The sequence below is a fragment of the Telopea speciosissima genome, chromosome 8 (assembly GCF_018873765.1).
Source record: "Telopea speciosissima isolate NSW1024214 ecotype Mountain lineage chromosome 8, Tspe_v1, whole genome shotgun sequence".
Lineage (NCBI taxonomy): Eukaryota > Viridiplantae > Streptophyta > Magnoliopsida > Proteales > Proteaceae > Telopea > Telopea speciosissima.
The window spans coordinates 64,891,852-64,952,926 of NC_057923.1; the positions used below are offsets into that span (position 1 = coordinate 64,891,852).

The following is a 61,075-nucleotide window of genomic DNA, read 5'->3' on the forward strand; positions in this document are numbered from 1 at the left end:
CACTATGATACCAACTTCCTAAAATTGCTAACCTCACCAGAAATTTGATGCCCCACGCTTAATGTATTTTTCTTATGCTAGGTCCCACATCATAGGGACCCACAAGGGATCCACGTACTGGCCACACTTATTACTACATTAGGATCCTGATCCACTACTACCGAGTTGCCCGAGAGGACTATACTGCATAGACATAGTAAGGCAGGAAATGATCGCCGTATCCCAACTAATTTTATTTATTTATTTTAGGGTAAATTACACGTTACCCCTTGGTTTTCAAACGAGACTCAGATCACCCCCTAGTTTTTGAAAAAACTCAAATCACCCTTTGGTTTAGACCCCAATATGACAAATTAGTCCCTACCGTTAGTTTTATGCTATTAAGTGATGATGTCACCCAGTCAAATAAATTTAAATCCCTAAACTACTCTTAATCAATATTGAAGATGAAGGAAAAGTAGTCATATAAATTTAATTCTAATGTTTTAGTACAAAGATAAAATAGTCCTTTCACACCAATAACTAACAGCAGACTAAACACCGTTACTGTATAAGGGGTGATTTGAGTTTTTTCAAAAATCAGAGGATGATCTGAGTTTCGATTGAAAATTAGGGGGTGACATGTAATTTACTCTTTATTTTATGAGTGCAAAGGCTCCTTAGGGGGCCCAAATTTATTAAGCCCCGCATAGGGAAACTGTTTTACACGATGTAACAACTCCTCAGGGAACGAGGAAATCCAAATAACCATGATGGTAACCAACCGCCTATTTAGAAATTGAATGAGTTAATATATTTTCCGTCCTGTATATGCGACAGAAGCTGCAAAAAAAACAAAAAATATCAATCAATCTAGAGTGTAGGAGTTTAATATCCTCAACAAATGTAGAAATCTCCACTTGCGGCGTAGGGGCTGGAGGCTTTGACGTAAACTAGTATGAAGGGCATTAATAAATCTTCAATGGCAATTAAAGAGCCAATGCCTCACCCACAATAGTAGAGGAGGAAAAGGCACATGGTCAATAGGTATTACACATAACTCCCAAGACTAGCCTATCCCCAAGGCTTTTGGTCTAGAAGACATTGCAGCATCAGAGAACACCATGGTAGTCTCAGGGGAGGGGGTTCATAGAGGGAGAAGGATGAGGCATCACATGGCTATAAAGAGTAGAAGAACCCGAGATAAGAGAGAGGATTTTTTTTTGCATTCCTATTAATACTGGAAATTCAAGATCTGAAAGGGGGAGGGGGGTTGTGGATGTAAGGGTGTCAAAATCTAGCCCAAACCGTTAAGACCAATTGAAAAAACCTTGATTGAATCGAACCAATCCTTATTGGATTGGTTTTGGACTAGGGTATGACGGGATCGGTTGAAAATCGAACTGTACCGGATCGACCGATAACAAACCAAAAACCAAATCGAATGAAACTAATAAAAAAATCATTTAGTATAAGGTTGTGAATAGGTGAATTGATTATCCATTTCAATATTACTGAGCAAATTTCTAGTTGTAAAGGGAATTGTTACAAATCAATGAGTATGGTTATGAAAACATGGAAATTAATTTGTAACGAGGGTTCATTTTGTGACTTCAATATTAGTTATCTGCTTAGTAACTATTCATTGATTTCAATATTAATTATATTTCCCTACAATTAATGATAAATAATTATATGACTTGTAACAATGATTTCGCTACAAACTCTATTTATCCATTGATTTAAATATTACTTATCTTCATTCCATTCTTCTCCTTACAATTTATTCTTCTCTGTTGGGATTACTACATGAACGTATCTTATTCATGGTTGTTTACTTGTTTTAACTTGGGGAAAGTGAATTAAAGTGTTTTTAACGAATCTTTCCACACTACAAATTATGAATGTAAGATTTCATTGTGGTTCAAATCCGAAAACAAATCGATCTAAACTGATATTGAAAAACTGAAACCACATCAAACTGAATCGAAATTGACCGAAAACCGAAATTTCTTAACGGTTTGGTTTTAATTCACTAATTTGAGACAGAACCCGATTCAACCCTACTGTTTGACACCCCTAGGTGGATGTTCTGAATTATGTAGAATTTCTCATCTTCCATATCTCCCAAACAACCGCAACATGAGAAGCAAAACACCACTACATGCTCACCAATAAGTTTACCTAAAGTAGGCTTTTCTTCCAAGATAGAGAACAACATCACAATCCGGGTCGGGGTCAGTTCAATATGAAATATTAATCCGAGATGCTTGGAATATATTGATTCTAAAGCCGCTCCAAACCAATTTGGCCGGGACTAATCCGAATCCTGATTCCAAGTTTTTTATGTAAGTCAAACTACGGTTCAAGGGTAAAACCATGGCTCCCTAGGGAAACCAATTATAAACCAATTAGGGTATTACACACCCTGGGTTAGCCCATGGTGTCCCATGGGCGCCCCATTCTAATTTTAGGGTTTTCCATGCTTGCCCATGAGAACCCAAGTGCATCCCTGTTAGGGTTTTCCCTTCCCTCATGCATCCCATGCAATTATGGAACCCAAAAGGGATGGAGAAAATCATCTCTAATCCATCACATGGCAAGAGGGATCTATCCCATACCCGAGTGCGCAGCGGAAATAAATCGATTCGGGTCTATTTCGCATCCCATGAATATTTAATAATTAATAACAAGAGTAATCAAAAGAATTGCTAACCTGGTGAGCTTCAAGTGTTGCTCCTCCAATAGACAATGGTTCTTCCTCCAATGAGCGCTCCAAGTAAACAGATCAGAATCTGCAATGGTGCTACCAAGGTTCTTCAAGCCAATCCCTGATGCTCTCAAATTCTTCAGCACAGATCTAGGGTTTCTCAAACCCTAACTCTCAATTGCAGTAGAGAGAAACTAGAAGAAGAAGGAGAGAGATCACAAGAGGGAGAGAGAGAGAGAGCAAAACGCAGGAGAGAGGGGGTCAGGCTAAAATGTGGAGCACTGCCCCCCCTCCGCGTTTTTGGTCCTATTTATAATATCAGGGTTTTAATTAAAACCCTGGATGAATTACTTTAATCCCTGTGAGAGTCTGACTCTCTCTCTCTCTCTCTCTCTCTTTGTTTGGCAGTTCTGTGTAAACTCAAAGTGTTTCAAAAATGTGAAGAAGCAGAATCTAATAGAGAAAGTATTAATTAGTTATTTTATTTAATATTTATGGATAATTATAATTAGTACCATATCCATTAATTAAATAAAGAACCAATTAATTCAGCAAATTCCAAATAGCACCCTATATGATAACAAATTATCATACACAACCCCCCCACTAATTAACACCATCATTATGGAATCTAGGGCATGTACACATGTACTGTCAAACCCCAATCCATACTACATGTCCATATAAGAGCGTTTGTGCATTTGATCGGGTCCCGCAAAACTCGATAAAACACTTTGTACAAATAATCATAATCTATTATTTTATGTAAAATAGATTTTTGCAAAATCATTTTCAAAATGACAGTGTATCCAGATTCCGATCCGACCATACACAGACAGTCTCAATTTTGGTGTTCCCCAATCAGGCAGTGGTGACCATGTTGAGTAACTCCTTCACTCACAAAGTGTTCACGCACTCCCAGAACACCGGCTTTGACTCGCTTGAGTCTCAGTCATTGATGAACCAAAGAATGCGATCACACTTTGCAGCGACAGGGTTCCCTTAGGCAAAGGGTGTCTGTGACATATGTCTATCCCTTCCTACATCTAGTAGTAATACATGAGGGAATCGACAAAGTAAATTCTTTGCCAATACACACATCAAACATGTGAGTACTCGTATTCGTACCCTGACATCACATGTCTAGGCATACCCAATGCGACGACCATATGATAAGGGTGCCCAGCCCAAACCCTAGTTGTGACTACCATTTTAAGTAAAACTTATGGACACATAATGCTCAAAAAGTTTATATCGCATGTGATAATATTAAACTAAAATATATAAAAGTTCAATACAAAGAAAAATCGGATTGAACCGGACTGAACCGGATTTGATGGATACACATAAGTCCAACTTTTTAAAGCAAAGATCGATAACCAGGCTGCATAGTTACTCTCGTGGCGGCATCATCGTATGTAATTATGTGATTAAATGTATTTGTTAGCATTATTATCATAGTGGGTAATCGTGTTCCATACTTTATCTTGTTCTTTGATGAAACAACCAAAAATAATAATAATAATAATAATATAGGGGAAAAAAACACAAGGCCAATTGGGATTCTTATTCAAAATGGAAAACATGTAGAAATGGGGTTAACTTGTAGCATGAAATGTTATCCTTTTTTTTTTTTTTTTTTCTGGGAGAAAATGAAATGTAGCTTTCATCCAAGTCCAAGGAGGAAAAGAGGGAAGATACCCACGCTGTATTCTGAATTCTGATTTCTGAATTCTGAGAGGTAATCCAAACTATTTTGTTCTTTCCACGTAATGATGAAACTTTTCAAAGCGATCATGTTTTGAAAATTTTACCCCAAAAGCTAAAAGGTTAGAGAGGAGAGAGAGAGAGAGAGAGAGAGAGAGAGGGGTCCTGTTTTCTTTGGTTTGAAGGATTCTGACGCCAAAAATTAGCAGCTATCGAGCCCTATCGGCTATGACCATGAGAGAGAGAGAGAGAGATGTTTCTGCCCATAAAACAAGAGAATGGATATAAAGTTTCCGTTGCCTTTCCGTGAGTGCAGTATACTAGTAACGGTAAACCATAACTAATAAGGCATGGAGGGTATTTCTTATCCACAAATCCATTTCCCCCTTTTTTTTTTAATTTCCATTTCCAATTCCCCCCTAGTCCCTCTCCTCTCCCTCCCCCCCTGTGGTTTTTTTATTCGTATTTGCTATTCTACTTCATCCCCAAATACAAAGTCATCTCAGAGACCCTTTTCTGTAAAATTCTCTCATATAGCTGCCTCTTTCTTCCCCCACCCCAACTCCACCCTCCCCCTGTGGACTTTTCTTAACTCTTATCACCTTTGTAACGAGTAACAACACTACACTATCATCTTTACTGAGTACTAAACTTGGGTTTTAGGCATGGGTTCAAAGTGTTTATTTTCTCTCCTAATTTAAATTCTGTCTAGTTTTAAGTTTTCATCCCAATCCTATCCAATATATATATATATATATGGAAGTGGATATAATGACCATCCTGCCCCTTATACAGACTGTCCATATGCCTGTACACAATCTGCACTGCAGCATAGAAAAACATTCTCTCATATATATATATATGAAAATTGAAAAGTCCTCCAAGACCCTGGACATGCCTTTAAAATATCAGTTGAAGTGCCCCCACCATTTCTGAAAGAGACATTAATTCTGAGGCCTTGATAAGACAACTGCAACTTAGATTATTAACTAAAGAAAAGCTAAGAGAGAGAGAGAGAGAGAGAAAGAGAAAAGGAGAAAAAAAGAGGTTCTCCCTTCTATTAATAATTCGATTTTCCCTATCTCAGCTCCCATTTAATTTTCTCAGCCTCTCCGTTACCGGGTACGAGTGGTATCCATCTTTTTTTCTCCTCAAAACTCTTCGACGGTCACCCCCCCTCCCCCTCCCCCTCCCCCTCCCCAACTTCCAAACTCCAAAGTATATCCAACAATCCAATTCTCATTCTAAGAACTTGGAAACCTTTTGATTTGTTGTTGTTGTTGTTGTTCACTTGTTTTAATTGGCTGCGCGCTGACAAATTCCTTGGCCTGCGTTACCGTTCCACCAGTACACAAAACCTATATATATATATCTCAATAAATTTTGAAAACGAACTTTCAAGTTTCGCCGCCAGCATTTCCAGCATTGCAGGTACGTGGGTTTCTTCTCTCTCTCTCTATCTCTCTCCCTCTCCCAGAATTCAGATGGGCAGGCACCCTTGCTGTTACAAACAAAAGTTGAGGAAAGGTCTGTGGTCTCCAGAGGAAGATGAGAAGCTTTTGAGACATATTACCAGATATGGACATGGGTGTTGGAGCTCTGTCCCTAAACAAGCAGGTTAGGCCGGTTTTGCTCCTTTTCTTTACCTTTACCTTTATCTTTACCTTTACCTTATGGTGCTGTGATCGATCCATCGATCTGCTGTTGTATAATGGCGCAGCAGATTGATTGCATTGTAACTCAGGAGGATTTCAAAAGTCTGCTATCATTTTCTCTTCTGGGGATAATGTTGGTATTCCAAAATCCTCCCTTAAATAAGCAGGCAGGCAGTCAGCTCAGCTCCTCCTAAAAAATTAATTTACTTTTTTTTTTACAGGTTTGCATAGGTGTGGGAAGAGCTGCCGATTGAGGTGGATAAACTACCTAAGGCCTGATTTGAAGCGAGGCACATTCTCACAGCAGGAGGAAAACCTTATAATTGAACTCCATGAAGTTCTTGGCAACAGGTAAATTAATCTCTCTCTCCCCTCCCCTCCCCTCCCACTCAAAGAAACCCCCCCCCACCCCTTCTTCTGAGAGGTGAGAAGAGAGAGGTAACAACCGAAATAGCTAGAGATAATCTTCCTGCGCTGCTTTTTTGACTTTTCTCGAGGTATCTCTCAACTCAACCATAAAAAATCTCTATTTTGAATTTTTGAGCCTTTACTGCTGCGAAACTTTGCATCAGGTGGTCACAGATTGCAGCACAGTTACCGGGAAGAACTGATAACGAAATTAAAAATCTGTGGAACTCGTGCATTAAGAAGAAGCTCCGACAGAAAGGCATTGACCCAAACACCCACAAACCACTCTCTCAGGTCGAGAATGCAAAAGAAAAAGCACCCACCACCACTGTCGCCGCCGCCGACAGCAACAATCACAAATCCTGGGGAAATTCCAACGAACTGCACCTCCTCAACATAGAGAATTTGAAGCCCAGTTTGGCAGCTGAAGCACCGGAGCCGGAGCCGCCTTCAATGGCTGAGGATAAGTACCCACTCGAAGGTTGTTTGAGTTTCAAGATCAACAGTGGTGATTCGCTAACACCAACGTCCGCCACCACCAACACCAAGGAGTTCTTCCTGGAGAGGTTCGTCGCCTCCCACGACAGCTCCACCACTACCAGCAGCAGCAGCAGCGGTTGCAGGCCCTCAGACCCTGTTAGATATTTTCCCCTTCAGCAATTGAATAATTATGGGTCCAATGAAGCAGAGATCTCCGTAAATCAAATTCCAACCCAGTCTCCCTGGTTCAACCACCACAACTGCGGCAAGGCTTTCGACATCAGTCCCGAATTCAATTCCTGTACAATTTCCAGCCTTCTTTCATCATCGACAAGCTCACTTCTTCTCCCTACCTCAATGTCAATGGGTTTGATCAGGCCCACCGTCAGTACTTTTCCCTCTGATAACATTTCGGCAGGAAGTTTCAGCATCAACGGAGTCCAGTACTGGGGAGCCGACAGTTGCAACAATAATAGTAACAGTAGCAGCAGCAGCAGTATTGAATTGCAGAGTAGCAGCAGTGGAACGTTCTTGTTTGAGAACAACAACGTCTTCTCTTGGGGATTGGTGGATTGCAGCACAGCAGATAAGGAAGGGCAAGTAGTCAATAATAATAATAATCACATTTCAACCGAACCTGATATCGATATCAAATGGTCCGAATTTCTGCACTCCCCGTTCCTAATTGCGTCCACACTGCAAAACCAAACGGCTCAGCTATTGTACAGTACTGAAATAAAATCAGAACCCCACTTACTCAATACCAAAGACGCGTCCTCGACTGCGACTTCATGGCATCATCGGAACAACCAGCAGCAAAAACAACAACAACACTTACAAGCTGCTTCTGCTTCAGATTTCCCAAAACTTGCAGCTGCCTTCGGACAACTATAGCTTCTTTCTTTTTTTTGTTATTTAACCCGGAGGTGGAGCCTCTGTTTATATATTAGGGGGTCTTGGTGAAAGAATTTACTGATTTTTCTTTCAAATCCATTATTCTACAGAGGAGGAGGGAGAGAAGAAAGACTTGAATAAGGGCTTCCTCTTCTGAATTCTGATTACAGGTGTGTGCCACATTTTTTTTTTTTTCTCTCTTGTATATAGGTCTTCTTAGTATGATACAAAAAACTTATCCAGCTTTTGATTTCTATAGATATATATACATTTGTGAGGGAGATAGGCTCCAGCCCACCATTTGTATTTGGGTTGAAATAGAATTGCAGAATAAGGCTTGTAGTTCTGGTGTTATTTTTAATCTTCGTTGCTTCATTTCTTTTGGATTCAAAGTTTGTGTTTCTATCTCTCTCTATTGTAAACCATGCATCTCTCCTTCCCTCCCAACCCCAACCCCAACCCCCCCCCCCCCAACCCCCTCCAACCCTAGAAAAAAAATCTTTTGTTTCCGATTGATGGGGTTTCTTTCCTCTTAATTCCTTTTATTAATAGTATTTTATTTTCATATAGTATCTTACTTTCTCTTTCACAATTATCAAAATGCAAGAAAGTCCATGAAACATTCCCAAATCTCCTTCCCTTTTCTTTTTTTTTTTCTTTTTTTAAATTTTTTGTTTGTGTGTGGTGTGTGTGTATTTTTTAATGGGTGCCTAGCTAGCTAGCAGTGCAGGCAGTCTGGGTTTCTTCTTGTTTCTTTGTTCCTACCAAGTACCAATAACCCCTTTTTCTTGGGTAGGCTTTTCAAATTTATAAATCCGTGAATGCTTTCCCACTGCAATAGTCAAGGAACGAGTTCCCGGTCCCCTCCCCCCCTTTTAACCCCTTTTAATTAAGAAGATAAAAGGTTCTCTGCCTAATGGGGGTGTCTCCTTGGGTGTAAAAGAATAGAGATAGGAGGAGTAGTAGGTTTACGAGCCTCCTGAGTCCTGAGCTAGTGATCGAGTGTATGAGTACTGCTGAAGCCTCAAAAAGGTCTTGAAGAAATGTAATTACTATATTTATAGTTAATATCCGTTAAGTCCAACAGTCTGAAACCATATCCTTTACTTGAAGTGGGTAACGGAAGAGGAGTGGAAGCAAGTCAGTGAGGGAAAATTATCGCCCCCAGTATTGGGGGCTATACTGGGGGCGGTCCAGTGCGCATCGTGCGGTGTAGCACAATCCATATGTGTACAGTGGGCCCCACCATGCACACATGAATCGTGCTGTGCCGTACGATGCGCACAGGATGCCCCCAATACTAGGGCGATAAAGATCCTTCAGTGAGTGAGTGAGTGAGTGTGAGGGCCTGGGGGGGTTGTTTGCTTTACCTGCTAGGCTAAGCTTCTCTAGAATGGTAGTTTAAACAATTGGGTGGTGGTACCGCCCTAATAATACTTACAAGGTCTCCACTCCCCAATCCCAACGTCCCAATCAAGAAGGGAAAGGAAAGAAACACTTAGCCTCGTTGGGGCCGTGACCCGTGATGGGGTATGACTTATGAGAGAGAAAAAAACATAAGTAAATATCCATCCTGACCTCTGGTGTGTCGTCGGATGTGCACCGTCACCCCGTCAGTACTGTAGAGGATACTGATCCTCCATCCATCCACGTATACTGCACTATGCACTTCGTACGAGAGGGTGGTGGTGGACCGATGGTGGTGTAATTAATCAGCACAAAGGATAGCGACTCTCAATCTGTTAAAGACCATACCATACGTCCATACGTGACGTGTCTTATTTGAAGTCTCCCTCATGAGTCAAGACTCAATAGTCTAGTGTGGAATGTTGTAAACACCAACAATTTCTCTCTCAAGAGTCAAGACTCACTTTGTAAAGCAAAAAACATCCAATTCAAGGAATTCAAGGTTATCAGATTTTATTTGCATGTTTTGAATTAGTTTGTTTGGAAGAAGGTGAGCTCGCTGCTGCTGAGATGGCAACCAAATCTATGCCGTTTCACCAACGAATGGGTATCCTTTGCATATCACCATACCCACCCCCCCCCCCCTCCCCTCCCTCTTATGGGCCCAGACTTTGTACCTACTTTTGGAAGAAGGGAATAGAGCATCATCATCATCACCATCTCTCTCTCTCTCTCTCTCCCGGTGGTGGCCGGTGCACTCAGAGCATGAGCATGCCAAAACCCCACCATTGAGAGAGGGAGGGAGAGTCTTTGATGTGGAAATTTGTTAGAACATCTGTGGCCGCCTAGATTGTAAGAAAACAAGGAAAGCAGGAAACAGGACTTAATTCCATTCTTGCGAAGCATCTTTCCACTGAAAGATCAATCCAAAGCATGGGGTTGCTTCGTATTTTATTTTGTGAATACATCTAAACCTATCACCTTCTCATTAAAGTTTTCCTTGACATTGTCTTCAAGGATTGATAGAGATGAGCCAACATGCATGTGGGATTGCCATGTCAATTGTTTCTTTCTTCTCTCTCTCTCTCTTTTTAAATTCTATAAATAAACAACACAAATTGACACTCTTGTCTTGAAATTAAGTATAATGTTAAATCATTTTATCATCTTCGTCGTCATTATTATTAACGAATGACTAAGGTTATGTTTGTTATGCATTCTCGAAATAGATTAGGTTTAGAATACATTCTGAAGTAATAAAATGGAGGCTGTGTTTGGTATGCATTCTCATAATAGTTTTGTACCTAGAACACATTCTAAAGCGAGAAAAATCGAGTTGCTGAATGCTTTCTAGACCCAAAATCTATTACATGAATACATTCCAAACATAAATCATGTTTCATAATGCATTAGAGACCTAGAATCTATTTTGAGAATGAATACCACCAAACACAGCCTAGAATGCTAAAAAGCTAAATGTGAGTAGTAGTCCCTGCAGTCCAGTAGGACTATTTTCTTTTAAATCTAAGGCTGTGTTTGGTATGCTTTGTAAGTTGATTTCGCAATTACACAGAGGTGCCATTTTTTGCCCAAATATGCAACCAGGAGAAGTCGACCCCTACACCTCCTGTGGGCTGGTGCACTCAACAGGCATGCCACCGACAAACCGAGCTAATGGTTTTTTTGCAATGTTGTGTATTCAAAGACCAAAAATATTAATAAGAATTATCAAATACACACCCATGGCTTCTGCTACAATATGGGACCACACACATCTTGCATTGATCAAGCAGCATCAGTGGCCTCTAAAGCGATTCATGAAATAAACTAGTGCCCAGAAGGAATCACCAGGTAAACCTGAGATGCCAGCCGCTTATCACAAAGCTTCCTTGATTACAGTGGCGAGGCCTTGACTTGTAACAAGAATTGCACCGAGGAGGAAATGGATGCCAAAACACAAATACACATTTAATATCTCTACTGAGGTTTGGTCTTTGTTCGACATGATTCATTGATCTTGGCACTATAAACAGAACCAGTCCAACCCCAAACCCCTCTTTTTTGAGTACATTGTCAATCGAGAGTAAGGAGTGTGCACATGTTGGTGCAAAGCATACAGTAAATTATAATTTGGAAAGCCGAGAGATCAGAATCAACATTCAATGCCACAGTCCTTCACATCAGGTCCCCTGAACCTAATAGTAAAAGGATCAAGCCGGAGCCATAAAGCAGAAAACAGGGCTGCTAGAAGAAGTGACCAAACAATAACTGCCGTTGGCAACTGGCATTTGCGAACTAACAACCCCTTCAAGAATGGATGGAGATGGATAATTACCCAGAAAGCAAAGCAGAGCTTAGCAAACAGAAAGCGCCATGACCCAGAATCACCACCGACAGCTGAAGATATTCCTATGAACACAGCCCACAGATTGATGAGGATCAACGTTGTTGGCAAGATCAGAAGTGATGTCCACTTGAATATGTAAGGCTCCATAGCATTATCCAGTGTGGATGTCTTTGTTATTGAACTAGTTTTGGAGCCCACCACAACCTTAGTCAAACCCTGGAAAACAGCAAATAAATGAGAAGACACCCCAGCAATTATCCAAAACTGTTGATTTCTCCACCATTCTTCAACACTGACTCTGCTCCACCTAATCTCGAGGACTCCATTAGCCCAAATTGATATGATAAGAAGTCCAAGCCAGACACTTGCTTGAATAGAAGCCTGCAAAGCATGTAAATGCAAGAAAACAAGTCAGAGTTTCTGTGGGAAACATCCAGTTTTGAAACCATCTGTGGATTATAGAAATATGTTTTGTTCCACTTGGATCTTCCGAGAAAGATGTTGATCCATTTGAAAGGGGGGTAGGAGAGAATTCAACATGTTTTAATCAATAATTCAGTTAATTCTCATGAATTTGTGTACAAATGTATTTATCTATCCACCCTTAATTGGTTGGAGAAGAACCAGCCCACTTGGATGCCACAAGCGAGAGGAAAGGGGATTCTTCGCCATGGACCTCAGCAGTGTTAACGAGTCCTATGACTGCCAGCACCCTTAACTTCCTCAAAAGTAGGAGCGGAAGCATTGGTAGCATATCTAACTTAATTTGCATATTCAAACTAGTTCTCTCCTAACTTTTTCACTTTAGTTGAAGTTACAGCTAAACATTACAAGTCTCATCTTTCAAACTGCTGACAAGCATAATCGTCAAGTTTGCTTGGACCCATCGAGTGTATACTGCATTAGTAAACCCCTTCCAACTCATATCTGTTGCTGCCTTGTGAGCAAGGTTTAATATTTCGCGATATCTCGGTATCTCGGGCCTACCGAGATATCTGAGATACCCGAAATATCGCGAAATATGACCAAAATATTGCATTTTTTCTGCAATATTTCGGGGGTCCATCTCGAAGGGTATTTGGCCATATCTAGGCCTGAAATTTCATGGACAACCTTATTTAAGCTTAATAAACACATTTAAACCATAAATTTGCAAAAATATGAATTCAAATTGGTGTTTTGGGCTTGCACCCTTGATTGACATACGGTCGCCGACCCTAATGTATAAATAGTTAAATACACATAGAGTCATAGATTAAGCAGTTAATATTAAATAATAGTATTTAACTTCATCACATATCAAGTTAAAGCCAATGCACATTGATGAGTACCATGATTCTCATAAACTCCATAATATTCAATAACTCAAAACTCAATAGCTCAAATGCTTAAAGCCTTAAAGGTAATACACTAAGTGTCAAAATCACAAGACTCGCAAGTCACAACTCACAAGTTCATAGATCAATGAAATCACAACTTAAGTTACAAATTACAAGTGCTAAACTACTAATAGTAGTTGTTGTGCCTCCCTGGATCAATCCCACTCATGCCTCGCTGGAGTCGACATCCATTGCTCTCTGTTTGAAGGACATATGTGGACCACGGTATAGAATCAGAGAAGAAACGAGTGTAGTCATCCACAAGTGTTACGTAAATGGAATCATCAACATACTGTAGGTAACCTATCTTAGGATATAAGCTAGGGTTACCAATCGATCCAGTCCGTGAAGAAGATGATCCACTGTGATATGGTGTTGGCGCCGGCGCAAGAGGTGATGGCATTGGTTGCATGTATGGCTGGTGAGGTTGGTAGCTAGGTCTGCTAGGGTATGCAAAGATGTTATCTACAAAAGATGATCCAGTATGTCCCTGGGACTGGGACTGGTAGTCATAGTCCCCTACCCCACTAAACTGCCCATATGATGATGATCCATATCCATATCCACCGTAAGGTTGTGATGCACCATAATCCGATGCCAATGGAATGGTATGTGTGTCAAAAGATGGGGAATGCCAATGTCCAGTCGGTCCTCCCTCCCTATCACCCATACTCAAACCACCAACAGAGCTAGATAGGTTATCAATGTCCATGTGATCAGGTTGCAAATGTGTTTGTCGACCCCTACGCTTCCTGTTATATGTATGTAGGGGGCCTCTTGAGGGTGGGGGTGCGGGGCACGTGCTCCGTGGTCAGATCAAACTGTCTCTCCAGTGAATCGGAGTAGCTCTACAGGTGCCGTATCCTGGGCCTCCTGGCCTACCACATAACGCTCTCGCATGCCATCAAATTCTTCACCAGCATCACCACCACCAACATCACCACCACCAGCATTACCACCACCAGCATCACCATCACCACCACCACCATCACCATCATCATCATTTGAGGACTTAGACCAGTCTTCATCATCAGCAACATTGCCACCAGTGGGTTGGAATGGTATGGGTGAGGCTTCCCTTGCATGTATCTGACCCTCGTCAGCCATATACTCGTCCACATCAGCACCAATCTTAGAAGCTATCATGGGGTCAGGCCTACCTCCCTCCTCATCCAACACTGGCTCACCTCTATCCCTCACCCAATCCACAATAGGGTCCTCATCGTCTAAGTCAACTTGAAAGATGTCAGCTAGATCAATGGTGCCCCTTTGTCCCTCATGTCCCTCATGTCCCATGCGTATGTGTTGCAGTTTTAGCCTCAAGTTGTAGTGCACATACACCATGTCAGATAAACGTTGAGACCCCAATCTATTGCGCCTCTTGGAGTGGATGAGTGCAAAGGTACTCCAGTTCCTCTCACAACCAGATGCAGAACATGTTTGGGCAAGGACTTTAATTGCTATTCTTCTTAAGTTTTCAGCTGATTCCCCATATAACACCTACCATTCAGCTGCATTACAAGTTTACAACAAAAAAGACATGTGTCGAATGTTGTTTCAACTTTCAAATTTCAATACATATGTAATTTAAAACTTAAAAGAATTACCAGCATCACCACGTGCTCTGCCTTGTATCGCAGCCTCAGTTCCAAAACTTCCCAATGCATCCCTAAATACCTTGATCTACACCCATGTGGAAAATTAGTAAGTACTTCTTCACTACTTATTTGAAAGCATCAATAAGTTGAGTTTCCAAATGAACTCACCTCATTGTTGCAAATTGCTTGTAGTGCACCATCTGGCTCCAACTTCTTCACTACTTGTTTCACAGCATCAATAAGTTGAGTTTCCAACCCAAGCCTATTGTTATATTGATACTTAGGGTTCAAGTAGTATGCTGAAATATGACATATAGAATAGAGGTATTGTCAAATGCATAGGTAATTAGTAAATAATAATACTATGAATTAGTAAACATAAAATAAATTTACTCACCAGCCTTATGCAGTGGATGCATAAGTTGATTCTCCCAGCGAGCATTGATGATATCTAAGAAGTGTTTGCTACTGCGAGGAACCACACTATAGACACTATCTTTCATCAAGTCTATTGTAGCATATAGGACTGGCATGGTAGGGCCCTTCAGAGCGGAGTCAGCAACATGTAGAATTTTAACTACTGGCTCCAAAACTTTCACCACTTTGCTTAGTTTGGTCCAGAAGTCCTCAGATGACATCGTTGCTTGTGCTTCCCTCCCATTTGCAGTCTTGGAACCCTTCCATTCAAACCACTCCTCAGAAGCAAACATGCTTCTCAGCCCGGCCTTCTTTGTCTCAATGCTTTTGAGGGCAATGTAGTTGGTGGCAAATCTTGTGATGTCATTCCTAACCAAGTCACCCCCACATTTTTCCCTCAATAGATTGAGTGCATAGGAGTGGTTGTATACAAAGTTGATGACTTGTCTTGCACTTTCAACCACAGTCTTCACCAACTTTAACTTTCCCGTATCTTTTAGCATTAAGTCAATGCAATGGGCTGCACTGAGGAGTCGAAAAGAGCGGTACTTACTATTGTTCATCGACTTCTCACCGCCAGCTGAAGTTACTTCCATTGTCGTTACAATCTGGACAACATTCTCAATACCCACATCTTTTTCCACTACTTCCTTTAACAATCTGTAAATATATTTTGCATCTTTTATCTCTTTGGATGCATCCACAGATTTGAGGAACATTGTCCTCCCATCACAATAAACCATGAAATTGATGATGGACTTTCTTGTAGGCCCAGTCCATCCATCTGCCATTATAGTCACCCCATATGTCTCTCACATATTCCTCATCTCACTAATGTACTCATCAATCTCACTCTTTTGTTGAGGTAGATAAACATTCATTACCTCATATGGGGTGGGGCCCTTGAATCCTGGGCCAGCCTCTGCAATGATATCTATCATGGTATCATAATGGGGGCCTTGTGCAGTGTTTACTGGGATGGTATGGTATAGCATCCACTTAGCTATTGATTCTTTAACCAATCCCTTCATCCCCTTCCATGCTCCTTTAATTCTGGGTTGACTGCTTCCTTTCTTCTTATGCAATTTAGGATCAGATGTTGATGGTGGTACTGGTACTGGTACTGGTAGAGGTGTTGGGGCTACCCTCACACTTTGTGATCTTTTAAAAGGATTCAAAGTTCTAGGACCTCCAGAATTGCCAGCTCCTCCACTACCCCCTACTCTTTGTCTCTGCTGATCATCTTGAAAACTTACTCTACTCTTTGAAACAGTCCGCCTAAAATCCCTAGCCTCCTCTGCTGTTTGTATGTCATCAGGTACTGCAATGTCATCATCATCAGAGGAGTCATCATCATCATCATTGTATCGTCTTCCTCCTCCCATCGAACTCCTCACTGTATCCTCAAGTTGTTCTCTTATCCTTTGCTTGTCAGCCTTCCTCTTCTTCTTTCCCCTCAAACTATCACCAATCTCCCTGGCTACTTCAGTAGGAACCATATGACAACCTACAACATCTTTAGATCCTCCAGTCAGATGTTGTTTAAGTCTACTAGACCCACCTCCCATAAATTGCATGTGACAATAGTTATATATAGATTTTCTCTTATCCCCATCAATGGGAGCACCATGTAACCATGCAATGTCACCCCTATGCTGGCTGGCTAGTCTCTCTTGTTCCCTCTGTTCTCTTTGTTCCCTCCGCCCCCTTTGACTACTTTCCCCCACCTTTTGCTTGTCCTTCGCACGTTGTCTATCACGATCCGCCATAATTATACTTGTTTACTGCAATGTAAGTAACACAAATAATTAAAAAACTTAATGTAGATGCACTTCAATTGACACTTTTAGATTACTAATACACTTGTATAGTTATTTAATATTTTTCCCCTAACCCTTATATTTTTCACATAATTAAAACCAATTTTTTATATATAATGTTAATATAAGTATTGACCTGACACAACAAAACCAAAAATTAGTAAACATAATATACATGTAATGCATCTCAAAACATATAGAAATAACTTTCATATTTTTTCATTATTTTTTAAACTTAAAAACTCATATTTTTCCTTATTTATTTCTGTTTTTTAAATTTTATATATTTTTCTTAATTTTTAAAAATTAAAATAATTATTTAAGAGCAGAAAAATAAATCCGACACTGTGAAGCCGTAGATCGGCCATTGGTGTCTAACATATATTTAATTCATTACCATCTAAGTCATATTACCCCTAATTATTTCCTATTTTAGTTGTAGGAAAATGAATTTTTAAAACCAGGAAAAAAAAAAAAAAATACATATGGGAAAAAAATTTCGATACCGTGAGGCTGTAGATCGGCCTCCGGTGTCTAACATATATTAATATCATCAACATCCAACAACATTTGTACAAAGTATTTTAAAAAAAAATAGTTTTAGAGAAATAGAATTTACCTTAAATAATGAAAATAGGCTTGGATGATGAGCTTAGATGACCCTCCGACGTCTTCCCGGCGACAAGGAGCTTCAAGAATGCTTGGATGAGGCTTGGAAGGGAGGAAGAAGAGCAAAAAATGAGGAAGAAGAAAGAAAAATAGAGTTTCAGCAGCTCTCGGTCGAAATATCGACCAAGAGCTGCGAAATATGGTATAAAATGGCCCCTCACGTGACACTATTTGTCACTTTTCAATATCTCGCGATATATCGTGAGATCTACGATATTTCGTCGATATCTCACGATATATCGACGAAATATTGTATTTTTTGGTTTCGGATTGGTTTCGTATCTCGGACATGTCGAGATATACGAAATTTGGCGATACATCGCCGAAATTTCGCGAGATTTTAAACCATGCTTGTGAGCTTGCAGGCCAGACTGCTGTAGGGCTGGGCTCAGGTCAGGTTTTAGTTGAAATCCCAGCTCGTTCTGGTTGATATCAGATTGCAGTTCACGAAAGATGGAGGAGAGGATGAAGGGAAGGAGAATAAGAAAGGAAGAAGGAGAAAGAGAAGTTCCGGCAGGACGAGGAGAAGAGAAAAAACTTCCGATCCCTTCTCCATACTCATGGTTTAAAGTACTGGTCTGTATCGTATCGTATCAGTCGATACGTATCGGTATTGGTCAGTACTGATACAATACATATCTCTTTTTTAATAGTAGTATGTCTCGATTGGTATGGTATTGTATCGGTCAATACAGTCCGATACGATACATACTGATACTTAACATATGTGCATTAAAGGGTTCTATGAGGGTACAATAAGTATCGGTATGTATCGGCAGAAAAAGGCTCGATATAGACCGATACGGTCGATACCAACCATACATGCCGATACGACCATTAAAGACCCATGTGACTATCAGACTCAACATAGAAAGTTATTTGGTGGGGAAAAAAAGGGAAGGAACTCCCAACCAAGACTCTCAAAACTTGCCTTTAACCAATTTTTGGGGTACTCATCCACACTCAAAAACGATTCAAGAGGTGCTACAAAACTTAATTTGCATCATTTAACAAGCTGAGATCAGAAATTGAAAGAGATTTCATAGAAAAAGATATGTTTCAAAAAAACTTGATCTTTGTATTTAAATCATTATCATTAATCCTATTTTTTGCTATAAATCAATAGATTTACGTAAAGTAAAACTAAGTTAGTTGATGCTACAAACTTGATCAATTGCAAGGATTTGTACTCAAATCCATGAATTTTCACAAAAAAAAAAAAAAAAAAAAAAAAAACTCTTCATGGAAGTAGACTATTACAACATGTAAGAAACCTCATCTTTTATAAAAATTTCAATATAATGCACTTATCTTGTTATACATTGTTCTCCATTTTAGTGTTAATGCACTTATATATTGCTTATTTATATTGTTTTATGCTCAAAAAGTGTATTTTCATGTGTATATTGACCATTTCCATGCGTATTTTGTGTATCTCCAATACGATACGATAAGTCTCTTAAAATTACCCTTCCAATATGATACCCAATACCGATACTTAAACCTTGTCCATACGGTTATTAATAACTTCAGAATGGAGTTCCCAATATACCCTTACAAGGTTATTCCCCCACAAGACACTCATTAATAAGACTCCCAGTGTACCATCACAAACCTTCCACACTACCATTCCAACACTCCCCCTCAAGCTGGGGAATAGATGTCATGAATGCCCAGTTTGCCTAGAAGAATATGAAATGGTTAGAAGGAGTCATTTTGTCATTACACCTGCCAGTTGATCTTTAGTCTTTACAAATGGGGTACAGATACATCAAGAGTCAATCTTTTCCTTTATGAAGTGACAGTCAACTTCAATATGCTTTGTACAGTCGTGTTGGACTGGAAAATGAGCTATACTTATAGCAGTTTTATTATCATAGTATAGTCTCATTGGGCCATCAACCTGTAATCCAGCTCTTGCACTAATCACTTCATGCATTGGAGCTTGCAAGGTCCATGTGTCACGGCCCTAAACTAACCCTCAACATTTGATCTAGCCACAACTGACTGCTTCTTGCTTCTGCAAGTGACCAAGTTCCTAGCCACAAATGTGCAGCATCCTGATGCAGAACTTCTATCAGTCACAGACACATTCCAATCTGCATTTGTGAAGGCTTCAATCCTCAGGTGGAAATGTTTGGTGAACAACTTCCTTTTACCGTATGCGACTAGAGATACCTTAGGATACAGAACATTGCTTCTATATGTCCTGCTCTGAGAGCATGCATAAATTGGCTTCCTACACCAACTACATATGCAATGTCTGGACATGTAAGGGAAATAAATCAATTTTCCCACCACTCTTTGATACCTCCCTGCATTAATCAGTAGAATACCCTTATCTTTCCCCAACTTGTGATTCTGATCGATAGGATTGTCAGCAGGTTTACAACCCAAAGTTTGTCTCTTTCAATAAATCCAATGCATACTTTCTCTGACAGATGTGGATTCCTTTCTTAGATCTTGCAGCTTAAATTCCTAGAAAATACTTTGGGGTGCCAAGATCTTTGATCTAAAATTATTGTGCTAAGTAAGTTTGGAGTCTCTTCACCTCTTCTTGATCATTCTTATCACAAAAATGTTATCTACATAAACAGAGCCATAATTTTTCTCGTCAAGTTTGATGAACAAAGTATGATCAGCCTGTCTTTGAGTATTCATTCCTCGTTGTCTAAATCTGTCAAGCCAAGCCTTTGGCGATTGTTTTAAATAGTAGAAAACCTTCTTTAGTCGGCACACTTTATTTCAAGGTATGTAGAACTTGAAACCAGGTGGAGTGTACATACATACCTCCTCTTGTAGGTCACCATGGAGAAAGGCATTCTTCACATCAAATTGATAGAGGCCAATCTTGATTCGCTAGTAGGGATAGAAACCTCTAACTGAGTTTAGTTTTGCAACTAGAGCAAATGTCACTTGATGGTTAACTACAAACACTTTACTATATCCTTTAGTTACCAATCTAGCCTTATACCTCTCAACTATGCCATCAGAGTGATGCTTAACCTAGAACACCCAGCTGCAGCCCACTGGGTTTGGCTCTTTTAGAAGATCTACCAATTCCCAAGTATCGTTCTTCTTAAGTGCCCTCATCTCGTCACACATATCTGTCTTCCATTTGGGATTAGCCATTGCTTCAACAACATTTTGGGGAATGATGATTGAGGACAAGGCAATTAGAAAGGCACGGCCTGTAGGAAAGATAGAGTCGTAGGATACAAACTGGGCAATAGGGTTAGTGCAAGCTTTTTTGCCTTTTCTCACTTCAATTGAAATATCCAACTTAGGGAAAAGATTGGAATATTACCTGGATCAGGCTGAGGATTAGAAAAGGATTCTTGGGAGGTCTTCTTTCCATCCAAACGTATACAAGTAACTCTTTTTCCTTAGTCCATAAGGTCCTATCGTTTCCTTTTGTCTCCATCTACTACAACTCCCCTTGCCACACATTCTCCGGTAGTCCCAATCATAGTTGTCATGGCGTCTAGGTGACTCAAGGCATTGGAGGGGGCTTAGACACAAGGCGACATGCATACTAAACAATAAATTCCTAGTGATTTCAAGCAGGTGGCGATTCTTCCTTCAGCTACCTCATTTGTTAAGGAGTGTCAACAGAAACAAGCTGATGGAGAATGCCATGATCACAAAATAATTTTGGCAGTCCCTCAAACATGTATTCACCCCCCTCCAAATCAGATCGAACAATTTTAATTTTTATTTCAAACTGGGTGGATGCCATATTCATGAAAGCAGTGCAAATATCAATTTTATGTTTTAACAGAGAAACCCAAGGGGTATGAGAATCAAGGTTTAAAGTAGCCTTCCATATCCGCCGATACTAACCGATACGTATCTTATCTTTAAGGTACCGATACGATACGGTACCAATATGACACCGAAACAAAAATGGTATTAGTACATGCAATAAACCTCATCCTTTATACATAATCAATTGAATGCACTTGTCTCATTGTACTTTGTTCTCCTTTTTATACATTATATTTCTTTGTCGAATCAGCTAGATGATGTGTTTACTAAGTCTCATTTTGCTCCTAGTTTTCATTCTTGTTGTAACAAGCTGAGCATGGGTGATATATATGCTCCAGATTGAGGGGGAGTGTTAAAGTATTAGCGTAAGGGTAGTTTAGTCTTTATCCTACTTTATTTCCTAATGCTTTGCATTGTCAGTTTATGTAGAGGCATTATTGTCCTTTGAGTACTTATGATTTTATTATAAATATAACAGGAGCAGTGGCAGAATATTCTGTTCTGGCCGCAGGTTCTCTCCCTTCTTGGGATTTGCGTGCCTCTCTTCCTCTCTTCTCTTCTTCTCTCCCACATTACTCTGATCTGATTATGGGATTCTGGTTTGCTAACACATATGTATCTAGTGTATCTTGCGTCTCTCCAATACTATACGACACGTTTCTTAAAATCACCCTTCTGATACGATACATGATACCCAATACCGATACTTTAAATTTTTACGAAAATCGTTATTAAAAAAGGTAACAAAATAGGTATAGCCAAATAAAGTAGTGGGTTCAACCAAAAAAAAAAATAATAATAAAGTAGTGGGAGCAGGTCCCAAACATCAGAATGGATTAGTAGTTCTATTACCATGAGGATAATAAGTTCTACAATGTCTCGTAAACTGAACAACTCACACAACAACATATGGGTACTAGAAATACCACGAAACAAATGATGTAGCTGTTTTTCCATCACAACAAAAGATGGGAGCCCCAAACACTGATGCCATAACATGATATTGGCAACAGAGCTATTTTCATCACATCCACACACAAAAAATGGTGTCTCTCTCACACCCTTCAGATGAGTTGTAGAGTCAAGTAGACAGAGAGTCCTTTCATTTCGTGTCTATGGAGATTTGTGGAATATGGTTTATGACATTATGGTCACAAACCCCCACTTTATTTATAATGAATTAGAGAACATTCCAAAATAGGTACAAGGACAGAAATACCCCCTAGGACATAAATACCCTTGAACCCATACTACAATACTCCCCTCAAATTGGTTTTTAAAATATCAAACATGCCCAACTTGCTAACTATAAAACTAAAACTTTTACTACTAATTCCCTTAGTGAGAATATCAGCTAATTGCTCACTAGATTGAACAAAAGGGACACAGACAACTCCTTGTTCCAGCTTCTCCTTGATGAAGTAACGATCAATCTCATCATGCTTGGTGCGATCATGATGAACTGGATTATGTGCGATGCTTATTGCTGATTTGCTGTCACAATAAAGACGCATCGGCAGCGCAACATGAACAAATAAATCTCGTAGGAGTCTATTGGCTGTATTGCTAAGCTGGCGTTTTGTGCCACGGTTACTCACATTTGGAACGAGAGAAACTTCCGTCTTTTTCGCAACAAGACGAAGACTTTACAATGCATCATTAAAGATATCAAAGCCGATGTAGAGGATAGGTGTAGAACTGTAATTCCTAAGGAAAACAATCCCCTAGGAACCTCTTCCTTGTTCAAAAATGGAGAGTGCATCCAATATGGGTTGAGAGTCCTAGGGCCCCTTTGGGTTGATCTTTTTTGTCTTTCCTTTCCTTGTTCTTGGGGCTGATCTGTTTTTTTATTTTATTTTTTTTTAGTGCCTTTCTGGCCTAGTGGTTTTGGGGCCTTCTAAGTGTAGGGGTTTTGTCCCTATTTCTTAGCAGGGTTTCCTTGGAGTTGTAATTTTCTTTCTCTTTATGTAATAAATTGATATTATCTATCAAAAAGAAAAATCTCGTAGGAGTCCCTGAAGCCAAAGGAGTTCACATATACCATGGGCCATAGCCCAAAACTCTGCTTCTGCACCACAGATTGAGCAACTAAAGCTTGCTTCTTGCTCCGCCAAGTAACCAAGTTGCCTCCAACAAAGGTGCAATAACCTGAGGTGGATCTCTTGTCATCCAGACATCCCACCCACTCTTCATCGGTGAAAGCCTCAACTCGTAAGTGATTTTGAGGAGAGAAAAGAACACCTTTTCCTGGGGAAGACTTTAAATACCTCAAGATTCTATATGCTGCCTATGAGTTGAGTGAGGATCATGCATATACTGGCTAACAACACTTACAGGGAAGGGTATATATGGCCATGTGTGGGAAAGATATATCAGGCGTCCCACCAACCTTTGGTAGCTACCCTTATCTACTGCCTCTCCATCTATACTCTTTAGATGAGTGTTAGGATCTAATGGAGTATCAACAGGCTTATATCCCAGCATCCCTATGTTTGACAAAAGGTCAAGTGTATACTTCCGTTGAGATAGAAAGATACCATGAGCTGAATGGGCAACTTCGATTCCAAGAAAATATCGCAATTTTCCTAGGTCTTTAATTTCAAACTATGTCCCCATGTAGATCTTCAGTTTGCTTATCGCATCTGCATCACTCCCAATAATTACTATGTCATCCACATAGACAATCAAAACTGTAATATGTTGGCCCAAGCTCTTGGGGATTGTTTTAAACCATATAATGTCCTCTTCAAACGACACTTTTCCTTGAGTTTCTGGGACAACAAAGCTAGGAGGGATATCCTTATACACCTCTTCTTCGAGCTCCCCACGGAGAAAGGCATTTTTCACATCAAGTTGTTGGAGGTCCCATCATTGGTTAACAGCACAGGAGATAATATCCTAACAATGTTCGTCCTAGCTAGTGGGGCAAATGTTTCCTGATAGTAGATCCCATGAGTCTGAGTAAAACCTCTAGCAAACAGCCTTGTGGTGGTGGTGGCTAGAACCAAGAAGAACAGAGAAGGGGGCAGTGAAGGGTGGTGGTGCCTGGTGGAGCTTGTGGCACAAGAAATGAGAAAGAGAGAGAGAGAGACGGTAGAGAGGACCTAGGCCCTAAGGCTTCACAGGGGAACCATTAGGATTCGGATCCCGATGTGGATCCCTGCTCTAATACCATGTGGAGATTTGTGAAATATGGCTTATGACATTATGGTCACAGCCCCAATTTATTTATAATGAATTAGAGAACATTCCATAATAGGTACAAGGACAAAAATACCCTAGGACATAAATAACCCTTGAACCCATATTACAACAATGTCCAATGCTAATAACCCTCCTCATCACCAGATCTTGAAATAAGCTATATGAAGGAAAGGAGGTAACATTATTGTTCAAGGATTTTGTAAGATGGATAACCGAGAGAAGGTTAGGAGCAAAATTTGGAATATGAAGTATAGAATCAAGAGGCATAGTAGATGTGACATGCATACTACCTTTATCAGCGATGGAAGAAAGAGACCCACTAACTATTCTAGCCTTATCTCTACCTCAACTGACAGAGTATGAAAAAAATGAGACACACAAGTCATATGGTTGGTAGCACCTGAGTTAATGATCCATGAGGACGAAGAAGCAGTAGTTGCATGGAAAGCAGCTGATGAGGAACTAGGTGAGTCAAATGAAGACACAGTAGTAAGTCAAGGACCGCCCAATAGAACCATAACTCTACAAAAGCTTCTGACGCAAACCAGGGTTGAAGTAATCCTTATTGGGTTGCTTGTGGACCCACCCAAGCAAAGGGGCACTCAAATTCAAAGTTGAAGGCAAATCTGTAAATAGTGTGAATCGTGAAAGGTCTGGTAGAAGAACCAGCTGATTCAGATGAAGGAAAGAGAAGAAGAAACGAAGATGAGAGAGATAGATAGGATTTTGATGTAAATGCACAAATACATTTTTAGAGATGTAACAAATGATACATGTTTATAGTATGAGATGGTTGATGTCAGCATTAACAGATGTTTATGGAAATGTTTGCAGTTATTCCACTGTGATGTTTTGATGTCTCTGAGATTACCTGATAGATATTATAGTTTCCGCACATAGAATGTTACAGAAATGAAAGACCAATTGTTACTTGAGGGCCTGCACCCATATCTTTAACCTCGATTTGAGTGCACAATAGGTTTGATGATATCCCAAGAGGAGGAGAAGAATCCCATACTAAATCCATGGGATCTGTTAGCTTTGAGAGAGAGGACAACAAAGAGAATTTCCTCGTCAAAGAGGATAGCTTGGAGGGAGGGGAAGAGAGAGGAAGGGATTGATTTATTAAGAAGGACATCAAGGATAGCGGAGGGGGAAGGTAGAGGGGTTAAATATGGATCTGAAGAAGTTGATTGACTCCGATTTAATGTCCTTAATAGAGGAGACGGAGAGCCATCACTTGACAAGAGATAAGTGATGGAGTTTCTGTTTGTCCAAACCTTAAGGGATGTGTAAAAGTAAGCAGAGATGGAATCACCGAGTTCCAACCACTTGATTCTAGATTTTTGGCGAAAGAAACTCTCCTCTTGGGCCACTAAAGAGCTCCAGGGAGACAAATTTCTCCTCAGAAGCTAGAGGGGCATTGTGACTGACAAAATGGAAACGCAACTGGATGTCAATGAGTTTAGCTCGCCAGTAGGAAACAACAATGGAAATATTTCTAAAGAAGAAGGAATTCTAAGCTTTGAGAGCACATTTGACATTGCAGAGCTTCCTGGAGAAGGATATGGGTGGAGGGGCACGCTTGGACTAGCTTATCCCAAGCCTCTCTTACAGTAGAGAAGAAATCAGGATGAGAGGACCACATATAAAAAATTTGAAGGTTTTGGGCCAATGGAGGTGTAAGTCTATACAAGGATAGAAATGGGGCTATTACCGGATATACCATGGACATCTAAAGTGGCAAGGATGAGGGAAAAATGGACAGAAAATCTTCATTTTCAAGAAATCTGTCAAGCTTACAAGCAATCCTGGAGTCATTGCTTCACTTATTATGCTAAGTAAATTTGAGACCAAGACCATTGTTAGAGTTTATATTGTAAAGGGTACTTTGCACACAATCTTGTTATAAGCCATGTTAAGTTGTAATTTTGTCTTGTGCTCTTTTTTCCTTTTACCTCCGTAGGGAGTTATGTGTAATTACAAGAATATATTAAATGAAAGAAATAGATGAGTGGAGAATACACTCCCTCACAATCAATTTCTCCCACCTCTCTTTCTTCTTTCTCTCTTCTTCTTCCTCCTTTGTTTCTCCTTCTTTGCTGTTAAACCCAGTTCCTTTACTAGAATCAATCCTCATCTAGTTTCTAATTTGGTATCAGAGCTGGTTTGAGAGTCAACCAAGCTCAGTTGTTCTCTTCACCTCTCTTTGGAACCCTGGAAAGGTAGAGGGTTCCAATAGAGGCCATACTATGTAAAGTATTTCACATAGAATACTCATTGGAGTTCTAATCTTCAAACCAATGCTTAATGGAAGGAGTTGAAAGGCTGTAGAAGTAGACTGAAGCCCTAGAGGGTAAAAACAAAGTTACCGCCAGCCTTTTCCCTCTCGGTTCTGTTTCTACCTCACTTCTGCTTGGTTTGCAATGAAACCACACCCATTTGGATTGCCCAAGGGTCCTTTTTAAGCCCCCAAGAGCTCGGTGGGTAAGGAGGGATGGTTAGAAAGCATAGTTCTCCTCTATGCTGCTGCATAGTTACCGCCAGATGTCTTTTTTCCTCTCTGTTTGAAGTTTTTTTGTCTGTTATGTGTTGCATGGCTGCTGTGAATTGAAGGGTTACACTATTTAAGTGTCTTTGGTTGTTATGGAATGAAGTTGTGATGCAAGAAGTGTTGGAAGTGTATTTAAGGCTGTCATCATCAAGAAATTTTTGTTTGCATGCTTGCTGGTGTTATATTTGGTTGTTGGTTTGCTTCCTTTCTCTAGGTGAAGCATATTTCCTACTTGTTCAAGATATTTCAATGATTTGTTAAGTGTTTTCACATAATGTTTGGGCCTGGTTCTGAGGTCAGTGGGTCTAGTGAAGCTTCAACAGGTGGTCTAGGTAGTCTTCATCCTAGCATAACCCCATTTGATAACCCCAATACCCAAATTTCTATTGTTAAGTTGGACAACACCAATTATTTAGATTGGTCTCACTCTGTGAAGTTATCATTGAGAAGCAGGGGGAAATTGGGGTACATTACCAATTCTATCAAGGCACCTACATCAATTGATCCAGCATATCCGGAGTGGGAGACTGAGAACTCCATTGTCATGACCTGGCTGATTTTCTCCATGAAACTTGAGATAGGTCAGAGATTTATGAGAAAGGAGACTGCAAAGAAAATTTGGGATAGTGTCTCTTAAGACTTTTGACCAAGTAGGTGACTCAACAAAAGTCTATCAGATTCTTCAAAAGGTCATCAATATTTAAACAAGGTGACCGAAGCATTTCTGAGTATTATAACACTGTCATTGGTCTTTGGGAGGAATATGACCATTATAGAGACCTCCATTTGTCCAACTCTGAGGATGAAGCAAAGGTGTATAGAACAGTTGAGAAAGAGCGTGTCCTTATTTTACAAGGTGGGCTTAATCCCGAATTTGAGCCAATCCGACTACAGATCTTAGGGCGGTCACCTCTTCCATCCTTAGATGAAGTATGCAGTTACTTACAGAGTCAGGAGACTAGGAGAGTATCCATGGACATTGTACCAGTCCCAAAGAGATCTGCTCTTACATTTAGCTCTCACAAAGATTGACGAGGGGGGGAGAGGCCAAGGGCCACCCCGTGGAGATAACAGAAACAGATTTAAATGTGATCATTGTGGGAAGCTGGGGCACACCAAAGAGAGATGATGGGTCCTTCATGGTCAATCTCCTGGTATGCGTGGTGGACCCACTGGTACTCATGGTGGTAAGAGAGGGGGTGCTAGAGCCCACACTGTTACAGTCAAGCCTGAGTCATCTAGACTACAGGTTGACCCTGATTCCCTTTCCAAAGAAGATATTGCAGTCCTTCGCAGGATGATGTCTCGATTGAGCCACTCTTCTACTACTCCTACAGAGTCAGATTCTTCAGCCTCAGCATTGCAAGCCTCTACTTCCGTACCCTCCACAGCTCCTTCTTGGGTCATTGACTCTAGTGCTATCGATCACATGACTGGTATGTCTTAGTGCTATGATTCCTACTCTATTTGCTCTGGTAGGGATAAAGTTAGGGTTGTCGATGGTTCCCTCTCTTCCATTTCTGGTAAGGGTAATGTTAGTCACTTCCTCTATTTCTCTTGATTTTGTTCTTCATGTCCCTGATTTTGCTACTAACCTTTTTTTTTTTTGTGAATAAAAAAATTCATTACCAAAGAGATAGAACTACAGCAGCCCCCTTAGGGAGTGAAAGAGGAAAACAAAAAAAGTACAACCAAAGCCTCAAACAGGGGAGGCTTGGAAGGAGATAGAGGAGAGACCCCAGGAGACAACAATAAATCTGTTCCTTGGAGTGTCAATACAAAAAGAGGGAGCAGCCAAAGAGAGTCTAGCTTTGATTTCGAAGGAAATGGAGTCCCAAATCTGCTAATGAGACCAAGATTTGAAGGTCCATTTCCTAATGTTATGCTCCATCCAGATATGATTGATGACTGCACAAAAAGCCAACTTGCCAACTGTGTTGCATATAGAAGATCCAGCAAAAGTCATATCAACCCAAAGCCACTCTCTGTTGAAGGGAAGAAGTCTTCAACTTCTAAGCCAACATTTAGCTAAAACACCTTTCCAAATGACCGAGGAGAAAGGGCAAACAAAGAAAAGATGCTCAGTATCTTTCACATTGTTCTAGCAAAGGCAACACGAAGGGCAGACAGCAATGCGGAGGTGGCGGAGAAAAGACTGCGTTGGAAGGTAGTTGGAGAGAGCTCTCCAGGTTGTGAAGCAATGACGAAGGATGTGATGCTTGAACTAAAGAAGATTCCTCCAGGATCTGTTAGTCATCTAACAGATTTATTACAAGTCCTTAAATTGTTGTGTCACATTCTTTCCTTGCTATTGTCTCTTTCAAGATTTGGTGAAGAAGAGGGTTATTGGCAGTAGAGGTGAGGAGAGAGGGCTCTATCTACTTGAGCCTCAGATACCTACTGGTCAGTCTTATGTTTGTGGTCGGAGTGACTGTAGTACTATGGATTCTGTGATGCTATGGCATCAATGTTTGGGTCATCCATCTTTTGTTGTTATGTGAAAACAATTACCGCATTTGTTTCCTTTTTTTTCTTCTTCTCATGTTTTTTAGTGTGAACCATGTAGTTTTGCTAAACATTGTCACTCATCTTATCCTTATCATGGTAATAGAACCACTGTTCCTTTCAATATTGTTCATTCTGATGTTTGGGAAACTGCTCCCACCACTTCTTTGTTTGGTTATCGCTACTTTCTTTCTTTTGTTAATGACTATTCCCGGTCCATCTGGACTTTTTTTATGAAACAAAAGAGTGATGTTTATGGAGCTTTCAAAAAATTTTATCAGTTGATTTGTACTCAGTTTGGTACTCGCATTCAAATAGTTCATTCTGATAAAGGGGGTTAGTACATGTACGGAGGGCTCCAACAGTTTTTTACTGACAATGGAATTATTCACCAAGTTGATTGTGTTGACACTCCTCAACAAAATGGGGTGACTGAGAGAAAAAACCGCCATTTGTTAGAGGTCACTAGGAGCCTCCTCTTTGGTATGCATGTTTCTAATACCTTTTGGTCTGATGCTCTTTTTGTTGCTGAGTTCCTAATCAATCGGATGCCAACTTAGCTCCTTGGCTCCAAATCCCCTTTGGAAACCCTTTCACCTCAAGCTTATACTTTTTCCCTTCCTCCCAAAGTGTTTGGGTGTGTCTGCTATGTGCATGTCAATAAATCAGCTCGGACAAAGCTTGACCCCAAAGCAGTTAAATGTATTTTCCTTGGCTATTTAGCTTCTACTAAAGGGTATAAATGCTACAACCATTCCTCACGAAGGTGGCTTCGCTCTAAGGACGTCACCTTCTTTAAGTCTATTCCTTTCTTTTCTCATTAGCATCCTCTTCAGGGGGAGAACAATAGAAGTGAACAGGCCACTGATGTAATTCCTTTTCTGTCTCCTTTACCAACCTCAACCTCCTCATTTCTACTTGACATTGGAAAATACAAAGCAGTGGATGTTGTTGATGTTGATACTCATTCAGGTGTTGATGCTAGCAATGCAAATGAGTTAGCTAGCAAAGAAAAGGAGCTGGATATGTACAAAAAAGGTGAATGTTTGAAGGGAAAGGGAAAGAAGACCTACCAAGAGTCCTCTTTGGATCCACATCCTGAGCATCTCCCTCCTCAGTCAGATAATACTTCCTCTCCTTCCTCTGAGTTAGATCTCCCCATTGTTATTCGGACAGGGAAAAGAACTTGTACTAATCCCATAGCCATGTTTGAATCCTTTAATGCTTTTTCTCCTACTCTTCCATTCCAAAAAATGTCACAAAGGCTATGTCTAACCCGAAGTGGAAGGAGGCCATGTCTGAGGAAATAATGGCTCTTGAGAAAAATGGTACTTGGACTCTGGTAGATCTTCCCAAGGGGTGAGTTTCAATTGGTTGCAGGTAGGTTTATACCATTAAGTACCGATTAGATGGTACTGCTGAAAGATATACGCTCGGTTGGTGGCCAAAGGGTAAAGTCAGGTGTACGACATTGACTACCAAGAGACATTTTCTCCTGTAGCCAAGCATAACTCAATCAGAGTTCTCTTATCAATAGTTGCTAATAGAGATTAGTCATTGTACCAATTAGATGTGAAGAATGCCTTTCTGCATGGTGACTTAGAAGAAGAGGTATATATGCAAACTCCACCTGGTTTTAAGTTTCCCTCAGCATAAGGGAAAGTCTGTCTCCTAAAAAAGGCTCATTATGGCCTGAAGCAATCTCCTAAGGCCTGGTTTGAGAGACTTAGGCAGACCATTCTAAGGAATGGGTACTCCCAGAGTCAGGCTGGTCACACTTTGTTTATCCGGCGAGGGAATGGTACAGTTACAACCCTCATTGTTTATGTTGATGATATTGTTGTGACTAGGAATGACAATGCCGAGATAAGCAAATTAAAATGTTACTTGGCTCAACAATTTGAGATTAAAGATCTTGGACTTTTGAAGTACTTCTTGGGTATTGAAGTATCAAGATCAAGAAAGGGATCAATATCTATCAGAGAAAGTTTGTCTTAGATCTATTGAAAGAAACAGGAATGTTGGGGTGTAAACCAGCAAACTCCCCAATTGATCCAAATCACAAGCTTGGTGACGAGTGTGGTTCTCCTCTTATAAATGCAAGTAAGTACCAAAGATTAGTTGGGAAGCTGATCTATCTCTCCTTGACTAGACCAGACATCACTTGTGTAGTTGGAGTGGTGAACCAGTTCATGCATGCTCCCAAGAGTGGGAACTTGGATGTTGTTTATCGCATCATCAGGTACTTGAAATCTTCTCCAGGAAAAAGCCTTTTAAATGCCAAGCATAATCATTCGAGGATATAGGGTTACACTGATGTTGATTGGGCTGGCTTACTCTCTAACAAACAATCTACATCTGGGTATTGTACCTTTATGGGTTGTAATTTGGTTACATGGAGGAGTAAAAAACAACCAATTGTAGCTAGATCTAGCACTGAGGCAGAATTTAGAGACATGGCTCATGGAGTGTGTGGACTTATGTGGCTGCGACGATTGCTTCAAGATTTGGGAATTGACGCCGAGAGACTTATGTGGCTTTATTGTGACAACAAGGCTGCCATAAGTATTGCTCATAATACCGTGCAACATGACCGAATGAAGCACATTGAGGTTGATAGGCACTTCATCAAAGAAAAGTTTGACTCGAGTTACACTTGCACTCCCTTTGTGAAGACAGGTAATCAAGCAGTGGATGTGTTTTAAAGGGCCTCATTCCTTACCTGTTCAGTGCCCTCCTATACAACCTGGGAATGCATGAGATCTATTCTCCAGCTTGAGGGGGAGTGTTAGAGTTTATATTGTAAAGGGTAGTTCGCACACTGTCTTGTTATAAGCCATGTCAAGTTGTAATTTTGTCTTGTGCTCTTTTTTTCCTTTTACCTCCCTAGCGAGTTATGTGTAATTATAAGCATAGTTCGAAATTTCATCTCGTCTCGCCATTTTGGGCTGTGGAAATTTCTGAAATATTCTGAAATTTTGGCGAAATATGGTATTTTTTCTGCCATATTTCGGCACTCCATCTCGGTGGGTTTTGGGCTATATTAAGGCCTAATATTTCATGTACACCTTATTTAAGCTAAATAAACACATTTAAACCTTCATATTGCAAGAAATGAACTCAAAGTGGTGTTTTGGGTTTGCACCCTTGATTGATAGTATACGGTTGAGCCCTGATGTATAGATAGTTAAATACACTAAAAGACATAATGAGAAATTTAAACAAAGTAATGAAACAAATTTACGAAATTTCACGAAATTTGAACATTTTTCATTTTGGAAGCCCATCTTGTCTCAGTAGTGTCGAAACTAACGAAATTTGCCAAAATTTCAACGATATATCGCGAAATTTTGAACCATGATTACAAGAATATATTAATAAAAGAAATAGGTGAGTGGAGAATACACTCCCTCACAATCGATTTCTCCCAACTCACTTTCTTCTTTCTCTCTTCTTCATCTTCTTCCTTTACTTCTCCTTCTTCTTCCTCTTGTTGTTAAACCCAGTTCCTTTACTAGAATCAATCCTCTTCTAGTTTCTAACTACCATCTCATATTCTCAGGTCTTCCATACCAATGTCCTAAATGCATTCACAAATGGGTCATCTGGATTGTGCTACCACCCTGCTTTTCATGGGTAAATCTTACACAACATTGAAGTCACCTCCCATACCCCAGGGAAGAGAGTCCGTTTGGAGAGCAATATGGCGAATGTCTGGCCAAAGAGCGCTCTATCAAAGGGGTAGCTTGTTGCATAGATGGTGGTGAGGAGAAAACAAAATTTCCCATCCAGGTCACTAACTTAAAGATGCATAAATTGAGAGGAGGAATGCAAGACCACCACTTGAATGATGGAGGGGTCCCAAAGGCACCAAATGCAACCACTTGGGTGGTGAGAATAGTTCGAGCAAAATTCCCAAACGGGGCAACAAAGGAGACAATGTTGGAGGCATTTGACTCTTTAATACGAGTTTCAACTTTCAACGAGGCATGTAGAGATTTAATGCGGGTATGAACTTTTGCTTGTTTTTCCGGAAAATTGAGGCCCCATATGTGTTCCAAATGAAGCAATGGTTCATTGGGAGGGAAATGAGGATTGCAACAATATGGCCCTTCGGAATTATGCCTGGGATAAGGGGCATGGCGGGAAGTGGCAAGATTGCTAGTACACTTTCACCGATATTCATGTAGGGGAGGGGAGGGCTGGGTAGAGAGGGTTGCCTTGGGTGGAAAGAAAAGTTTGCTAGGCCTTCAGGTGAAGGAGGGAGGGAAGTGTTGGCGGACGGGTGGTTATAGTTGGCTCAGGACCAATAAAGAGGGGAAGGTGGACGAGATAATGAGGGGGCATCTGGGAGGAGCAGAGCTTCAGATGGGGGATCAGGCTGAGTGGGCCCAAGGAGAGGAGGGTGGGTTGAGCAAGGGGTATACGAAGACCCAAGAAATGAAAGCCCATTAATAGAGGATGGAAAGACCAAGGCTTATTCGGCCAGGCTTGGGCTTACACGCCACCTAGGCTGGGATTCGGGCTCACACGTCACAATAGGCTATTTCATACCTGAGCTATGTTTACAATGTGATGTAGTCCTAGGTAGGAATAGTCCCACTAGGAGCCAGGGGAATAGGGTTACCTAACAAGGCTGGCCGATTGGGACAGCTTAGGCTAATTAGGGCAGAATTAGGGTTAAGTTAGGTTTAGGTTAGGGTTGTCTTATATGGTAATGATAGGCAAGTGTAGGGAAGTCTAATGGTATAGGTTTTATGATGTTTGAGTCAATGGAAGTAGGTTAGATGAGTTGGACAGCAAGATAAGGTTATTGGAGACAATTCCTAATGGAGGTAGGAGTAGGAGATTCTAGGGTTTAGGGTGGTGGGAGTTTGATGAAACTTGGATCGAGTGTCAATAACGATGTAAGGGATGTATGCTGAAAGTTTGGTTTGAAACTAATGGACAGATTTGAAGTTATGGAGGAATCCTAGTTAGGGTAGGAGTGAGAAGAAGAAGGTTTAAACAAAGTTCAGATTCAAACTTACTGGATTTGAAGAGATCTTCAATGGCAATAACTTTGAAGATGAACAATGGGGTCTCCCGATCTACAAGATGCAAGGAGATAAGTAGCAGCCCTCCCGATCTTCACGATGCAAGGAGTCGATTGGAGATCCACCAATCCCTTCACCTTGATATTACTCACAAGGCACACTCACGATGGAGCAAAGGCAGCAAGCATAAAGCTGAGTTTTTATTAATCAAATTCGTATGTAATGCTGACCTCCCTTACAAACTTATATAGAAGACTCAAAAATAGACTTACACTAAAAAGGAATGGTCTAACCCTATCCCTAACCTATTAGCTAACTTAAACTGACTAGGAAACTGAAATAGACTCATAATAGAGTCCTAATCCAGCCCAACTAAACAACTAAAAGAAAAACTGATAAAATCACTTAAATTGAACCAATTGGATGCAACCAATTTGAACCAGTTCAATTAAAAACATAAAAATAAACTAAGTATTGGGCTAATTCCGTATGCAACCTATGTACCCCTAGTTTAGGCTCATTAAAGTGGCCTAATACATAGAAAACCCTTGGGAATAAAGGCCCAACATGTATATAACCCAACCCTAGGCCTATTTCTAAAGAAATAAGCCAATTTCTATGATAAACCTACATCAACTCTCCCCAACACGAATTTTGCAGTGATGGGGGGGAATCAACATGTGATCAGCAGCTTTGACCATCCCCAAACAAAATTCCGATGAGGCAGGAACATTGGGGATAAAGTCTTCAATGTGTGAAGCTTTCTCTTCGAAGAACCATGGTAGCACAACAAACTCTATGTGTTCTTTCTTTGAATCAGCAGCAACTGTCAATGTCTTGTCGATAGAGCCTTCAGTGTTAGCAACCTTCTCATCTAATGCGTGAGACACAAGCTCCACCTCTTCAAGAACAGCATCTTGAAGGTCATTGTTTTCCTTTGGAATGCTCTCAATCAACTTTTCATCTTCTACTGTTTCAGCTTTGTCTACTTTGTTCTCTTCAATGTATACCTCTTCAGTAGAATCTTCTACACGTTGAACTTCCATCTTTGAAGCTTCAGGCATTGTCTCTTTCTTTTCATCACGATTCACTGCGATCACTTCAGCTTTGTCTTCAACTTGTGCTCTCTCAATTTCCGTTGGCAATGTACATTTGTATTCAGCCGCTGATTTAACACTGGTGATGTCAGATTTCCAACACTCTTCAACTTGCAAATGGAATATCATTGATGGAGGTTTCAAGTTGTCTTCAGATTTGAAGGCCTTTTGGTGGTGATGTTGTCGATGGGAATTTAAGTTACCTTGTTGTAGAGCTCTGAACGTCCGTGGGAAATATTTCTTACTCCAATCCTCTTTCATCTCTGCCAATGTAACAGGTTCTCTACCACGGTAGTCAAGATAATCCATCTGGGTTCTCCACCAATTATGTGCTGGTCCCACTAGCTTGGTATGTGCTAGTCTTATTTTCCTATGCTCAAGCAAATTATACCAATTAAAATAATCATCTAAAGCAGCTAACCAATCACAAAATACCTGTGGATCTAGTCTGCCATCATAGTCTCTCAACTCATACGCCTCTGGAGGTCTATGGCGTCTCCTGTAGTCACTGTATCCTCTGTTCCTGTCTTCACTATGATCTCTGTACCTTTCTCTGTCTTCTCTGTATTGATCTCTCCTTGGGGCTCTTTATACTACCGAATTGACTTCATATTTGTCCTTTTTTAGGGGAATGTTGCTGTCCCTATGAGAGGTAGTCCTCTTCTCTTCCAATCGTGTCACCTTTTCATTCAACTTCTGTAGCATCTCCATTATAGCAGCCATAGGATCAGGTAGAGGGGGCAGAACTGGATTTCCATGTACATCCATGGCTCTAATACCAATTAATGTAGTCCTATATAGGTAAGGCCTAATAGGAGCCAGGTAAGATCAGAATTCTATAACTGTTTACAGATGTAGGCTGTTTAGAGTAAAACTAGGATTAGGGTTGGATATTGGGAAAGGGGTTTATAGGGTATTAATGGGCAAGTCTAGAGAGCTATTATGGTATAAAATGGTTAGGGTTTGGATGAGTTTTGAAATTCTGCAATTTTGGGCAGAATTGAATTGGGCAATTTTGATGTAGTCCTAGGTAGGAGTAGTCCCACTCAGAGCCAGGGGAATAGGGTTAGCTAACAAGGCTGGCCGATTGAGACAGCTTAGGCTAATTAGGGCAGAATTAGGGTTAAGTTAGGTTTAGGTTAGGGTTGTCTTATATGGTAATGATAGGCAGGTGTAGGGAAGTCTAATGGTATAGGTTTTATGATGTTTGAGTGAATGGAAGTAGGTTAGATGAGTTGGACAGCAAGATAAGGTTATTGAAGACAATTCCTAATGGAGGTAGGAGTAGGGGATTCTAGGGTTTAGGGTGGTGGGAGTTTGATGAAACTTGGATCGAGTGTCAATAATGATGTAAGGGATGTATGCTGAAAGTTTGGTTTGAAATTAATGGACAGATTTGAAGTTATGGAGGAATCCTAGTTAGGGTAGGAGTGAGAAGAAGAAGGTTTAAACAAAATTCAGATTCAAACTTACTGGATTTGAAGATATCTTCAATGGCAGCAGCTTTGAAGATGAACAATGGGGTCTCTCGATCTACAAGATGCAAGGAGATAAGTAGCAGCCCTACCGATCTTCACAATGCAAGGAGTCGATTGGAGATCCACCAATCCCTTCACCTTGATATTACTCACAAGGCACACTCACGATGGAGCAAAGGCAGCAAGCATAAAGCTGAGTTTTTATTAATCAAATTCGTATGTAATGCTGGCCTCCTTTACAAACTTATATAGAAGACTCAAAAATAGACTTAGACACTAAAAAAGCATGGCCTAACCCTATCCCTAACCTATTAGCTACCTTTTTCTTTTTTTTTCTTTTTTTTTTTTTTTTTTTTTTTTTGGATGAATAAAAATTTAGTTACGAAGAAAAAGAGGGAATATACAAGCCCAAGGGCAGCAAGCCGAAACTAGGGGCTAGTTAGGGCGCAAAATGGATGTAGTGAGGCCCCAGGAGACAACAATGAGCAAATTCCTTGGGGAATCCTTCACATCACGGAGGGGGAGGGATCTAGCTTTAGATGAAACATCAAAAAAGATGGCCTTCCAAATCATGTCGAAAGAGCGGGAGTTGGATGTCCATCTTCTAAGGTTGCGTTCCATCCAAATGTGAGAGATAGTGGCATAAAAGGCAATCTTGCCAACCGAGTCGCAGATCGACTTCCCTCCGAATGTCATGTCAATCCAAATCCATTCCCTACTAAGAGGAAGAGGAGTGCGACGACTGGGCCAACAATGGCGGAGAACACGGGTCCAAATGGAGGCAGCAAAGGGGCAAGAAAAGAAAAGGTGATCGACATCTTCAATCCCATTCCAACAGAGACAGCAGTTGGGAGGGACCTGAATATGTCGATAAATTAGGAAAGCTTGTGTAGGAAGGCAGCTAGCAAGGGCGCGCCAAGCGGTGAAGCTATGACAAGGTATGTGACCACGGAACCAAACAACTCTATACCAAGGACAAGGGGTCCCTCTGTGTCTAACCAAATCCCAAGCGGAGTGAGAGCTGAATCTGCCCGATTGGGAGGGGAGCCATAAGATGGTGTCACCTCTACCTCGATGCCCTGGGGGGATGGGGGGAAGGGATCTCCAAAGGTCAGCGAGAGGGGGAGGGGAGGTGGGAGGGGACCAAGAGCCTCTGGAGATGATAGCAGCAACATGGGCAAATCTGTCCAATCCGGAGGAGTAGATATCTCTGGGGCTCACAATAGAAGAGAGTACACCAGAAGGGTGCTACTTGTCCAGCCAAAGAAAGGTGGACGTACCATCATCTATTGAGCATGAAATGGCGTCCCTGGCTAAATGTCACATCTGCAGAATTTTGCGCCAAACCCAGGAGGAGTCAGCCCTTGGACTAACGGTCCAGATGGAATCTCTACGGAGGGGCCCAGCATACAACCAAGAAGTCCAGATGGAGGTTTTGTTGGTGAGGATCTTCCAAATAAGTTTGATGGACCCAACAATGTTGACATCTTTTATTCTCCTTAGCCCCAGGCCTCCTTCAGATTTGGGAACACAGAGGGAGGCCCAGCTCAAAGGATGAAGGAATCTGGCAGAGTCCACACCTTTCCAAAGGAAGGCACACATAATAGATTCAGCCGCCTTGATGGTAGCCTTTGGGAGGCCAAAAACTCCACTCCAATAAATGTAGCAAGATTGGAGCACCGATTTGATAAGCTCGAGGCGACCTGCATAAGATAAAAGCTTGGCTTTCCAAAGCTGCAACCTCTTGCAAAGAAGATCCAGGATGGGGGAGCAATGGTGGGCTGAAAGCCTGGCAGGGATGAGGGGGAGGCCTAGGTAGCGGACAGGGAGGGTGCCAATGGTAAAGCCGGTGAGGGAGGAGAGGGAGGCTTTGGTGGTGTCCGAGACTCCGGCCAGGAAAATCTGGGACTTTAAAAGGTTAATGCAGAGCCCTGAGAGGCCCTGAAAAAGGTTGAGGGAGGAAATGATGGAAGTAATGGAGAGAGGGTCAGCCTTAGAGAAGATCATGAGATCATCAGCGAAGGCAAGGTGGGTCAAGTTGGTAGGCTTACACTTAAGGATAGGGGAGATGAGGTGGAGGTCAGTTTTAGACTGGATACTTCGAGAGAGAACCTCAAGGGACAAGCAAAAGAGAAAAGGAGAGAGGGGGCAACCTTGGCGAATACCAACTAAGGAGGGGAAAAAACCAGCAGGACTGCCATTCAGGAGAACAGAGAAGCGAGGAGTGGAGATGCAGGAGTAGATCCAGTTGACAAAAATGGGGGGGAAGGACATCCTGAGGAGGACTTGGGAGATGAAATCCCAACGGATGGAGTCAAAAGCCTTGTGGATGTCAATCTTTAAGAGAGCGGCAGGAGAGTGGGACTTGCGGTCAAAGCCTCGGACAATTTCCTAGCAGAGGATGATGTTGTCCGAGAGCTTCTCCCAGCAATGAAGGCAGATTGGTTGGGGCTGACAAGGGAATCAGTGACAAGGCTTAGCCGGTTGGCAAGGATTTTAGCAATGAACTTGTAGAGGAGATTACAAAGGGAGATGGGTCTGAAGTCAGACATGGAAGAAGCTCCAGAGGATTTGGGGATGAGATAGAGGAAGGTATGGTTGATATTTTGGATCTGCTGAGGGTTGAAGAAGAAGCTCTTAATGGCACTGATAAGCTCAACACCGATGATGTCCCAGCAAGTGGTGAAAAATCCCATGCTGAATCCATCGGGGCCAGGAGCTTTACTAGTTTTGTGGGAGCGAACAGCAGAGGTGATCTTAGAGTCGGAGGGGATGGAGTTGAGGGAGTTGAGGAGGTGGGGGGGGATGAATTTGTTGATAAGGTCTGCAGGGAGGGGGGTATGGGAGGAGGGGGTGCAAAAGATATCAGTGAAGTAGCTCACAGCTTCGGCTTTGATGGCATCCACAGAGGAGAGGACAGTGCCATTAGAGGAAGTAAGAGAGAGGATGGAGTTGGAGTTGGAGCGGGCTTTGAGAGAGCGGTGGAAGAAGGCGGTGTTAGAGTCGCCGAGGTCAAGCCATTTGATTCTGGATTTCTGTTTAAGGAAGCTTTCCTCAAGGGAGAGAGAAGAGGAAAGGTCAGAAGCAGCAAGGATCTCCTCTTCTGCAAGGGAGGAGTTGAGGGGGTCAGCCTGAAGGCGGAGCTGGATGGAGGAGAGGGTGTCTCGACAAGAGGAGACATGAGAAGAAATGTTGCCGAAAGTAGAGGAATTCCAGACTTTGAGAGCCACCTTGACATTCTTGAGCTTTTTGGAGAAGGCAAGAAGAGGGGAGGAGAAGGAATGCACAGGGATGTTCCAAGCCGTTTGGACAATGTCCAAAAAACCCGAGTGGGAGGACCACATGTCAAAGTACTTGAAAGGTTTGGGGCCAAAAGAAAGGTAAGGAAGGACAAAAAGGGAGATGGGGGAATGGTCGGAGAGGCCAGGAAGGTCAAAGAAGGCAAAAGAGGAAAGAAGGGAGTAGAGCCAATAATCATTTACAAGGACTCTGTCTAACTTGTAAGCAACTCTGTCAGAGCCAGAGCGCTTATTGTGCCAAGAGAGATCAACACCCAACCATCTGAGGTCGTTTAGCCCAGAGTCCTCCAGACAGGAGTTAAAGGCTACAACTGCTTGATGGTCGATAGGAGAACCACCCAATTTTTTATGACAAAAGCGAACGACATTGAAGTCACCTCCAATGCCCCAGCGGGAGGAACCAACAGAAGAATGGATGGATTGGATATTCTCCTAGAGAGGGGTCCTATCGGGATGGCAGTTGAGGGCATAGACCATGGTGGTTATGAAGGTGATCAGAAATGCTGAGATGGAGGAATTGGGAGGATGAAGAGGTGGCCGAGATATTGAATTTTGTGGGATCCCACAGAACCCAAATGCAGCCAAGGGGGGAGTAGTCATAATTGGAAAGGAAGGACCAAGAGGGGGTTAGAGAATTTGCAATGCGGGACGAGTTGTGCTCAAGCACTCTGGTTTCAAGGAGGCAACAAAGGGGGGATTTGGAGGTCTTAAGGTGGACACGGATTTCAGCTTGTTTGGCAGGAGCATTAAGCCCACGGACGTTCCAGATGGTCCAAGGGATCATGGGAGGGGTGGTGGAGGGGACAGCCAACCAGTGAATGGACTAACTCTGGACCCCAGAGGGACACTACGGGGCCGGAGATGGTAATCCCGTAAGGGGGGGAAGCAAACCAGGGGAGAGGAGGGACCAGTTGAACCGGTAAGGGGGGCTAGGACTGGTTCGGTTGGGTTCAAATTTGTTGGGTTAAAGGGGAGAAAAGGGGATAAAAGGGTTGGGGAGGTAGGTAATTGGGTTGGGTTAGCAGGAAATGATTTTAAGTGGAATGGGACAAGGGGAGGGCCACGTGGAAAGGTCAACTGGGTATTTTGGGGAGCAGGGTCCAACGTTGGAGGTTGGTAAGAGCTAAAAGTGGGGGGGTTTAAAAGTGTATCAGTGGGGGGCTTTGGGGCTGTATTAGCGAAAGGGGTAAGGGAGCGAAACAGGGGCGGAAGGTGTTTGTCAGAGGGGTTTGCAGAGGGAGGTTGCAGGTCTTCGTGTAGGATCTCTTTGGGCTCCTGAAGAACCGGAGAGATAGCGACGCCACATACGGCCTCAGGATCGAGGTCCATGAGCGCAGCGAACCTGTTGTGGCCAGTGTCAGGCGAGCAACTGGGTAGGTGAGCCTCGGGGGTCTCGTCAGGTGCTGGAGTCTTGTCTGGTTCCCGGCGACTCCTCCGGTGGCGGTTCCTTTTATTTTTCCGGCCACGAGAGGTGTCTCCAGTAGCAGCGTTGGCAAAACAGCAATGGAATCGATCGAGTTGGGGTCCATCGAGATGCCTTCGTAAGCGGTAGAACCAACAATGATCAAGCAAAGAATGGGATCCATCAAGATGCCTTCGAAGCGGCGTAGATCCAAAGAACAACAAGAGAATCAGCAGCAAGATCGTAGCCGAGGACGTAGCAAGCTCATGAGCCAAAGACGGAGCAGATTTGTGTTCTTCTACGTAGGTCTCGGCCTCGACCTGATCCTCAGGAGCAAGCAAGGAAGTCGAGAAACTCTTGGAAGAAGGAGGACTTGATACACAGCTCTTGGAGGTGTGACCGAAGATCTTGCAGACAGAGCAGTGGTGGGGAAGGCCTTCATAGAGAACTCGCTGAGTGAAGGAGTGTCCATCTTCTTCCTAGATGGTGACGTAGTCCGGTGGAGGGTCTTCAGCAAAGAGTTCAACGCAAATGAGAGCGAAGGAGAGTCGATCCATCCTCTTGGTGCGCTCGTCGGAGAAGAGGGGGTTGCTGATGGTCGATCCGACGATACTAAGTCCAGAGGGGCACCAGTAATGGAAGGGGAGCCCAGGTAAGTTAATCCAAACTGGTATGAGCTTGAGGTCGATCCTGTTGAGTGAGGAACGATGATCCCACTGCCGGAGGTAGATCTGCTTCTTCCCAATCTGCCAAGGACCACCTTCCAGCGCATGAGCTTTGTCGGAATCGTCGGATAACCTGAAGATGAACAGCCCACTTGAAAGCAGGTGAATGAAGACTGCACCCGCGGCTCTCCATTGTTTCAGGAGGGAGGACTTGACAACATGGTAAGGAGGTCTGCTACCCAGGAAATTCCCAACAAGGCAGCATTGCCATTTTGAGATTTCATCATCAAGTAATCCTTTGGGGCAGAACCCAATCTTGGAGGCATCAAGGGAGGTAGGGGGGACGAAATGAAGAGGATGTCCAGCAGGTTTTGAAGAGGTGTTGCCGGAGAAAAGGGAGGACCAAGGTTATTCAACAGGGTTAGATTGGTCTACAACAAGGGTGGATGGGTCAAGGTGGGAAGCAGAGGGGGGCTCTGGAGGAGAAGCAGAGGAGCAGGCAGCGGTTGGGGCTGCCGGAGAAGGGGAGGTCATGGCAGCATTTCAATTCCTCAAGATGGTAAAACAAGTTTATTAGCGTGGAACTGACTAGGAAACTAAAATATTAGCTAACTTAAACTGACTAGGAAACTGAAATAGACTCAAAATAGACTCCTAATCCAGCCTAACTAAACAACTAAAAGAAAAACTAATAAAATCACTTAAATTGAACCAATTGGATGCAACCAATTTGAACCGGTTCAATTAAAAAACATAAAAATAAACTAAGTATTGGGCTAATCCTGTATGCAACCTATGTACCCCTAGTTTAGGCTCATTAAAGTGGCCTAATACATAAAAAAAACCCTTGGGAACAAAAGCCCAACATGTATATAACCCAACCCTAGGCCTATTTCTAAAGAAATAAGCCAATTTCTATGATGAACCTGCATCACAATGTCACCCCTCGGCACGTGCGACTCTGATACCAACAGATAGTAACCCCAAGTTTTTATCTTAACTATGAACCAAATTAAAGAGAAAATCTGTCTTTAAAGGTGGGGAAAACCCCAAGCAAATTCCAAAGGAGATCAGTTTGATGAATGCTTCTAAGCTGATTTACAACCATAGTTATCAAGGCGTCGCCATGGCCGTCACCATGGCGTCCAGACTCCTTGGTCACCTTGGACACCTTGGGCACCATGGCGGGCGCCTTGCCGCCATGGTGGTGTCGCCTTGCTTTTTTCCCCTCTAAAACACCCTGGTCGCCTTCCCGCATTGATAACTATGTTTACAACAAGGGATCTGTGATGCAGAATTCCAGCAAGAAGAGAAGAAGAGACTGTTGTTTTAGGTTTAGTTCAGTTTTCTGGGGTCAACCTGAACGGTTCATTATTGGTTCAGGGAAGCAGGTTAGACTTATAAGTCCCCAAAGGGTTATATGGGTCATGGAATTAGTATTTTGGGTTTTCTATTATAATGGGCCAATTATAAGCTCAAATATGAAGGATTTGAGTCCTATACGGGATTAGGTGTTAGTTTCTATTTTATAGAATTTTTCTTTTCAAGTCTGAGTTTGTCCAAGGCAAGGTTATAAATATATGTGCAAGGCTAGGTCCTCTCATATGTTATAATTGAATGAAGATGGCTTTTGCTCATTGTTCTGTGGTGATTCCAATCAAGGCTTTGGTGGTGATTAAGTCATATTCCACTTTCTTTACCATGCCCTGTCTTCTTCTTCCTTCATAGAATCGGGTTAGTTTTCTGCATCCTTTCATTCGTATGCTTACCAGTTCTATTCTGCTAACTGGTTTTCTGTTTGGATTCTTCCTTCAGTTACTGTAATCTGATCTCAGGTTTTATTGAGTGATTTGTTCTGTTCCATACCAATGAGTTCAGAAAGTGACCTGCTATTCTGGTTCTTAAATCTCAGGATGACATTTTTCATACCTGCAGTTGCTAGTTTCTACTTGCTGCTTTGCTGTGATTAATTGTTGGGTGTTATATTCTTCACTCTTCTGTAACCTAGATTCCCATTAATCTGACATTCTTACAGCCATAACACATCCTGATACCCTCTATGTTATCTTTCCATCCTAATCACAATTCCTAGCTAATTCATCTTATCAAACTCATAAAATTCCTGACCAAATCCAAATTAGACCATAAATTTGAAATTACAATGTAACCTATGTGTCATTTCTAGGAGGTTTGTTTCATGATCCTATCACTAAACCTAATTCACGTCAGTACAAACCTGTTTTCTCTTTCCTTTATTACCAACTCCTGTACTGTTTTATTCACCAGATCTGGTGTTCCAACTTTTTAATAAACATGAACTAGTTTATCAATAGCTGACCCATTGAAACAACCTTCTAACCTTAGCTCTCCATCTTCCTTGTTAAAAAATGGAAAAATTATAATTGGAGGCAGAGATTCAACTTAAAACCTGACAAATAGGAAGATAAAAACTATAGGCTTCATCATGTGAAAAGAGTAACTGCATGTTCTATCGAATTAATTCCTTACAAGGTTAGAGTTGTTCTTGAAATAAATTTTAATCATTTTCTTAGTCCAAAAAGTTTATCACTTTCAACAGTGTGAGTGACAATTCTGCATCTCATAGAGTATTGCAGTAGCAATTGTTGGCTCGAGCCACTAAACCCATTAATCTACCCAGTTTCCTCAGAATTCAGTTGGGATATTCAACCTGTTTAATGATTGGGTTGGGTCAGGCACTCGGGCATTTGCTCACTGAGAACTCAGAAAAATATCATACCCATCCAGACTGGAATTTTCCTGAATAACCGTGCAACCAAGCCGGCAACTGCATGATTTTCAAGGTGTCAAAGTGGCCGGTGCAGTGCAGGTGCAGGTTCAGTTGAGTGCTTTCTGACCAGAACTATCGCCAATCATACTGATATAGGTCATGAAAGAGAGAATTTTAATATCAATAACATGTATGCTAGAACATTCATTCTGTATTTAGCATGTCAGTCAAGTGAAACCTACCATTGGAATGATAAATTTTCCGGTTAATAGGCATATGGCTGGTAGAGTACAGTATATAAGCAGGGGCACAGAAGCGAGAGGATATACGGTATTATTTATGTAAGCAATCCTCTCCAACCATTTCAGCCTGCCACCATATCCATACCAAATTGGACAATGTCGACTGAAAAGAATCTCAATGGAGTCGAGGGCCAACAGGAGCACCTGACTTAAGCGATCAGAAAGATTGATGGGCACAGATCCTCTGAAAGCGGAACGCTGTGGCATACAATATATAGATCTCCATCCACGAGTATGCATCTTAAAGCCAGTTAGAATATCCCCAGTCTGAGATCCATATATCCAACCAATCTACACAGATTTGAGGATAAATAAACAACAGAATCAAAAAATTGTTCATCAGTTTTAAGGAGACAGAAACATGCAGAGTATTCCTTTTACCTCTTTCCCCCATGCAGTGTTATCTTCATAATCACAACTAATGACATGGATTGCTTCTCTTAGTATCTCATTAGGACTTAGAGATTCTGTGAAGTTATCATCATTAACAAGATTTGAAGCGAGAAGTAATGGTGACTGACCAAAAATCTTCTCCATGCTAAGAAATACAGAATGAGATTCCATTTCCAGATTGCTAGAATCCACTAGTAAACTTGACCTGGATTCATCAATAACTGGAGAAGAGTTAAAATAACCATGGCTGTCCCTAGAACTTTTCTTCATAGGACCCAACTGGCTTGTTTGGAAAGCTAATGGTTCTAGAGGTGCATCATAACCATACAAAGCTTTTCGGCTTAAGAAACATCCTGAACCTACATAAAAAGGCCCCTGTATTCCATCAAGACATTTCAAGGTGACCTATATGAAAATTTGATTATTAGTACAGGCTAACAAAAATTGGTTAAAGGCAGAAGCAGAATCAAAAAATGTAAATGCTGTTTCCTAAATGACTTAAAAGGATTTGAGAGCGCTAACAGCCTAACATTCCAAATAAAAAGAACTTTATCACATTCCTCAGGCCAGGGAAAAAAGAATAGGTACACCATACACCTACAAATGATCAAGCATCTACATCCTGTCTACAAATTCACAATTTTCACACCAGAATCCTAATGTCTATAATGACTGAATTGATTTACAGCTTCAAAAAAAGCCTCACCTATTCAGTAGAAACCTATTAAACTGAAGCCTAGAACAGAATCAAATTAGTTGGGTTCCATTCAACAAGATAAGATGATTCTGACATGAAGAAAGATGTTCAAGATGGTATCACAAATTCTTCTTCACTATCTGGTGTTTATATTCCATGTCTGACATTAGTTGAAAAAGCTTTCAGTTTAGCATGGACTATCATTTCTTCATGCAGTTACTTTTCTTGTTCTTGTGTGACAAGAAGGATTTTTTTAAATCATCACCCATAGAAGTCACATATGTACATATAACATATGTGAACTTCAATCAAAAATTAAAAAGCAAGGTCAAAAGGGAACCACTTACATCGTAGAAAACTGTATTGTGGTTTGCATACCGATCGTTTGCATTAATACCATCAAATCTGTGGGGAAATTGAACGTAGCACACTTTCTTCATGTTTCTTCTGCCCATCATAAAGCACATAGCTTCAAGGAGTGCTTGGCTGTTGTTTATATAGTGATTGCAATCAAGATTTAGAATGTAAGCCCCATTTGTAAGTAGAGCAGAAACTCGAACCTGAAGATTTAAACAATAAGACCCTTTCTTTTTCCTGTTCACACTAGATTCATTCTAATGATCTAGTACTTTATATGTACCAGAGCATTCATGGCACCCGCCTTCCTGTGGTGCTGGAAACCAGGGCGCCTTTCACGTGATACGTAGACTAGTTGAGGCAATGCATTACAGTCACAGCCTTGTGCACCCCCATGGCCTAGTAATATCTGAAACTGGGAAACCCAATAAGAAACAGCCTTGTGGCCCAATAAACATGAATCAGAAACATATGGTGCACATTGATTACAAACCTGTATCAATCCTGGATGATCTCCAGCATTATTCCCAGGCCATGGAGTGCCATCCTTCATAGACCAACCTTCAGGAGGAACAGTTTGAAACTTAGCGACAAGGCCATTTATCCTGAGTTTGAATTCCTCATACTGCCTCTGCAAGCAGAAAGAATGTTAGTGCAGATATTTGCTGGAGCAAAAAGAGACAAGACAGGAGTAAAGAACCACTAATCTCAACACAGTGGTTTCCTTGTTCATTCCTTAAATTTGGATGTCCAAGGATATCTGTAACCCATCTCCATCACAACTAAAGGGTATAAAAACTAGTATGCTCTCTAGTGTCTGGACTACTACCCTGATGAACAGAATCCAGGAGTAGAAACCTAGTCTTCTCAATATCACGTCCAACAAGTTAATAGCTTATACAAGAAGTGAGGGTAAACCAAGTAGCAGAACAACGAATGATTTTAAAGTTAGGGTGTAACACAAACAGGAAGAGAAGAATAGCACCTTCATTAACCTTCGTTCCTTGAAAAATGTTGGGAGCGTGTTACAGTTCAAGCAATCAACCTTTTGTGAGAAGTAACACTCCGGAGACCGAGGCTCAATGCTGAACTTCTTGCAAAATGGTACCCACTTTTTTGCAAATTCAGAGGTTTCCAATAGAGTTTCAAGTGTTACCAAAGCTGCTCCATCATCAGAAACATAGCATGAAACTTTTTCAGCCGGGTACTCTACAGAAAGCACAGAAAGGATAGTGTTTGCTGTGACAAGGGGTGGCTCCTTCAGCGGGTCAACAATGCCAACAAAGATATCAATGAAAGCTAGCTCAGATGGTTTCCCTGGTTGGTTGTACCTGAAACAATATGTATAATAACGTTCACTCGAATTGGATCAAATTAAATTGCAATAGAACGATGAGGCTACTCAAGTGAGAACCATTAATACAGAAAAAGCCATCCTAACAGCCAATATTAGATTTCCTGGTCAACATTGACTAATCTGAAAGACATGTAACCACCTGCTCTTCTACATTCTTTTAAAAACCATAGAATATGGTGAATATTTTCAATAAGAGACAAATTGGTAACAAAAATATCCAATCGGAATTATTTTGGTTTCTAACATTTTGTCTGCAGACTAATTAAACACAGTAATGGGTGTGACCCAGCGCACCTACTGATGCAGATTCGTCACCGAAATGGGCTTATTTCTTTAGAAATAAGTCTAGGGTTGGGTTATATGTATGTTGGGCCTTTGATCCCATGGGTTTTCTATGTAATAGGCCACTTTTATGGGCCTAAAAGAGGGGTACATTGGTTGCATACGGGATTAGCCCAATATTTAGTCTATTTTTATGTTTTTAATTGAATCGGTTTAAATTGGTTGCATCCAATTGGTTCAATTGGTCTAATTTAAGTGAAGTGATCCTATTGGCTAAGAGGTTCTTATATCCTATTGGCTAGTAGGGAATCTTCTTTATTTTAAGTAGTTTAAGTTGTTTTTAAGTCATTAGGACTCTATTTTGAGTCTATTTTAGTTTCCTAGTCAGTTTAAGTTACCTAATAGGTTAGGAATTGGGTTAGGGCTTTCCTTTTTAGAATAAAAGTCTATTTTTGAGTCTTTTATATAAGGTTGTAAGGGGGCAAAGCCTTGAACACGAATTTGATTAATGAAAAGCTTTTTGTTTGCTGCCATAGTTGCTGCCCTGCTCTGTTGAGTGTTGCTCTGTTGAGTGTGCATCCTTGTGGTTCTATCAAGGTGGAAAGGGACTGGTGGAATCCGGTTGACTCCTTACGCCGTGACGGCTGGGAGGATCTTCTTTCTTCGAAGGTGGCTTCATCCTTCAACCATTCAAACTGCTGTTAGAGGATTCGAGAGTGAGTTTGAATTTATTATTTTCTGTTTATCCTTTCTTCCCTTCCCCAATCAATTCCTTTTCTCTTCTGTCCTATTTTCATAAACCCTAGAAGACTCTAAACTCTGATTCAGATCTGCTCCTCCATTGGAATCTGATCAGATTTGGACCATAACTTCCCCTCATCACCATCTCCACTCGACCCTAGCTGCTGCCCATTCTGTCCATCCAAACCCTAAGATCCCTCTTCTCCATTGACCCTAAAAACCCTAATTTTCTGCTGGGACACATTCAGCCATCAGAAACCTTCCATATTGCAACCGAATCTTCCCCCTAGCCCCTCTAACACTCGACCTTAAGCCCTGCCCCTGAATCCTACTGTAAACCCCAGTTTTGGCTATTTTCCTAATTTTAAAAACCCGGAACCCTAACCCTAAATCTGCAGAATTTTGAAACCTAACCAAATCCAGATATTTTTATACCATAATGACCCTCTAAACCTGCAGATTAAAACCCTATAAACCCCATTCCCAAATTCCCATCCTAAACCCTAATTTTGCCCTAAAACAGCCCCTAATCAGCCCTAAACAGCAGGCTTGACCAAAGCTTGATTCCAATTGGCTCCTAGTAGGATTATCACCTATTCTAGGACTACATTACCTACATATGCAACATGTTTCTGAGACCGTACAGGTAGACTGCTTTAAACAAATTACTTCACCTTAAGCATAAGCGTTCAGGATATGTTTCCCTGTTCACAGGATGCAACTTGGGGAGCTGGTCTATTGTCCAAAATATGGCAAACCACACCTCACAAAGAACAGAAGCTAACCAAAGCCCATGTGCATTCTTGACAGGATGGGTCAATCGGTACCGGAGGAAAAAGGCCAAGATTACTAGGCGAAAGAGGATAACAACCCTATATGGATTGATCATTGAAGAAGAGATCAGCATCTTTCTTGAAAGAGGTTGTCGAAGCTCATTATCCCTACAAGAAGAAAATGATGAAGGATCAAAAGATCATAAGGCTTCAGATATAAAAATTATTAAAAAGTATACAAAAGGCACTTGCTGGAAGTAAGAAGAGACTATACAAAATCAATAGCAAGATCTTTGCCCAATTTGATTACAGGAACTAAATAAAAATTAAGCAATAACAGTAATATTCTGTTGTAGGAACACCCAACACAGATAGTTCAAACATAAAAGGATGACATAGAGTAATCAATGTGCATGTCTGAGCAAAAATTTGCATCATCTGTGGAGGTTCTCCTGAAAAAATAACTCATAGGAGGCCATAGCAACAACAAACACTATAAATTGAATCTGCTTCATTTTTCTAGAAATGACCCAGTAAGCATAATGAGTATGTTCGGACATGGTCCCCCTCCCTTTAGTTTGGAATAAATAAAAAGCAGGGAGGCCTCATGGCATTCAGTTCTTTAAATTAACCACACCCATAAAATTTCTGAAATGCACCCTTTCTTAACAGAGTATTACTAGGAAAACACATAAACAAAGAAGACAAGATGAGAGAAAACCCACCTCAGGGGGAATGCGTAATAGTCTCCTCAAAGATACGTAGATTGAGAGAGATAGAGAGATAGCCTTTCACCCTCCAAGTCTGAACTACTTTACTAAAAGAAATAAACATGACTCAGATGATGCCCAAATCTCTAGATGCTTTTATTTAGAGGTGTATGGGTCAGAATTGGGGAAAAAGAGATTAAGTTGTAGGTGCTTATACCAGCTGCAGTTACTTTGAGTCCATGGATCAAGAGTATTCCAGTGAGTCCTCCTATAGTGATCAAAAGGATGAACCCTACAGCAAATAACATTGGCATTTTGTACTGTATTGAACCTCCCACTGTAGAAATGAAATCCTACAACAATGCAGAAAACAAACGGAAAGAACAAACAAACAATCACACGATGCAAGGATACATGTGGATCAGCAAGGTGGCTACGTCGACGAAGAGATGAGATCAGTTTCACTAACAATGGAAAAGGGTTACAAGCTCTCTTCCCAATGCCTCTCTGTGTTTATAAAAAACTTCCATGTAACCCTAATTACCCCCATCGCAACAATTTAAGGGAAACAAAGAGATTATTCCCCGGGCCTCAAGCCCTATGGGCTTTTAACAGCCCTTTGGAGGCAGCCCACAACCCAGTCCACAGAATACAAGACATCAACCCAACTCCTTCCTCAGGTCCCTTTATCCGACCCGAACACCCATCCGAACCGAGAATAAATCTCTTGGCTTCTACCCGACATCCCCAACTCACGTCCAAACATTCTGGCCCAGCCAGATTTTCTTCCCCTCTCTCCCCTCTTCTGTTTCCTTCTTTTCTCCCGGCCCCTTCTCCCCCTTTTCCAACCATTCTTCACTCTAGGTCCTCGTCTTCGCTCAGCAATCCCTCTCCCGTCAAGGGGTACCAGAGGCAACGTTCCAACAGGCCAACTCCCTTTCCAGGACAAGAGTTCGGCCCTCCCAGATACTCTCAAGCTCTCCAGCTCGTTGCCAATCAATAATAGCCCTAGCCCTGATGAGAACTTGAAGCACCACTCATTTTCCCCTGCCAGATGAATAAAGGCATGATATGGAACACTCAAGGTTTGAATTCCTCCTCTAAGCAAGCTGAAGTTCGTGACCGCTTGAAGAAGCTCCAAGCAATATTCTGTTTTCTCATTGAGAAGAGAGTGATAGAGGCAAACACCTCCATAATTGCGTCCTCGATTACCCTTGGTTGATTATTCTCCGCCAATTATGCCCATCACTCCAATGATCGCCTCTGATGACTTTGGGACACCTCTAAAATTCTAGTATTGGTTTTGTGAGAGTGCAGACCTACAATCGTGACCCGTAGAGAAGAAGAGGGAAGAAGATGGAGAAGGAAAAGGAGAAGAGAAGAGAAAGATGGAGAAGAGAGATCAATAGAGAGAGCTAGGAAACCTCCCTCACGATTGTGAATAACTAAATCGTGAGGAGAGACATATTATTTATATTGACTTATCACTTTACAAGAGTAAATACCCAAAACACCCTTAATACAGAAAATAAACTAGAAATATAAATAAGATAGAAATCAAACCAAACACCCCCAAACTACTAATTCTAATCGACATCCTTAACACTCCCCCTCAAGCTGGAGCGTAGACATCACCAAGAACCAACTTGGAACAACCATCCAAGAACTGAGGTCGAAACAGGGCATTCGTAAACATATCTCCAAGCTAAAACTGTGAGCGAACAAATGGAATGACAATGAGCTTCTTCTGAACAGCATCTCAAACAAAATGACAATCAACTTCAATGTGTTTGGTCCGTTCATGAAAAACAGGGTTGTTGGCAATGTAAATAGCAGCTTGGTTATCACAGTACATCTCCATGGTTGCTGGCATCGGCTTCCCCACCAAAACACTGCAGTAACACCCCCCCTTAAAATGTCCTATATACCCCCTATTTGCTGACTTTCCCATAATACCCCCCCTCAACGCCTGAAACTGCACACAGGCGTTGGAGGGAACCCTCCCCCATAAGTAATATTGTGTCCCGCATGTACAGGTTAGATTTATCTTCCCAAAACACCCGTAGCATTCCGACAAAAGTCTTAATTTGTCTCAATGTCCAGTCCCTTTTCATACAGACTTTCTTTTGGTTGGCCTCAGTCGCAAAATCTTTTGGCCCATCTTACAAACACGTGTACACAGAGAAATTGCGCTCATATATTTATTCTTTAAGAAGTAATCTGTAGAAAACCTAGGACCTGTAACCAGTAACTTGAGAGAAGAGAAAAAAGAGAGAATGAGAGAATAATAACTTGTTGTTTTCATTGATAGGAAAGCCCCTCTATTATTGGGGAAATTACAAATAGAAAGAGGAACTCCTAATCAGATTAGGAATTCCTAATCATGATAAGATTCCAAGTTACAATAGGAAAAGAACTAGAACTAACAACTCAAACTGAAACTAAGACTAACAACTCACAGTAGAATTAGGATTTGACATAATTAGAAACTAGGACTCCAACTAGGACTAGGAAAATAGAAGATACACATATCAACCAAATCACTGTTCACATGAACAGTACTTCAACACTCCCCCTCAAGCTGAATTATACAAATAAGTAAAGAAAGAAGATCCAGCTTGAACTAAAGAAAAAAGAACTCCTAATAATGCTAACACTCCCCCTCAAGTTGGCGCATACAAGGTACTAATGCCCAACTTGAACAAAATGAAAAAAAAAAAAAAAAAAAAAAACGAAGTTGTAGTAGAATCCAGCTTGACATATGAACGCAGCTCCCAAATAAACCTTCAAGAACTTTAAAAAATAGATCTTCAAAACTTGGACAGACATGATCAACAAACCGGGATTGGAATGTCTTCCAAAAAAGGTAGCTTTCAAAGATCTTCAATAGCTTTCCAGTGATGAATCTCAGATTGTCATAGTGACTTAGAATCTTGAAGTGAAATAACTAGAGCAGCAAGTAGCGAAAACAAACTGAATCAGGCAGCGGAAAAAAACTGTATCAACCCAATCGAAAGTCCTCAAATAGGCAACAACCAAATATCTTCAATAATTCAATATTTCAATCTCCCCCTTACGGCAGACTCAACCCAATAACAAAATAGATACCCATTGGCAATGGTGAAAACTCTGATCGTCTATGCTATGCACCAAGTGTTCCTGCAAGTTCTGCTTCTACAATGTCTGCAGGTGTACTGTAAGTACACGTGGACATAACAGAGATAATGTAAAAGATAGGGCAAAAACATAATATTCCAGAATTTTCTAAAAGTGCTATGGGTAATTAAAAAGGAAGGAATGGCAAAATTGTAATTTACCAGAAGTTTCCAAAGGTGTTATGGGTAAATGCCAAAGGTATGTTTTGGGATATGAAGGGAATTAGAATCATTAAAAGGGAACGGTGTTGGAAAAAAGGATGGCATGACTGTAATTTGGTAGAAATCCACATTTAAATACAATCCAAGCCAAAGGGTAAACTGATAATAAACCAGAATTTTCAAGGGTCAATTGGGTAGTCAAATAGGAGAATGTATTAAAAGGTAATGGCAGTTCCATAAATAACCAAAATTTTGCAAGGGCCTTTTTGTTAAACAAAGAGCAATGGGATGCAATAAGTAAAATAATGGCTATGGAGAGTGGCAATCTTGTAAATAACCAGAATTGTCAAGGGGCTTTTGGGTAGATAATTTAGATGAAATCTACTTACAAATACCACCCAAGGCAAAAGGGTAATGTTGGAATGAGCAGTAAAATAAGGACAAAGGTAGATAAGAAAAGATGATAAGTGCATAAAAGGGAACTTAAAGAACAAAATAAAACGCTAGGAATAAAGTAGAGTAACCAAAAAGGAAACCAACTCATAAAAGGAAACCCACTTTGAGATATTGAATGTCTTCCTCACGCAACCAGCCAAAACATTATAACGCTATCTTCAACAGTTCAACCTCACGATGGGCGAAAGAACCAACCACAAGAGGAAAACAAGCCATAGAGGAAAACGAGAACCAGCAGCCAACTGATTCTTCGATCAGAAAAAGCAGCAGTTCATGGAGAAAATTAATGTCATCTCCAAAAACTCAGATCAGAAAGCAGGGAAAGGAGGAGGCGGAACAAAAGCTGCAACTTCAATCTCACAGTAAAACCAGAAAATATATGATTCCAGCAAAGGAAGATTTCCACGCAACTCCAAATAGAAGGTCGAAGATTAAACAGGAAACCTGCAACTCCAATCTGGCGGTAGGGGAACAAGAGCGATAAATATTTGACTCGTGGAAGAACAGCTTCAATCGAACCAAGAAGCAACAAAATACCAAGAAAGAATCGATACCACCGAAATCAATAGCCAACATCAGAGAACAAGAGCCCATCCAACAACTAAGCCAAGCAACACTCAGCAAGACAAAAACCAGAAAATCAGAGATCTTCCTCACGATAAGCAAAGAGAAACTGAGCAAAAATAGGGCAGGTCCTAAACTCCAGCCCCTCGATCACCGTCAAATCAAGAAAAAGGGATTGCACCTTCAACGAAACCAGGTTCTTCAGAAGCAACTACAGCCCAGAACCAGGTTCTTCATTAATCAATCAACAAATCAGTATTTAATCGCAACTCATCCAAGAGCGTAAATCGATTCAAATCGATGTAGAGTTTTCTAATCGAATAAATGAATTGAGTACATGAAACCCTAGTTCTTCTTTTTCTATGAACTAGGGTTTTCTTCTTCAAACCAGAAACCCAAACCGACTCTCAAAATGGCAATCTTGGAGAGAATCGGTCACTAATTGCCTAGCTCTGATACCATGTAGAAAACCTAGGACCTGTAACCAGTAACTTGAGAAAAGAGAAAAAAGAGAGAATGAGAGAATAATAACTTGTTGTTTTCATTGATAGGAAAGCCCCTCTATTTATAATAGAGGGGAAATTACAAATAGAAAGGGGAACTCCTAATCAGATTAGGAATTCCTAATCATGATAGGATTCCAAGTTACAATAGGAAAAGAACTAGAACTAACAACTCAAACTGAAACTAAGACTAACAACTCACAGTAGAATTAGGATTTGACATAATTAGAAACTAGGACTCCAACTAGGACTAGGAAAATAGAAGATACACATATCAACCAAATCACTGTTCACATGAACAGTGTCACATGAACAATACTTCAACATCATTTGATCGTTTCACAATTGGGTGTGCCATTAATGTAGCTCTAAATACGAGAAGGATCTTATTAGAGGCCAAGCAACATGATCTACATACAGCTGCTGGTTTGGCTAGGCAATTTGGGGCTGTTTAGGGCAAATTTAGGGTTTAGGCTAGGGTTAGGGATGAATTTGATACATGGTAATGATCAGCGGGTCTAGGGGATTATTTTGATATAAAAAAAAAATAGGATTTGATTAGGTTTTATAATTCTACAGATTTAGGGTTAGGGTTTTGGGTTTTAGAAATTAGGAAAACTACCAAAACTAGGGTTTTGAGTGATGGGAAGGGGCAGCAGCTTGGATCGAGTATAGGGGGTGTTGAGGAGGAACTGTGGTCAAAGTATGAGAGGATTCTGATGAGGGAACAGGTCTGGACAGAGTTAAGACTAACTAGGGTTTATGGGAATTCAAATTAAAAATAAAGGGATCGAACGGGGAAGGAGAAGGAATGAAATAATAGAATTAAACCTCAAACTCACCACTGGAATCCACCGGCAGCAGCTTAACAATTGAAGGAACCTCCCGATCGTCTCGATGCAAGGAGTCGCAGGAATCCACCCACCTTATCCACCTTGAAATCCACAAGGATACACTCACAAAGGAGCAGGAACAGCAGCGGCAGCAATCGGCCAGCAGCAGTCTTTTTTTTTTTTATTCAAATTCAATGTGGGGGAGCCCTCCACGATTTAATATATTTATAATATGGCTTTATGCCAAGTCCTAGTACAAATTAAAGTCTCCTCCTTCAAAAATCGTGGAAGGGAGAGATTTAATCTAACTTAACTAATTTAAAATAGTAAATTGACTAAGATACCCCTACAAACTTAAATTAAAAGACATCTAAATTAAAACAACTAATTTAATTCATCCAAAAAAAAAAAAACTAATTTAAAAGAAGATTCCATACTGGCCAATAGGATATAAGGACCTATTAACCAATAGGAACACTTCACTTAAATTAGACCAATTGAACCAAATGGGTGCAACCAATTCTAAACCGGTTCAATCTAAAAACAGGAAAATAAACTAAGTATGGAAAATAATAATCCTAATCTATGGCTCCCTATTCAAGCCCTAAGTTCAGGGCTTCTTCTTCTTCTTCTTCCTTCTTGGAGCTGCATCAGCCATCCTTGCACATGGGCCAAGCTAATCTAAACTGTACAGTTCCAATCATATCACAGTCAGCAAAGAGACAGGATATTAGGGAATATGGAAGAAAAACCATATGATCATTTTTTTCCAAATAAAATATAAATTTTAATTTTCTTCTCAAGCTAATATAGAGTATATGTGTCTAGTGCCAAGAGGATGAAGCACTGACTTGTTGCCAAGGTATTTTGACAACTTTGGAAAATGGAATTTAAGAACAAGGAAGAACTACATTGATTGCAGGAACTAAGAAGCAGCAAAATACAAATGATAAACCAACTCAAATGAAAAGTATGTATAGAGCAATAAGTATGGCACAAAGGTAGGGACACTTTCATTCAATTACAATAGGATCACTAGTAATGAACCCATAAACCACTTGAACAGTTTGAGAGCTTCATGATAGACACTCTTGAATGTAACAGGTGTAATTAAACACAACTAGAATTTCTATCATAAACTACAATCGTATCACTTAGTTTGCAAATAACACCCACAAATGCAGAACCATGATGCCATGGTGACCAAAGCTGGTTACACTAAAAGCAACCAAGACGTAAATCAATCAACTTGGATCATTCCCAGTTTGTTTTGGTGGACAAACATGTATTATGAGAAAAACTTCCAAAGAAATTATTCATACATTTCCGTTTGGAGAAGTTCCACCTCTTCCGTAGGAGCATGGTCACTTGCATCGGGTAAAACAATTGTGCTTCCACTTCTGCATGAAAGGTTTTCCCTTGCCAGATTCCACTGACGAAGCCTTTCCTTCCAAATAAGAGAGTTTAAACTCATGACAAATGGTGGTTAAGGAAACCCTGACCAAAATCTGTACAAGGCCTACATAAATTAACAAAAAGAATTAGTCATTATAAATACAAACCAAGGTAGATCCTTTTTCTTTTTTTCTCTTCTTTCTTTTTTTTTTCTTTTCTTTTGTGGGGAGGGGGGTAAAAGGAACCAACAGTGGACTATTTATATCATGGGTAAAATACCTCTGCCTTCTTGATTTCAGACTTCACCAGTACCCATGTAAACGATTCAGAGGTATTGTTCAATTGATTATGCTAGAATCCACATGCTTCCATCATAGTGTATCCCACCTGCTGAAGAAAGATATTAATAGGTGAACTTAGTAAGCATCCCAGCCACATATCATTGATTGTTTGCAACAGGTTCAGGCCACAATGACTAATCAACCAATGTTTGGTTGATTTTCTATTGCTTACGTACACATGCTTAACATTTCCACATATGTACGACTGAAGGCCTAATCTTGATTTTTGACTTAATCAGATTCGATCATTTTGCAGGGAATTTACAGGCACATACAGGACTAGAATGGAGATAATTAACATTATAAAGGGATGTTTCTAATTTTTTTTTAAAAATCTTCATGGGGTCTTTATGCTGCTAAAAATGTTCAACAGAAAACCTCTGATTACAATTTATCCACAAATAAAATAAAGAGTAAAATTTTGTTGGCAGAGACTCTCTTAAGCAATCTCCTTTACCATACAAGTAATTTATAAAAGTCAACTGGGCAGCTGTATTTTCTGATATTTCTTGACCCCCTTGTTTTTTTTTTTTTGGGTTTTTGGTCATATCTTGACTCCCTTGTAAATGGCAGTGTCTAGTAGCCACGCGTGACTTGTAGCAAGGACTCTGCATTTTCATGGAAGAACTAAAGGTCAGCCAAATCACCTTAAGATTAAATGCTCTTCAACATTATGTGCCACAATGACTGCCCCATCTTCCATCAGCGCTTCTTTAATTAAAACTTCCAAGCAGAAAACGTTGTGCCACAAAACTCATCCATCCAAGTCCAATCACATGAGGTTTCAGGAATAGAAAATAATAGAAGAAGATGCTTGACATGTTATATCAATGGGTTAAGGTGCGCAAAGAATTAAAAGATCTCGATGGAGGGCCTGGAGGCTGTAGGTGTTGGTTCTCGATCTTTGATTAAAATGTAATATTTCTCTCGCCTGGAGTATCTCAATATCTCATTATTTTTTTTATTTTTTTTTTTTTTCTGGTTCTGTCTCTATCAAGGGAAGAAAAGAGAGAAAAAAAAAAAAAAGAGATTCCGTGAAAATCTCTCTAGCCACCATTAAATAAGTTTGAGAAGGTAAAAGACTGCAATGCTACAATTACAGCAACCACCGCTCAAGTATCTCGAAGCATGAGAAAATGAAAGTAGCAGCACCCAGACGAAATCAATGGAGAAAGGGGGGTGGAGAATGTAAGCATGTTCTGCTGCCATTTATTAAAATCATGTAACGGAGACTGCCGGTAGTGCTTCAAAGAAACGCAAAACTCGACTTTGATGGAAGTTGAAAAACACTCGAATTACATACATTATATCACTAAAAAGGGTTACAATATGATGTTATACGAACAGTTTAAAGCAAAGCAATACAAAGATGAGATGAACTAATAAGAATATGAGAAATGATTGAGGATTCCTTACTGTTGTAACATGAAAACGGAGAAGTGGAAGAGATGTTTTGTTGGAGGGTTCTCCCATTGGAGGCCGCTTTTTTGCAACTCGAAATCAAAGAAAAGAAAATATGGGATGGGGGTGTTGTCGGTGTGGTGCAGAGACGAAGACGACATTTGGTCTCAGATTGAGAAGAAGAAGCCAGCGAACGAGCGAGACTCGGGGTTGTCTGTCGCCCGACGTTTGAAGTTTAACCATTTTTAGGAGAAAACAACGAAAGCACTCGGGTTTTGAAGGGATTGGCTTGCTTTGCTAAGTAAGGCCTGTATTAACCGCTTTCCACACTGTCGTCGGCTGATATCATCCATCAATTTTTTTTCCTTAACTGTCATGTTGGAGGAATCCCGACTTTGGCATCGCATCATCCGAATCTTTTTCCCCTCTATGGTAAATTAATAAGGAAGGATGAGGGATCCAAGTATCCATCTATCTATCAGCAATCAGTGTTGTTGTTTTTTTTTGGAGAATCCGGGCCTTTGGAGTTGAACCTCATCATCATCCTTCGAAGACACGACCCTGAGAAGGAATTAGTTTGCCATTCAAAATAAATTTCCGTGTTCATGATTCAGTCTGAGCCACTTCACTTGATCCATTATAATAAATTTAGTATAAATGGGTAATCTTTGGTGTCACTATACCTGTGAACCATATCATTTCACTATTATATTTTTACCCTCGTAACTTTTTTTTACTAAATTGAAGTGAAAGGGTAATTATTGTAAATTCATTGCCAAATCCCTTCTCCTTCCTTTTGTGGCACTGGTACCGGCTCAACCCCTCCCCTGACCTGGCTTACAGTGCCTTTACATCTCCATTGTTCCAGGATTTAATAACTAAGAACATGATATCAAAACTAAGGATCGATAACTAAGAACATGATATCAAAATTTAGGACCCACTGAACCAGCTTTCCGTATGGTTTTACTTAAACTCCCCTTCTTCAACGGTGACTACAGGAGCAACACAAAGCCCAATGTTGCTCTTCTATGGAAGACAAAAGCCATATAACCTTGAACAATCAAAGCATGGAAGAATTGATTATTACATAGTTTGATTTCTTGCATGCATCATGGCGGGGAAGAGAAGTGGCTGCCACGGTAACTCTATCAATCCTCTATCATCTTTGCCCCATCTGAAGGATATTTTTTCCGGAAAATCAAATTGAGGAAGGGGAGGATGAGAGCAGTGGCTGCAGCAGTGATGAGTGTGGATTGAAGAGCAAAAGCAGACAGGGTCCTGGTTGACCGTCAAACATAGCACTCGCCCCTTGGCCATTTGTTTTTGATTGTGATATTGACCCCCCCCCCCTCTAAAAAAATTCAATCTCTAAGGCGTTTGGGCAGCCAGAACCGGTTCTAGAGCCGGAGGGGGAAGTTGGTCT

The 61,075-nt window shown here is 40.9% G+C and overlaps 2 protein-coding genes across 4 annotated transcripts; one reads left to right on the forward strand and one right to left on the reverse strand.

The window, feature by feature from the left end:
- The first annotated feature begins 5,786 nt into the window (after nucleotides 1-5,786).
- LOC122672577 (transcription factor MYB61-like) lies at nucleotides 5,787-7,833 on the forward strand. The gene is made up of 3 exons (XM_043870037.1): nucleotides 5,787-6,013; nucleotides 6,273-6,402; nucleotides 6,624-7,833. Exons 1-3 carry the CDS (start codon nucleotides 5,881-5,883, stop codon nucleotides 7,831-7,833), a joined length of 1,473 nt encoding a protein of 490 aa, XP_043725972.1. The 5' UTR covers nucleotides 5,787-5,880.
- Nucleotides 7,834-11,253: 3,420 nt separating this feature from the next.
- On the reverse strand, nucleotides 11,254-58,027 carry LOC122671788 (probable cellulose synthase A catalytic subunit 8 [UDP-forming]). 3 transcript variants are annotated; one of them, XM_043869223.1, is made up of 9 exons: nucleotides 57,835-58,027; nucleotides 50,031-50,297; nucleotides 47,962-48,307; nucleotides 47,470-47,607; nucleotides 47,260-47,385; nucleotides 46,967-47,179; nucleotides 45,911-46,297; nucleotides 45,470-45,820; nucleotides 11,254-11,968 (listed from the first exon to the last, which is right to left on the reverse strand). In XM_043869223.1, exons 1-9 carry the CDS (start codon nucleotides 57,984-57,986, stop codon nucleotides 11,393-11,395), a joined length of 2,556 nt encoding a protein of 851 aa, XP_043725158.1. In that variant the 5' UTR covers nucleotides 57,987-58,027; the 3' UTR covers nucleotides 11,254-11,392. The 3 variants fall into 3 exon arrangements, with proteins under 3 accessions (XP_043725158.1, XP_043725157.1, XP_043725159.1); XM_043869222.1 differs by having other exon boundaries at nucleotides 45,911-46,327; XM_043869224.1 differs by lacking the exons at nucleotides 50,031-50,297; nucleotides 57,835-58,027 and adding an exon at nucleotides 49,970-50,012 and having other exon boundaries at nucleotides 45,911-46,327.
- Between the last annotated feature and the right edge of the window lie 3,048 nt (nucleotides 58,028-61,075).

What these genes read in the sequence shown, in the direction of transcription:
- LOC122671788 (XM_043869222.1), bottom strand. Translation starts at nt 57,986, where the DNA reads ATGAGTTTAAACTCTCTTATTTGGAAGGAAAGGCTTCGTCAGTGGAAT. An exon ending in CGGGTGCCATGAATGCTCTG is followed by an intron (nt 47,180 to 47,259) that starts GTACATATAAAG and finishes TTAAATCTTCAG; the next exon opens with GTTCGAGTTTCTGCTCTACT. An exon ending in GAAAATTTATCATTCCAATG is followed by an intron (nt 11,969 to 45,469) that starts GTAGGTTTCACT and finishes CATGCTTTGCAG; the next exon opens with GCTTCTATTCAAGCAAGTGT.
- LOC122672577 (XM_043870037.1), top strand. Translation starts at nt 5,881, where the DNA reads ATGGGCAGGCACCCTTGCTGTTACAAACAAAAGTTGAGGAAAGGTCTG. An exon ending in CTCTGTCCCTAAACAAGCAG is followed by an intron (nt 6,014 to 6,272) that starts GTTAGGCCGGTT and finishes TTTTTTTTACAG; the next exon opens with GTTTGCATAGGTGTGGGAAG. An exon ending in CATGAAGTTCTTGGCAACAG is followed by an intron (nt 6,403 to 6,623) that starts GTAAATTAATCT and finishes ACTTTGCATCAG; the next exon opens with GTGGTCACAGATTGCAGCAC.